Raw genomic sequence first — 72,089 nt, forward strand, 5'->3', positions numbered from 1 at the left:
TAAAAAGACCCTTTTATTTTTCATTTTTAAAGTTATATTCTATCCTTTCATAGTAGTTACCCTTATTTTTGGCAGATATATGTATGAGTTGTTCTCTCTTTAAAATTTTGAGATACAGTTTCTTCAAACATTTCAAAATATACTCTAAATCTCTAGTGTATGGCTTTCTTCTAGTCTCCTGCCTGATCACATTCTCTCCCCCCCGTTTTTTCTTCTTTCTTTCTTTCCTTTTTTTTTAGTCCTCTTCTTTATTTTTCAAACATCTTCTTATCAATTCCTTTTTTAATTTTTTTTATAATTTTCATATTTACAGTCATATCCCATCCATTCATCATATCAACCCTTATTTTGAACATATATGTCTTTCTTTCTTTAAAATTTTAGGAGGCACTTTCTTCTAACAGGCTAAAATAAACCCAAAATCTAGTGTGTGGCACTGATCTATGCACCAGCCTGATCATATTTGATCATATTCTGTTTTTTTTGTTTTGTTCTGTTTTTGTTTGTTTTAATCTTTTTCTTTTTTTTTTTCTTTTTCTCTTTCTTTTTTCTTTCTTATCTTTCTTTTCCCCTGGTTTTGGGTATTTTCTGATTTGATTAGAGTATATTTTCTGGGGACGTTGTTAACCTGTTAGCATTTTGTTCTCTCATTCATCTATTCTCCTCTGGACAAAATGACAAGACGAAAAAAAATCACCTCAACAAAAAGAACAAGAAGTAGTACAGTCTGCTAGGGACCTACTCAATATGGACATTAATGGGATGTCGGGATGACATTAGTCCTAGATTTCAGAATCATGACTTTAAAGATACTAGCTGGGCTTGAAAAAAGCGTGGAAATTATTAGAGAAACCCTTTCTGGAGAAATAAAAGAACTAAAATCAAACCAAGTTGAAATCAAAAAGGCTATTGATGAGGTGCAATCAAAAATGGGGGCACTAACTGCTAGGATAAATGAGGCAGAAGAGAGAATCAACGATATAGCAGACCAAATGATGGAAAATAACGAACATGAGAAAAAGAGAGATAAACAACTACTGGATCACGAGGGCAGAATTTGAGAGACAAGCGATGCGATAAGATGAAACTACATTAAAATAATTGGGATCCCAGAAGAAGAAGAAAGAGAGAGAGGGGCAGAAGGTATAGTGGAGCAAATAATAGTAGAGAAGTTCCCTAATGTGGGGAAGGAAACAGGCATCAAAATCCAGGAGGCACAGAGAACCCCTCTCAAAATCATTAAAAATAGGTCAACACACCGACATCTAATAGTAAAACTTAGAAGTCTCAGAGACAAAGAGAAAATCCTGAAAGCAGCTCGGGAGAAGAGATATCTAACCTATAACGGTAGAAACATTAGACTGGCAACAGAACTATCCACAGAGACCTGGCAGGCCAGAAAGGACTGGCATGAGATCTTCAAAGCATTAACGAGAAAAATATGCAGCCAAGAATACTATATCCAGCTAGGCTGTCATTGAAAATAGAAGGAGAGATAAAAAGCATCCAGGACAAACAAAAACTAAAGGAATTTGCAAACATGAAACCAGCCCTCCAAGAAATATTGAAAGGGGTCCTCAAACAAAGATAGAGCCTAAAAGCAGCATGGACCAGAAAGGAATACAGAAAATATACAGTAACAGTCACTTTACAGGCAATACATTGGCACTAAATTCATATCTTTCAATAGTTACTCTGAATGTAAATGGGCCAAATGCCCCAATTAAAAGACACCGGCTATCAGATTGTTAAAAAACAAGACCCATCGATATGCTGTCTGCAAGAGACTCATTTTAGACCCAAAGACACACCCACATTGAAAGTGAAGGGGTAGAAAACAATTTACCATGCTAATGGACACCAAAAGAAAGCTGGGGTGGCAATCCTTATATCAGACAAATTAGATTTTAAACCAAAGACTGTAATAAGAGATGAAGAAGGACACTATATCCTACTTAAAGGTTCTATCCAACATGAAGATCTAACAATTGTAAATATCTATGCCCCTAACATGGGAGCAGCCAATTTTATAACCCAATTAATAACAAAAGCAAAGAAACACATTGAAAACAATACAATAATAGTAGGGGAATTTAACAACCCCCTGACTGAAATGGACAGATCATCAAAGCAAAAGATCAACAAGGAAATAAAGACTTTAATTGACACACTGGACCAAATGGACTTCACAGATATATTCAGAACATTCCATCCCACAGCAACGGAATACATATTCTTCTCTAGTGCCCATGGAACATTCCCCAGACTAGATCACATCCTAGGTCACAAATCAGGTCTCAACTGGTACCCAAAGTTTGGGATTATTCCCTGCATATTTTCAGACCACAGTGCTTTGAAACTAGAACTCAATCACAAGAGGAAAGTCGGAAAGAACTCAAAAACAAGGAGGCTAAAGAGCATCCTACTAAAGAATGTATGGGTCTACCAGGAAATTAAAGAAGAATTAAAAAAATTCATGGAACCGAATGAAAATGTAAACACAACTATTCAAAATATTTGGGATGCAGCAAAGGCAGTCCTGAGAGGAAAGTAGCAATACAAGCCTTTCTCAAGAAACAAGAAAGGTCTCAAATACACAACCTAACCCTACAACTAAAGAAGCTAGAGAAAAACAGCAAATAAAGCCTATACCCAGCAGGAGAAGAGAAATAATAAAGATCAGACCAGAAACCAATGAAATAGAAACCAAAAGAACAGTAGAATAGATCAACGTAACTAGGAGCTTGTTCTTTGAAAGAATTAACAAGATTGATAAACCCCTGGCCAAACTTACCCAAAAGAAAAGAGAAATGACCCAAATCAACAAAATCATGAATGAAAGAGGAGGGATCACAACCAACACCAAAGAAATATAAACAATTATAAGAACACTCCATGAGCAACTCTGTGCCAGCAAATTAGATGACCTGGAAGAAATGGATGCATTCCTAGAGATGTATCAAACACCAAAATTGAACCAGGAAGAAATAGAAAATCTGAACAGACCTATAACCACTAAGGAAATTGAAGCAGTCATCAAAAATCTCCCAACAAACAAAAGCCCAGGGCCACATGGCTCCCCAGGGGAATTCTACCAAATATTTAAAGAAGAATTAATAAATAATAAGAATAATAAATAATCCAATCAAGAAATGGGCAGAAGACATGAGCAGACATTTTTCCAAAGAAGACATCCAAATGGCCAACAGACACATGAAAAAGTGCTCAACATCGCTCGGCATCAGGGAAATCCAAATCAAAACCTCAATGAGATACCACTTCACACCAGTCAGAATGGCTAACATTAATATGTCAGGAAACGACAGATGTTGGCGGGGATGTGGAGAAAGGGGAACCCTCCTACACTGTTGGTGAGAATGCAAGCTGGTGCAACCACTCTGGAAAACAATATGGAGGTTCCTCAAAAGTTGAAAATAGAGCTACCATATGATCCAGCAATTGGACTATTGGGTATTTACACCAAACATACAAATGTAAGGATCCGAAGGGGTACGTGCACCACAATGTTTATAACAGCAATGTCTACAATAGCCAAACTGTGGAAAGAGCCAAGATGTCCATCGACAGATAAATGGATAAAGAAGATGTGGTATCTATACACAATGGAATATTATGCAGCCATCCAAAAGAATGAGATCTTGCCATTTGCAACGATGTGCATGGAACTGCAGGGTTTTATGCTGAGTGAAATAAGTCAATCAGAGAAAGACATGTATCATATGACCTAACTGTTATGAGGAATTTTTAATATCAGGAAATAAACTGAGGGCTGCTGGAGTGGGTGTGGGGTGGCAGGGATTGTGTGGCTGGGTGATAAGCATTGGGGAGGGTATGTGCTATGGTGAGCACTGTGAATTGTGCAAGTATTTTAAATCACAGATCTGTACCTCTGAAACAAATAATGCAATATATATTAAGAAAAAATAAAAAGAAAATAGCAGGAGGGGAAGAATGAAGGGGGGTAAATCGTAGGCGGAGACGAACCATGAGAGATGATGGACTCTGAATAACAAACTGTGGTTTCTAGAGGGGAGGGGGTGGGGGATATGTTAGCCTTTTGATGGGTATTAAAGAGGGCACGTTCTGCGTGGTCACCGGGTATTTTGCACAAACAATGAATCATGGAACACTACATAAAAACTAATGATGTAATGTATGGTGATTAACATAACAATAAAAATTTTTTAAAAAGTATCCAAAGAAATTGTACCTGACTAAATTGCCTTATAGTAATTAATTAATTAATTAATTAATTAAAGGAGCACCCGGGTAGCTCAGTCAGTTGAGCGACTGACAATTGGTTTTTCAGCCCAGGTCATGATCTCAGCTGTCATGAGATAGAACTCCAGGTCTGGCTTCATATTCAGGGGGTCTCTGCTTAAAGAGTATCTCACTTTGCCCCTCCCCTACTTGTCCCCACGCTCTCTCTCTAAAATAAAAAATATTTATTTATATATAATTTATTATATATATTACATATATATGTGTTATAAGTTTATTTGTAATATATATGACATGTAATATATTATATGCATTATTTAATTATATATAGTTTATTATAAAATAATACATTATTTTTTATTTTAGAGATGGAGCTCATGAACAGAAGTAGTAGGGGAGGGGCAGAGGGAGAAGCAGACTCCCTGCTGAGCAAGGAGCCTGATGCAGGACTTGTTCCCAGGACCCTGGGATCATGACCTGACCTGAAGTCAAATGCTTACCCGACTGAACCACCCAAGTGTCCCCTAAAAATAAATTATTTAAAAAAATAAGAGCATTAAGATAAATAGTCTTCTAACAGTTCTACCTCTGTAAGTGTACACAACGCTCTTGTAGAAATATTTACATATATATGACATTACAGATTGCTCATTGATTTCATGCTGATGAGACTACAAAGCATCTAAACAATACCAATTCAATTTATGTGATAAATTCAACCTTTCAAATATGTTTATGTCATGAAACACAGCTATGCAGGCAATACATACAATATCTGGTTTTAGTGTGTGTTTGCTAAATATGCATGTCATACACATGATCCTCTGCAATAAATATTACATATTTTGTCTATACCAGAAATAGAACATGATATTTGAGATAGAACAACTCTATCCAAAGCTTGATAACTGAAAAGAACACAATTTATTTGGGTCATAAATATAGTTAGAAATTATCATTATTTTCATGGACTCCTTGGGGACTAATTTTACTTAGTATTCTTTGAAGTTTCTATATTTCAGTTTTTTTATCTTTAATATTTGGGAATTTGACTCTATTTTCTTTACTTTTATGATCCATGCAATAATGAGTACTTTGTTTTTCTTCTTTCATTTTTAAAATATTTTATTTATTTATATGATGGATAGAGAGAGAGCACAAGCAGAGGGAGCTGCAGAGGGAGAGAGAGAAGCAGACACCCTGAGGAGCAGTAAGCCCAATGCAGGACTCGATCCCAGTACACTGGGATCATAAACTGAGCCAAAGGTCATCCCTTAACCAACTGAGCTACCCAGGCACCCCATGTTTTTTCCTTCTTTTAGAGGCCATATGTGTTTCAGTAGAACCATACAATTGCCTATATTTGGAAAATCCCTTTGTATCAATAAATATAATAAAATCATTGTAATTTCAAGACAGATTAGCTCTAAGGCTTCCAAAGTCCTCTGAGATATTTTGAAAAATAAATGTATACGACCAGGATGATATGAGAAAAAACTGAGGTTTTGTTTACATTTGTTTATTGTAAGAGGTCTCTTGATAAAATTATGTTACAAAAACCCACACACTTCACTGTTTCTTGGAACTGATATATTAAATATTGCCAACTCAACTTCTATCCACTCCACAAGCATTAATTTGATTCCAAAATAAACCTCTCATTCAAATTTAAGAATATAGTTAAAAACTTCAACCAGGTAGGCATAGGAGACACAGATAACACAAATGACAGGATGTCTGATTTTTTATATTTTATTTATTTATTTAAGAGAGAGATAGTGAGAGAGAGCATGAGCAGGGGGAGAGGGAGAAGCAGGCTCCCCACTGAACAGGGAGCCTAATGCAGGGCTTGATTCCGGGACAGTGAGATCATGACATGAGCTGAAGGCAGATGCTTTAACTGACTGAGCCACCCAGGTGCCCCAGGATGTCTGATCTTAATACTTCCTCTGTGTAATCATTGCCATAATTACCCTATTCTTGGATATAATGTAATCTCTATTTTATTCACTAAATTTTTGTCCTAAAATAGAGAGGTGTGGGCTAGTGTTCTTAAAACACATTAAAACAGTTTTATATTTATTGTATTTTACCAGAATCATTAATTCAAACAGATAAGATGTGTTTATTATTAAAGTAATTGTTTTATTTGATAGTCTATGAATCAGAAAAATGTCAGCGAGAGATTTTATGTCAGAGCTACAGATCTAATCATCTTTGAAGCCTTTTACCTCCTGGTTTTTTTATGTGGAATTATGTAATTTTTTAACTATTTTTAAAATTTTATTGTTATGTTAATTACCATACATTATATCATTAGTTTTTGATGTAGTGTTCCATGACTCATTGTTTGCATATAACACCCAGTGCTCCATGCAGAACGTGCCCTCTTTAATACCCGTCACCAGGCTAACCCATCCTCCCACCCCCTCCCCTCTAGAACCCTCAGTTTGTTCCTCAGAGTCCATAGTCCCTCATGGTTCGTCTCCCCCTCCGACTTCCCCCCCTTCATTTTCCCCTCCTGCTATCTTCTCTCTCTCTCTTTTTTTTTTTTAACATATCTTGCATTATTTGTTTCAGAGGTACAGGTCTGTGATTCAACAGTCTTACACAATTCACAGCGCTCACCATAGCACACACCCTCCCCATGTCTATCACCCAGCCACCCCATCCTTCCCATCCCTTTTTATTAATGTATTTCAAATAATTTGTGTGTTAATTAACAATTCCCTAGTATGGATTTACTCTCAGAAATGGAGACAACCTGCCACAGCTTATTGAGGAGTCACAAAGTGCTGCAATTTTTCCAACTTTCTCCCTCTTCCTGACTTTGCTTCCTGAATCATGCTTCCTCCCCATCCGAACCCTGAGGATCCCCAATCCCCCAACTCAGGGTTCTGAACCTTGCTTCTGCCAAATTCACTGGTTCCAAATGTGTGGATTTTTTCCTGTACTCCTCAGATCCTTTTCCTTGTTGTTCAAAATAGCTGAAGGTTGATCTAGTTGTATTTGAAAGATGAGGCAAGTTCTGGTTCTCCCTACTACTCTGCCATCTTGGAACCTCCTAGGGGAAAAAAAGGAAATAGAGATAACCAAAATTTATGTATTACTGCAATTTATTTTTATAAATAACTTACTCAGGGTTGCCTGTGTGGCTCAATCAGCAAGCATCTGCCTCTTGGTTTCAGTTAAGGTCCTGATCTCCAGGTTGTTGATGGAGCCCAGCCTCAGGCCCCCTGCTCAGTGGGGAATCTGCTTCCCCTCCTCCTCTCACTCTGCCCCTCCACCTGCTTGCTCTCTCTCAAATGAAAAAACAAATCTTTTTAAAAAATGAAAACAGGTAAATAACTTATTCTTTTCTGAAAATGGAAGCACATAGCCTTTATAATATGAAACTAGTTGAGCCATTCCCAATCATCTTGACTATATTAGCCACAGTTTCATGACACAAATTATTCATTTTTGAGAATTGTTCATTCATCTAATTATTCCATTATTTAAATCTAGTTTATTTAGATCTATTTCAAGGCAATATCTTTTTAAAGACTGAGATACAAAAGTAAATACAACATAGACTTTATTATCCGGTGTCTTGAAGGTTAATAATGGGAAAAACATGCATTAATGGATAATTAAATTGCGATGGTTTAATTATTCTGATAAAGACAATGGGCTCTGGGACACAAAATTAAATAATCTAGAATGAGTCTTCTGGATCATGAAATCAAAGGAGAGTTGAATAGAGATCATAACTCTTATTTTTGATATAAATACAAGAGCAAGAAGGTTTAAATATTTTTATATTTGGCATTTTCATAGTGAAATTTAAACCCCTTGTGAATTGAAAAAAGAACATTTAGCCAGGAAACGTGTGTTGAAATACCAGTTCCACTTATTTATAACTTTATGATCATGGGGAAGTCCTAAAATCTTAGGAGTCTCAGTTTCTTCTTTGGTCTCAGTTTCTTCTTTGGAGATAGATAATATTTCCAAGTGACAAATTAAAATGAATTAGATAATGATAATGATAAGATTAAAAAGCTCAGTTTGAATGTGATAAAATGTTTATTAATAGAGAATGGCATTATTTTTTAACAAACTTGAAGATAAGCAAAAATGACCATGGCGTATTCTCAAATAAGTCTTTTTTATTGTATTTTCAGAGTGAACACCTCACCTGGGTTGATGGCCTGATTAATTCTGTCTGATGAACTTCATGCTGCTATATTTATCACAAGAGTTACATGCAGATGATAGAATTCATAAAGAGACTAAACCAAACCACCATATTGGAGTTCATCTTCATGGGGTTTTCTGATGATCCAGCCAAACAACCACTCCTGTTTTCCCTGCTCCTCTGTATTTACTTGACCACCATGGTTGGAAACCTTCTGATCATCCTACCAATTATATCAAATGCTTAGTTTCACTCCCCTATGTATTATTTCCTTAGCAATCTATCCTTGATTGATGTCTGTTTATCTTCCACTACTGTTACCAAAATGCTTGTAGACATACAGACAGGAAATTCTACTATCTCCTTCAATAACTGCATGATGCAAATGTACCTGTTTATCTGCTTTTCAGGGATGGAAACATTACTTCTACCTATTATGTCTTATGACCGTTATGTGGCCATCTGCCTTCCTTTGTCCTACTTATCCATTATGTCTCCCAAATTGTGTGCTTCTCTGGTGGCCAGCTCCCAGATATTTGCAATCTTGAGTGCACAGATACACACCATCTTATTGGTTCAATTATCCTTCTGTAGGATAACCAAATTCTTCAGTTCTTCTGTGATATTGGTCCGCTGCTAAAATTGTCCTGTTCAGATACCCATATCAATGAGTTATTTATTTTTATTGAGGGGGGACTCGTGGTGGTGGTAAGCTTTATCTCTATTTTAGTTTCTTACATACTCACTGGTTATGCTATAGTCAGAATGCCTTCGATCACAGGAAAGTTTAAGGCATTCTCCACGTTGTTCTCATATCTGTGTGGTCCTCTTGCTTTTTGGTACAATAATTGGTGTTTATTTATGTCCTTCCAACTCCCATATAACTGGAAGAGACAAAGCAGTGGCTGTCATGTACACTGTTATTACTCCTTTGTTAAACCCTTTCATCTATAGTTTAAGGAATAGTCAGCTGAAAGTGGTTCTTAGGAAAACCATTCAAAAGAAATTGTTTCTATAACACATTTCAATCATGAGTCAATGATTTTATTAACTTGCTCATTTGCATCTTCCTTTTGTGATTGAAATGCCTACTGATAGTTTCTTCACTAAATTATCATTTGTGTGTAGCAAGAAAATTCCTGAACTCTATCTTAGCACAATTACTACCATATAATTTTAGAGTATATAATTCTGTTTCAGAAATATTGTATGTGCTATACAAGAACTCTATATTGTGGAATTTCTGCAAATCCTACCAATCCTAAAGTGTCAAAACTAAAATATGACTAAAAATTTAACCATTGGACATGACTAAGATATTTTACAAAACATTAATCTAAAAGGAATGGCTCTATTTTTTATATCAGTTTTGATACTGGGTTTTGGTTGATTCTTTTGGAAATCATAAGTGTATACTCATATCAGAGCAAATAAAATACATTTACTAATTTATTTGCCTTGTTTATAATGAACATAAATATTTTCAACATTAACTAGGGTTTAAGGTGCTGGAATTTGGATATATTTTATGTTGCTGTGTGTGTGTGTGTGTGTGTGTGTGTGTGTGTGTGTGTGTAATCCAGCAACACTTAATGAAAATATTATTGTTTCTCCATATTGCAAACATTCTCTTAGAACTTGTATATATATGTGTATGGTCTCTCTGAACAGTCCATTGTACTGCACTTTTCAACAGGTGAATCTTGCACCAGTACCTAACAATTTTAACTATTTTGATCTTATAATAAAACTTATAGGTTTCCAGTTTGAGCTACAATATGTAAAGTGTTTAGAAGTTGTTACCTTACAGTAGGAAAAAGCTGACACAAAAAAGTCAACAATTTCTTTGACCTAACAGAAAACTGAGATTTCAGGACAAGAACAAAAAACAAAAAACAAACAAACAAAAAACCCCACCAAAATCTCAAATTACAGGTGAATCCAGAGCCAAGATCTCATCTGAAGAAGAACACATTAAAACTATAAATGTTAGAAACATTTAAATTGTTATATATAACAAAGATCAATGTGGACTATCACATGAGAGCATCTCCTGAGAACGACAACCTAAGGGAGTGTAACTACATTTTTATGGGCATTATCTCCAATAATCTCATCAAATACTTATAGAGAATATCCAAGAAAAGGTTTTATTTGGCTGCAACAAGGAGAAAGGAAGAGAAATAATTTTGAAACACACCTAGAAACCTCCCCCAAAAGTCTGCTTTCTAGGGTAAAAGTCTGTCAGAGCTTTCCAGCTAAGGAAATGGCATTCTTCCCAATCTACTCCCTCTAGACCTATGGACTCATCAAAGAGAGGGAAAAAAAATAAAGCACAGCAATTCAAGAAATTAGAATGTTGAGACAAGGGAATAGAATAGATGGCAGAGGAGATCAAGCAATAACAATGCTCTAGATAAACACTTGTGATGGTTAAAGCCCAGAAACATGGGTGTCCTATAAATGTAAAGTACTAAAATAATCAAAACAATTTCAAAAAAGGATGAAAGCTGGGGACTTGTCATAACTAACTTTAACACATACTATAATACCAGAGCAATGAAGGAAGTTTAGTATTTATGTGCAGAAAAATATACCAAACAATACAACAAAATAAATGTCCAGGAAGAAGCACACATTTATAAAAAAAAAAAAAAATCATCCAAAAAAAAAAAGAACCAAAACAAACCTGTGGGAAAAGAAGAATATTTTTTTTCTAAATATTTTATTTATTTATTTGACAGAGAGATAGCACAAGCAGGGAGAGAGCAGGGGAAACCTGGAGCCTGATTCAGGGCTCAATTCCATGTTGCCTGCATGTCTTGGTTGGTTAAGAATATATTGTGAGCGCTGTGAATTGTGTAAAACTGTTGAATCACATACCTTTACCTCTGAAACAAATAATACATTATATGTTAAAAAAAAGAAGAAGAAGATAGTAGGAAGGGAAAAATGAAGGGGGGGAATCGGAGGGGGAGATGAACCATGAGAGACTATGGACTCTGAGAAACAAACTAAGGGTTCTAGAGGGGAGTGGGTGGGGGAATGGATTAGCCTGGTGATGGGTATTAAAGAGGGCATGTACTGAATGGAGCACTAGGTGTTATTCCAAACAATGAATCATGGAACACTACATCAAAAACTAAAAATGTAATGTATGGTGATTAACATAACATAATAAAATAAAAATTTTTTAAAAAGAATATATTATTTAATTATTTTTTTTTAGGGGCACCTGGGTGGCTCAGATGGTTAAGTGTTCAACTCTTGATTTTAGCTCAGGTCATGATATCAGTGTCCTGGAATCAAGCCTTGCATTAGGTTCTGCACTTAGTGTGGAGTTTATTGGAGATTCTCTCTTTCTTTCTTTGCCCCTCCCCTCTGCTCCCTCTAAAATAAATACATAAAATACTTTTAAAATGGTTTTGTAATTGGATACTAATACAAAAAAAAAAATTCCAATCCTTACCTCTTATAGTAAACATAAATATTTCAAGATTAACAATAGATATAAATATGAAAGAGAAATTATAAAGATTCTAGAAGAAATCCAGGGAAACATAACCAAACACTGAGGTTAGGCAAAGATTTTGTGGGCAGGAAACCAACAACAATAATTGTTAAACACAAAATGATTGATTACTTTTTCATCAAAAATGAAATTTTATTTTTTAATTTTTTTGTTAAGTTTTTATTGAAACTCCAATTAGTTAACAAATAGGGTAATATTGGTTTCAGAAGTAGAATTTAGTGATTCATTACTTACATATATCACCCATTGCTCATCACAAGAAGTGCCTCCTTAATACCCATCATCCATTTAGCGCATCCTCCCTCCATCAACCCTCAGTTTGTTCTCTAGAGTTAAGAGTCTATTAAGGTTTACTTCCCTCGACTTTTTTCTTTCCTTCCCCTTTGTTCATCTGTTTTGTTTCCTAAATTCCTAATATGAGTGAAATCATATGGTATTTTTCTTTTGTGACTGACTTATTTTGCTCACTATAATACATTCTAGCTCCATCCACATCACGGCAAATGCCCAGATTTCATTCTTTCTGATGACTGAGTAATATTCCATTGCATATATAGACCACCTCTTCTTTATCTATTCATCTGTCGATGGACATCTAAGCTCTTTCCATATTTTGGCTATTGAGGGCATTGCCGCTATAAACATTGGGGTGTAAGTACCCCTTCAGATCACTATTAGTACTTGGATGGGAAACATCAGTTTCAATGTGGAGTCACACACAGAACCATTCCACATTTGTGACCCGGCTAGATGAATCCAAATAATGTATCATCTCTATTTGAAATCTTGCTAAATACCAATAATAAGTATTGTACATAAGACCAGATAAGAGTTACCATATGACAAGGATTTGTCCCAAATTATCTTTCTTGAAACATATTTGATATCTGTACTTTTCAAGCTATAGATCATAGAGTTCAGAGTTGGAGAGGTACAGTGTACAGAAAAGATAACAAAAGATCCAGAGGAGATGGAATGTCTGACTTTGGCCTCAGATAGGATGCACTGGCAGTGGAAAAAATAAGGTTATGATTAAGAGATGAAGTAGACAGGTGGAGAAGTCTTTTGATATACGCTGTGCTGATGGGATTCTCAGAATAGCCAGACACACATAGGGGCAGGACATTATTATGGAAAGAAAATACCAAGACCTAGGAAATACAACAGTTATAAGAATTTTTGCAATATATGTGCCAAAGCATGAGATCTTTGTAGAGGAAGAAACATCACAAAAAATTACTGCAAGAGGAAGCTGAAAAAGGTTAATAAGAAAGTGTACATGCCCCAACTTATGCCCCCATTGAGCCACAAGCTGCTGCTAGGTGCACACAGAACTTCCTGGTTATTATGATCTCATAGTGCAAGCGATGACAAATGGCCACATAATGGTCATAGGCCATCACTGTAAGACCAGCTCTGAAAATGCCATTTAAAGCATCAAGTCTCCTCTGTGACACAGCACAGAAAAGAGCTGGTCCAGGTTTGTGCTGTTAAATTAGTAATAGATTTGGGTATAGTGACAGATTTAAAAATGAATCTAAAAGTGGGAGATGTTTCAGGAAAAAGCACATAAGAGTGAAAATATTCTGATCATGAGAGGTTATGGTGATGTTGAGGGTATTTCCCATTAGAGTAGTAAGTCAATAAGAGTAGAATAGCATGCAAGATTTGAAGATCATGAATCTCTGAGAATCCTATGAGGATGAAGTATGTCATACAAGTGTGGCTAGCCATCTCCAATGTGGAGCTTCCTTCAGCTGAAGAAAGTAAGGATAAATATTAAGAATGATAAATATGGTACTATCAAGATGAATCAACATCTAAGTTATGTTCTCAGTGTAGATAAGTTTTTGTAAAGTATAAATATCCCATTCCCTTGACAGATGTGCATAATTGTTTAACAACTAGAAATATCAAATTTATTTTCAGACATTTTATATTTTCAGATAAGCATACTACCTGTATTGAGAAATTTAAAAAAACCCTTAAGTGAAAACGGTAAGTTATTTATTTGTCCAGATTAAAATGTAAAGTTTTCTTCATTATTCACCATCAAATATTTCAGTTCAATGAACACATAAAGACATGCAGAAAGGAGAAGACAATGCTGTTTTATGTCTAAGCTCAATTAAAGAAGCTAATGTTTGACACAGAATTCCCTTCAAACTCTCATTTGTATGTATTTACCCTTCTACCAACCTGTTCTTTTGAACAACAAATGAGGATATAAAAACTTTGTCTATTATAAAAACAACCAGCTGGGAAATCTCTGCATAATCAGTATTGAATATATATTTTTTACATTCTATTTTGTTGCACTCAATTTTCTTGGCTTCCCTTCCTTATATTGAATTACAATAAATTTGGGATGATTGTGAGTTTATGTATAACCGCAATGAAATATAGTATGAATGATACATAAAACACAGACACTAAGGCACTAAGGTTGTTCACATCTTTTTGTTGTTGTTGTTGTTGTTGTTGTTGTTTGGTTGGTTTTTGCTTTTTTTTTTGATGAGGGAGATAAATCACATTATAACTGAAAGCTATAACACTCCAAATAATACAAGATAACAATACTGTGTTTGAATTTAGGAAATCATGCCTAGAGTTTCAATCTTTTGAATGGTAGTTTTTTTCATGGCATTCAATATACATTGTGCTAAAGTTCAGAGTAATGCATTTGAAATTAAGAATAAGTTTCTATTTGCATAATACTGTATTCCTATACAGACATGTAAATTGATTTGAAGACTGAACTAATATTTGACTTTCAGTTTTATCTGTTAAAAAGTAAACTGTAAAGGGCGCCTGGGTGGCTCAGTTGGTTAAGCGACTGCCTTCGGCTCAGGTCATGATCCTGGAGTCCCAGGATCGAGTCCCACATCAGGGTCCCTGCTCAGCGGGGAGTCTGCTTCTCCCTCTGACCCTCTTCCCTCTCATGCTCTCTGTCTCTCATTCTCTCTCTCTCAAATAAATAAATAAAATCTTTAAAAAAAAAGTAAACTGTAAAAATGAAAGCAGGTATATTTTTTGAGGTAAGGAGACTGGGAGTATTAAGAGATTTAAGAGAATATAATATATGCTTGGAAATGAACAAAAAGCTGTGAATTAACAATGTCATATCTCAACTATCGAGCCACATTATAAAAGCAATCTTGTGCCACAATAAGATAATAATCCAGAGGACTCTTTCTGAACTCTACTTAGAGATGAACCATGAGAGACTACGAACTCTGAGAAACAAACTGAGGGTTCTAGAGGTGAGGGGGCTGGGGAGATGGGTTAGCCTGGTGATGGGTATTAAAGAGGGCACATATTGAATGGAGCACTGTGTGTTATATGCAAACAATGAATCATGGAACACTACATCAAAAACTAATGATGTAATGTATGGTGATTAGCATAACATTATAAAATAAAATTTAAAGAAAAGAAATTAAGTCTATATAAAGAATATGAAAAAGAGAGAGAAACAGAATAATGCAAAAATAAATACCACTAACTTAAAGATGGCCAGGTGAATTCTACCAAATATTTAAAGAAGAATTAAGACATATTTCCTCAAACTATTCCAATAAATAGAAAAGGAAGGAAAACCTCCAAATTCAGTCCATGAGACCAGCATTACCTTGATGCCAAAACCAGAGAGAGACTCCACTAAGAAAGAAAACTACAGGACAATAACCCAAATAAATATGGATGCAAAAATTCTCAATAAAATACTAGCAAATCGAATCCAACAGTGCAATAAAAGAATCATTCACCACGATCAAGTGGACTTTATTCCTGGGTTGCAAGGATGGTTCAGTATTTGCAAATGAAGCAATATGATACACCACCTTATAAAAGAAAGGATTGGAATCATATGATCCTGTTAATATATGCAGAAAAAGCATTTGACAAAGTAACACATGCTTTAATGATAAAAACCCCCAACAACGTAGGTTCAGAGGGGACAAACCTCAATGTAACTTAAGAAAAAAATCATCTTTGAAAACCCACAGCTAATATCATCCTCCATGGGGAACAACTTAGAGCTTTTCTTCTATAGTCAGGTACAAGACAGGGTGTCCACTCTCACCACTTCTATTTAACATAGTACTAGAAATCCTAGCCACAGAAATCAGACAACAAAAAGAAATAAAAGACAGGGGTGCCTGGGTGGCTCAGTTAGCTAAACATCTGTTTCAACTCAGGTCATGATCTCAGGGTCCTGGGATCCAGCCCAGCATTGGGCTCCCTGCTCAGTGGGGAATCTGCTTCTCCTTCTCCCTCTGCCTCTCCCCCCACTCATGCTCCGTGTCTCTCAAATAAATAAATAAAATCTTATAAAAAGAAATAAAAGAAGTCAAACATTCACTATTTGCAGATGACATGATACTATATATAGAAACTCTACCAAAACAGAAGTGACACATGAATTCAGTAAATTCACAGAATACAAAATCAATGTACAGAAATCTATTCCATTTCTATACACCAATAATGAAGCAGCAGAAATAGAAGTTAAGGAATTAATCCCATTCACAATTTCACCAAAAACCATAAGATACCTAGGAATAAACCTAACCAAAGATGTGAAAGACCCATACTCTGAAAACTGCAAAACACCGATGAAACAAATTGAAAATGATACAAAGAAATGGAAAAATATTTCATTCCAGTGAAGTGGAAGAACAATTATTGTTAAAATATCTATACTACCCAAAGCAATGTACACATTTAATGCAATCATAAGTGCACTCCTTAATTCTCATCACCTATTAAACCCATCTACCCACCAACCTTCCTTCTGGTAACCATCAGGTTTTTCTCTATACTTTAAGAATCTGCTTTTTGGTTTACCTCTTTTTTTTTTTTATCTCTTTACTCTTTGTTTTATTTCTTAAATTCCACATATGAGTGAAATCATGCATTATCTTTGACTGCCACATTTGGCGTAGCATAATACTCTTTATCTCCATCAATGTCAATATTTTTGTATCTCTTGAGGCCTGTTTTGTGACCTAATATGCAATCTATTCTGGAGAATGTTCCATGTACACTTCAAAAGAATGTGCATTCTCCTGATCTAGGATGGAATGTTCTGAATGTATCTTTTAAGTCCATCTGGTCCAGAGTGTCGTTCAAAGCCAATGGTTTCCTGTTGATTTTCTGTTTAGATGATCTTTCCATTGATGTCAATGGGGTTTTAAAGTCCCCTCCCATTATTGTATTATTATCAATGAGTCCCTTTATGTTTGTTATTAATTGTTTTGTATATCTGGGTGCTCCCATATTGATGCATAAATATTTACAATTATTAGATTTTCTTGTTGGATTGCCCCTTTATTATGACATAGTCCCCTCCTTTGTGTCTTGTTATAGTCTTTTGTTTAAAGTCCAGTTTTTCCGATATAAGTATTGCTACTTTGTGTTTTTTTTACATCCATTTGCATTATAAATATTTTTCCATCCTCTCACTTTCTATCTGTAAGTGTTTTTGGGTCTAAAATGAGCCTTTTGTAGGCAGCATATAGATGAGTCTTTTTTTTTTTAATCCATGCTGACACACTCTGTCTTTTGAGTGGGGCATTTAGTCCATTTACATTCAAAGTAATTATTGATAGGTATGTAGTTATCGTCCTTTTATTTCTTGTTTTTTTTTTTATTGTTTCTGGAGATTTTCTCTGATCTTTTCTTGTCTTTGTCACTTTTGGTCTCTCCTTTGCACTCAAAGAGTCCTGTTTAATATTTCTTGCAGGGCGGTTTAGTGGTTATGAGCTCCTTTATTTATGTTTGCCTGGGAAACTATTTCTCCTTCTATTCTGAATGATGGCTTTTCTGGATAGAGTATTCTTTGCTGAAAAATTTTTCCCATTTAGCACTTTTAATATATCATGCCAGTCTATGATGTCTTGCCAAGTTTCTGTTGAGGAATCTATAGGTGGCCTTATCAGTGTTCTCTTGTAAGTTAAGGTCTCCTTTTGCCTTGCTAATTTTAAGATTTTTTTTCTTCATAACTATGTTTTCCAAATTTAATTACAATATATCTTGGTATTTACCTGCTTTTGTTGATTTTGATGGGAGTTCTCTGTGCATTCTGCATCTGGATGTCTGTTTCCTTCCTTGGATTAAGAATTTTTCAGCTATTGTTTCTTGAAATAAATTTTCTGCTCCTTTTCTTCTTTCTCCTTCTGGAATTCCTATAATATGAATGTTATTACCTTTGACGGAGTCACTGAATTCCCTAAGTCTATTCTCCTGTCCCATAATTCTTTTTACTCTTTTGAGCTTTATTCTTTTCCATTGTTTTGTCTTCTGTATCACTAATTTGTTATCTGCTTCTTCCAGCTAACTTTTCATTGCATCAACCTTGTTTCCTATGTCATTGACTGCCTTTTTCATCTCTGATAGAGTCTTTTTAATTATTTTATCTCTGTGGTAAAGGTTCCACTGATATCTTCTATTATTTTCTCAAGCTCAGAGAGTGTGCTTATGATTGTTGCTTTAAATTTTCCATCAGCCATGTTATTTACATCTGTTTTGTTTAGATCTCTGTTGCCTTATCTTGTTATTTCATTTGAGATAAATTCCTCTGGCATTGTGTTTAGTTCTCTGCCTTCTGTGTTTACAAAAGCCATTTATGCCCCCTGGTCCTGAAAGTAATGGTTTTATAAGGAAGTCATATAGTGTTCAGGTCCTGATGCTTCAGGGAGTGTCTCTGTGTGTGCTGTGATCAGTCACCTGCATAGGCTATCCTTGTTTGCTGTGGGGATTTGCTGTGGTCCCTGGCCTGAACGTGGCAGATTTTAACTATGTGTTCTCTGTGTGGCTTCTGAAATGAGATCTGATACCATCTCCCCAGGACTGAGGCCCTGCAGAACTCTCTGGTTCATAGTTGTGGTGTGGGCAGGGGTTTCTGTTGGTCTTCTAGGAGAGGGGCCTGCCATGCTGGGACTGAGGCAAACTTGACCAAGAAGGGCAGTCCTGCCAGAGACTAGATGGTGGAGCTTGGTGTAAGCAAGTTAGGCATCCAGTGTTTGTGATATGCTGCTTCCTGCAGGTGACTCTGTTTAAGCTAAGTGCTGGGAAGGGAAATGGTGCCAGGCAGCTCCTTTGTTCACAGAGGGGCATCTCCATGAAAGCTGCCTCTCTTAGAGACAAGCTCTGAGAAGAATGAATAATCTCCCCTGGTGTGCCCCATGCATTCTTCAAATCATTGTTTCCAAGCCATCTGCCCTCAGGTTGTTTGTGTGCCTTCTCTCCAGGAGCAGGGCAGTGCCCTCCAGGAACTATCCTACCCAAGTCCACTGACATTTAGAATTCCAGGCCCTAAGCCCTGCTTGTTGCAAGAAGTCATGAAATTCAGCCCCTCTCATTTTCAAAGGCAATCAACTCTGGGGAAACTTTCTCCTTGTGCATCCCCATGTGTTTCTCTATTTCTCACCCTTCTCCCTGCCCAGCAAAACCTGCAACCTGTTTCTTTCCTAAACCATATCTCTGCACTTCATACCTTCTTTGATATAGTCTCTTCTCTGCCTTTAGTTGTGGAATGCATTCTGTCAGTGTTCAGGTAGAATTCTGAGGTATTTGGAATCATTTGATAGATATCTAGTTTTGTTCCTGAGATGAGACATACCTAGGGTCCTCCTGATCCACTGCCAATTTCTTTCCCACCCAGCGTTTATTTAAGAACTTTAAAAATGTCATCCCACTGCTTTCTAGCCTCCACATTGTATGATGAGAAATCAGCTGATATTTTATTTTATTGATTTTTGTGTCTATTTTTGTGCCATTACAATTCTATTTTGATTACTATAGCTTTGTAGTATATCTTGAAATCTGGGATAGAAATACATCCAGATTTATTCTTTTTTTTTTTTCCAATTGCTTTGGCTATTTAGGATCTTTTGTGCTTTCATACAAATTTTAGGGTTATTTGTTCTGGGTCTATGAAAAATGTTGTTGGTATTTTATTTTATTTATTTTATTTTTTAAATATTTTATTTATTTATTTGACAGAGAGAGAGAGTGAGAGAGAGAACACAAACAGGGGAGAGCTGGAGAGGGAGAAGCAGGCTTCCTGCTGAGCAGGAAGCCCAATGTGGGGCTCTATCCCAGGATGCCAGGATCATGACCTGAGTCGAAGGCAGACACCTAACGACTGAGCCACATAGGCACCCCTGTTGTTGGTATTTTAATAGGAAATACATTAAATCTGTAGTTTGTATTAGGTAGTATAGCCATTTAACAATATGTGTTCTTCCAATCCATGAGCATGGAACATCTTTCCATTGGTCTCTGTCATCTTCTATTTTTTCATCAATGTTTTAGAGTTGTCAGAATACAACTCTTTAAATGCCTTGGATATGTTTAATTCCTAGGTATTATATAGAGTTTTTGTGCTATTATAAATGGGATTTTATCTTAATTTATCTTTCTACTACTGCAATATTAGTGTATAGAAATGCAACATATTTCTGTATATTGATTTTTATATTCAGTGATCTTACTAAATTCATGTATCGATTCTAGTAGTCTTTTGGTGGAGTCTTTTATCATCATATCATTTAGTATGATCCTACCTGTGGGTTTTTCACATATGGTCTTTATTATGGTGAGGTATGTTCCCTCTAAACGTACTTTGTTGAGTTTTCATCATAAATAATTGTTGTACTTTGTCAAATAACTTTTCTGCATCTGTTGAAATGATCATATGGTTTCTATCCTTTCATTTTAGCATAATACTCTCTAGCTTCATCCACATTGTTGCAAAAGACAGGATTCCATTCTTTCTTAATGGCTGAATAATAGTCCATTGTATATATACCACACATCTTTATCATTCGTTAGTTGATGGACAGTTGGGCTGATCCCATGATTTGGCTATTGCTGATAATCTTCCTATAAACATCGGGGTGCATGTGTCCTTTCAAATTAATGTTTTTGTATCATTTGTATAACACCTAGGAGTGCAATTACTGGATCATAGGATAGTTCTAGTCCTAACCTTTTGAGGAAACTCCATACTGTTTTCCAGAGGAGCTGTACCAGTTTGCATTCCCACCAACAGTGTAGGAGGGCTCCCCTTTCTCCCCATCCTTGCCAACAACCATTGCTCCTGTGTTAATTTTAGCCATTCTGAGAGGTGTGAGGTAATATGTAATTGAAGTTTTGATTTCCATTTTACTGATGATGACTGATGAACATCTTTTCATTTCTCTGTTGGCCATCTATAACTCTTCTTTGGAAAAAAATGTCTATTCAAGTTTTCTGCCCATTTCTTGATTGGATTATTTGTGTTTTGGGTGTTCAGTTGAATAAGTTCTTTATATATATTGAATACTAACCCTTTGAGAGATATATCATTTGCAAATATCTCCTCCCATTCCATACATTGTCTTTTAGGATTGCTGATTGTTTGCAGAAGTTTTTATCTTGATGAAGTCCTAGTAGTTTATTTTTGTTTTGTTTCCCTTACCTCAGTGGACATACCTAGTAAGAAGTTGCTATGGGCAAAGTCAAAGAAGTTACTTCCTCTATGATTTTAATGGTTTCCTGTCTCACATTTAGGTCTTTCATCCATTTTGAAATTATTTTTTTTGTGTGTGTATGTATGGTTTCATTCTTTTGCAGGTGGTTGTCCAGTTTTCCCATCACTATGTGTTGAAAAGACTGTCTTTTTTCCATTGGATATTCTTTCCTGCTTTGTCAAAGATTAATTGGCCATATGGTTGTGGGTTCATTTCTGGGTTTTCTATTGTGTACCAATGATCTGTATGTTTATTTGTGTGTGTGTGTGTGTGTGTGTGCCAGTGCCATACTCTCTTTTTTTTTAATTTTTTTATTGTTATGTTAATCACCATATATTACATCATTAGTTTTTGTTGCAGTGTTCCATGATTCATTGTTTGTTCATAACACCCAGTGCTCCATGCAGAACGTGCCTTCCTCAATACCCATCACCAGGCTAACCCATCCCCCTACCCCCCTCCCCTCTAGAACCCTCAGTTTGTTTTTCAGAGTCCATCATCTCTCATGGTTCGTCTCCCACTCTGACATACTCCCCTTTTCTTCCTCTCCTGTTATCGTCTTCTTTTTCTTTTTTCTTAAAATATGTTGCGTTATTTGTTTCAGAAGTACAGATTTGTGATTCAACAGTCTTGCACAATTCACAGCGCTCACTGTAGCTCCCCAATGTCTATCACCCAGCCACCCCATCCCTCCCAACCCCAACCACTCCAGTAACACTCAGTTTGTTTCCTGAGATTAAGAATTCCTCATATCAGTGAGGTCATGTGATACATGTCTTTCTCTGATTGACTTATTTCACTCAGCATAACACCCTCCAGTTCCATCCACGTCGTTGCAAATGGCAAGATCTCATTCTTTTTGATGGCTGCATAATATTCCATTGTGTATATATACCACTTCTTCTTTATCCATTCATCTGTCGATGGGCATCTTGGCTCTTTCCACAGTTTGGTTATGGTGGACATTGCTGCTATAAACATTGGGGTACACGTACCCCTTCGGGTCCCTACATTTGTATCTTTCTGGTAAATACCCAGTAGTGCAATTGCTGGATCAAACGGTAGCTCTAATTTCAACTGTTTGAGGAACCTCCATACTGTTTTCCAGAGTGGTTGCACCAGCTTGCATTCCCACCAACAGTGTAGGAGGGTTCCCCTTTCTCCACATCCCCGCCAACATCTGTCGTTCCCGGACTTGTTAATTTTAGCCATTCTGACGGGTGTGAAGTGGTATCTCATTGAGGTTTTGATTTGGATTTCCCTGATGCCGAGCGATGTTGAGCACTTTTTCATGTGCCTGTTGGCCATTTGGATGTCTTCTTTGGAGAAATGTCTGTTCATGTCTTCTGCCCATTTCTTGATTGGATTATTTGTTCTTTGGGTGTTGAGTTTGATAAGTTCTTTATAGATTTTGGATACTAGCCCTTTATCTGATATGTCATTTGCAAATATTTTCTCCCATTCTGTCGGCTGTCATTTGGTTTTGTGGACTGTTTCTTTTGCTGTGCAAAAGCTTTTTATCTTGATGAAATCCCAATAGTTCATTTTTGTCCTGGCTTCCCGTGCCTTTGGCGATGTTTCTAGGAAGAAGTTGCTGCAGCTAAGGTCGAAAAGGTTGCTACCTGTGTTCTCCTTTAGGATTTGGATGGACTCCTGTCTCACGTTTAGGTCTTTCAACCATTTGGAGTCTATTTTTGTGTGTGGTGTAAGGAAATGGTCCAGTTTCATTCTTCTGCATGTGGCTGTCCAATTTTCCCAACACCATTTGTTGAAGAGACTGTCTTTTTGCCATTGGACATTCTTTCCTGCTTTGTCAAAAATAAGTTGACCATAGAGTTGAGGATCCATTTCTGGGCTCTCGATTCTGTTCCATTGATCTATGTGTCTGTTTTTGTGCCAGTACCATACTGTCTTGATGATGACAGCTTTGTAATAGAGCTGGAAGACTGGAATTGTGATGCCGCCAGCTTTGCTTTTCTTTTTCAGTATTCCTCTGGCTATTCGGGGTCTCTTCTGGTTTCATACAAATTTTAGGATTATTTGTTCCATTTCTTTGAAAAAAGTGGATGGTATTTTGATGGGGATTGCATTGAATGTGTAGATTGCTCTAGGTAGCATTGACATCTTCACAATGTTGATTCTCCCAATCCATGAGCATGGAACGTTTTTCCATTTGTTTGTGTCTTCTTCAATTTCTTTCATGAGTATTTTATAGTTTTCTGAGTACAGATCCTTTGCCTCTTTGGTTAGATTTATTCCTAGGTATCTAATGGTTTTGGGTGCAATTGTAAATGGGATCGACTCCTTGATTTGTCTCTCTTCTGTCTTGTTGTTGGTGTATAGGAATGCCACTGATTTCTGTGCATTGATTTTATACCCTGCTACTTTACTGAATTCCTGTATGAGTTCTAGCAGTTTTGGGGTGGAGTCTTTTGGGTTTTCCACATAGAGTATCATATCATCTGCAAAGAGTGAGAGTTTGACTTCCTCTTTGCCGATTTGGATGCCTTTGATTGCTTTTTGTTGTCTGATTGCTGTGGCTAGGACTTCTAATAATATGTTGAATAGCAGTGGTGAGAGTGGACATCCCTGCCGCGTTCCTGACCTTAGGGGAAAAGCTCTCAGCTTTTCCCCATTGAGAATGATATTCGCTGTAGGTTTTTCATAGATGGCTTTTATGATATTGAGGTATGTACCCTCTATCCCTATACTCTGAAGAGTTTTGATCAAGAAAGGATGTTGTACTTTGTCAAATGCTTTTTCTGCATCTATTGAGAGAATCATATGATTTTTGTTCTTTCTTTTGTTAATGTATTGTATCACGTTGATTGATTTGTGGATGTTGAACCAGGCTTGCAGCCCAGGAATAAATCCCACTTGGTCATGGTGAATAATCCTTTTAATGTACTGTTGGATCCTATTGGCTAGTATTTTGGTGAGAATTTTTGCATCCATGTTCATCAAGGATATTGGTCTGTAATTCTCTTTTTTGATGGGGTCTTTCTCTGGTTTTGGGATCAAGGTAATGCTGGCCTCATAAAATGAGTTTGGAAGTTTCCCTTCCATTTCTATTTTTTGGAACAGTTTCAGGAGAATAGGTACTAATTCTTCTTGAAATGTCTGATAGAATTCCCCTGGGAAGCCATGTGGCCCTGGGTTTTTGTTTCTTGGGAGATTTTTGATGACTGCTTCAATTTCCTTAGTGGTTGTAGGTCTGTTCAGGTTTTCTATTTCTTCCTGGTTCAATTTCGGTAGTTGATACATCTCTAGGAATGCACCCCTTTCTTCCAGGTTATCTAATTTGCTGGCATAGAGTTGCTCATAATATGTTCTTATAATTGTTTGTATTTCTTTGGTGTTGGTTGTGATCTCTCCTCTTTCATTCATGATTTTGTTGATTTGGGTCATTTCTCTTTTCTTTTAGATCAGTCTGGCCAGGGGTTTATCAATCTTGTTAATTCTTTCAAAGAACCAACTCCTAGTTTCATTGATCTGTTCTACTGTTCTTTTGGTTTCTATTTCATTGATTTCTGCTCTGATCTTTATGATTTCTCTTCTCCTGCTGGGTTTAGGCTTTATTTGCTGTTCTTTCTCCAGCTCCTTTAGGTGTAGGGTTAGGTTGTGTATTTGAGACCTTTCTTGTTTCTTGAGAAAGGCTTGTATTGCTATATACTTTCCTCTCAGGACTGCCTTTGCTGTATCCCAAAGATTTTGAACAGTTGTGTTTTCATTTTCATTGGTTTCCATGAATTTTTTTAATTCTTCTTTAATTTCTTGGTTGACCCATTCATTCTTTAGTAGGATGCTCTTTAGCCTCCATGTATTTGAGTTCTTTCTGACTTTCCTCTTGTGGTTGAGTTCTAGTTTCAAAGCATTGTGTTCTGAAAATATGCAGGGAATGATTTCAATCTTTTGGTACCGATTGAGACCTGATTTGTGACCTAGGATGTGATCAATTCTGGAGAATGTTCCATGGGCACTAGAGAAGAATGTGTATTCCGTTGCTTTGGGATGGAATGTTCTGAAGATGTCTGTGAAGTCCATTTGTTCCAGTGTGTCATTTAAAGTCTTTATTTCCTTGTTGATCTTTTGCTTAGATGATCTGTCCATTTCAGTCAGGGGGTGTTAAAGTCCCCCACTATTATTGTATTGTTGTCATGTGTTTCTTTGCTTTTGTTATTAATTGCCTTATATAATTGACTGCTCCCATGTTCGGGGCATAGATATTTACAATTGTTAGATCTTCTTGTTGGGTAGACCCTTTAAGTAGGATATAGTGTCCTTCCTCAACTCTTATTACAGTCTTTGTTTTAAAATCTAGTTTGTCTGATATAAGGATTGCCACCCCAGCTTTCTTTTGGTGTCCATTAGCATGGTAAATGGTTTTCCACCCCCTCACTTTCAATGTGGGGGTGTCTTTGGGTCTAAAATGAGTCTCTTGCAGACAGCATATTGATGGGTCTTGTTTTTTAATCCAATCTGATAGTCTGTGTCTTTTGATTGGGGCATTCAGCCCATTTACATTCAGGGTAACTATTAAAAGGTATGAATTTAGTGCCATTGTATTACCTGTAAGGTGACTGTTAACCATCTGTTGTCTGTGTTCGTTTCTGCTCTTTGCTGCTTTTAGGTTCTCTCTTTGCTTAGAGGACCCCTCTCAATATTTCTTGGAGGGCTGGTTTCGTGTTTGCAAATTCCTTTAGTTTTTGTTTGTTCTGGAAGCTTTTTATCTCTCCTTCTATTTTCAATGACAGCCTAGCTGGATATAGTATTCTTGGCTGCATATTTTTCTCGTTTAGTGCTCTGAAGATATCTTGCCAGTCCTTTCTGGCCTGCCAAGTCTCTGTGGATATGTCTGTTGCCAATCTAATGTTTCTACCATTGTAGGTTACATAGCTCTTCTCCCAAGCTGCTTTCAGGATTTTCTCTTTGTCTCTGAGACTCGTAAGTTTTACTATTAGATGTCGGGGTGTTGACCTATTATTATTGATTTTGAGAGGGGTTCTCTGTGCCTCCTGGATTTTAATGCCTGTTTCCTTCCTCACATTAGGGAAGTTCTCTGCTATAATTTGCTCCAATATACCTTCTGCCCCTCTCTCTCTCTCTCTTCTTCTTCTGGGATCCCAATTATTCTAATGTTGTTTCATCTTATCTTATCACTTATCTCTCGAATTTTGCCCTCGTGATCCTGTAGTTGTTTCTCTCTCTTTTTCTCAGCCTCTTTATTTTCCATCATTTGGTCTTCTATATCGCTGATTCTCTCTTCTGCCTCATTTATCCTAGCATTTAGTGCCCCCATTTTTGATTGCACCTCATCAATAGCCTTTTTGATTTCGATTTGGTTAGATTTTAGTTCTTTTATTTCTCCAGAAAGGGTTTCTCTAATAACTTCCACGCTTTTTTCAAGCCCAGCTAGTATCTTTAAAGTCATGATTCTGAACTCTAGGTCCGACATCGTACTAATGTCCGTATTGAGTAGGTCCCTGGCTGACGGTACTACCTCTTGTTCTTTTTGCTGAGGTGATTTCTTTCGTCTTGTCATTTTGTCCAGAGGAGACTAGATGAATGAGAGAACAAAATGCTAACAGGTTTACAACGTCCCCAGCAAATATACTGTATACAAATCAGAAAAGACCTGAAACCAGGGGAAAAGAAAGGGAAAGAAAGAAAAAAGAAAGAGAAAAAAAAAGAAAAAAAAGATAAAAACAAAAACAAAACAATACAAAAAAAGCAGAATATGATCAAATATGATCAGGCTAGTGCATAGATCAGTGCCACACACTAGATTTTGGGCGTATTTTGGTCTGTTAGAAAAAAGTGCCTCCTAAAATTTTAAAGGAAGAAAGACATATATGTACAAAATAAGGGTTGATACAATGAAGGGATGGAAGATGACTGTAAAGATGAAAATTATAAAAGATTTTATAAAAGGACTTGGTAAGATAAGTTGTTTGAAAAAGGAAAGAAGATTTAAGAAAAAAAAAAAGGAAAAAGGGAGAGAATGTGATCAGGCAGGAGACTAGAACAAAGCCATACACTAGTTATTTAGGGTATATTTTGATCTGTTAGAAGAAACTGTACCTCAAAATTTTAAAGAGAGAATAACTTATATATATATATATGCCAAAAATAAGGGTAACCACTATGAAGGGATAAAATATGACTCTAAAAATGAATAATAAAGTTTTTTTTTTAAAAAGGGATTGATAAGATGTTGTTTGAAAAAGGGAAAAAGAAAAATAAAAAAAAAACAGTCAACAAAAATTAACTTTGATGAAATAATGAATCATGGTAAAAAAAAAAAAAAGCCATGAATCTATGTGCAGTATTCCCCTAGCGCTGGAGTTCTCCCATTCTCCTTGATCGATCAACTTGGTCTTGGCTTGCTGGCTGTTTGTGCTGATCTTCTGGGGGAGGGGCCTGTTGCTGTGGTTTCCAAATGTCTTTGCCGGAGGCAGAATTGCCCCTCCCTTGTCGGTCCGGGCTAAGGAAGCTGCTCCGGTTTGCTCTCAGGAGCTTTTGTTCCCTGCAAGCTCTCGGTACAGCTTTGGAGGACCAGGGCAAAAATGGTGGCCTCCCAATCTCCACCCGGAGGAGCTGAGAACTCGGGGCCCCGCTCCTCAGTGTGCCCCCAGAGAAAAGCAGTCACTTCCGTGTCCCCGGTCTCCGGCCTCACCCCATGCTCACCCGGGCTGAGATCGAGCGTTGCTATCTCTGGCACCCGACCCCACGCGGAGTCTCCAAACCCAGCAGATCCCTGCAGTGCGTTCCCGCACCGCTCCTCCCCAGGAAGGAAGGGGAATCTCCCCGGATCTGCTGCTTGTTGGGTCCCTGCTGGAGGAGCCGTGCCCCGACTGGGCCGCGGATCACAGTTTATGGCAAACCCGAGCTGAGAGCCCGTGACTCTGCTCCGTCTCTGCAGCCGGCTTCCCCGCTCTGATACCTGGGAGCTCTGGCGCACTCAGGCACCCCCGGTCTCTCTGTGACCCCAAGGGTCCTGAGACCACACTGTCCCAGGAGAATTCCACCCCCCCACTTAGCCACTGCAGCGACGTCCCTCCACCGAGACAACTTCTAAAAGGTCCGATTTTGTGCTCCACGGCTCTAGCACTTGCCAGAAGCGGCCGGCGGAGGCCCCTCCCCCGCCGTCTATCCTCCCGAATATCGCCTCGGATTCACTTCTCCGCACGCCCTACCTTCCAGTAAGTGGTCGCTTCTCTGTTCAGAGAGTTGTTGCTACTCTCCTGTTCGATCTCCTGTTGAGCTCCTAGGTGTTCAGAATGGTTTGATCCCTATTCAGCTGAATTCCTGAGACCAGACGAAATCTAGGTCTCCTACTCCTCCGCCATCTTGCTCCGCCCCCCCCCAGTGCCATACTCTCTTGATCGTCACAGCTTCGTACTATAAATTGAAGTCGAGAATTGTGATGCCTCCAGCTTTGTTTTTCTTTTTCAAGATTTTTTGGCTATTCAACTTTTGTGGTTCCATACAGGTTTTAGGATTATTTGTTCTAGCTGTGTGAAAAAATATGGGTGGTATTTTGAAAGGATTTGCATTAAATTCATAGATTTCTTTGGGCAATATTGTCATTTTATTTATTTTTTTAAAATGTTATGTTAATCACCATACAATACATCATTAGTTTTTGATGTGGTGATCCACGCTTCATTGTTTTTGTATAACACCCAGTGCTCCATGCAATATGTGCCCCCCTTTATACCCATCACCAGGCTAACCCATTTCCCAACCTCCCACCCCTCTAAAACCCTCTGTTTGTTTCTCAGAGTCCATAGTCTCTCATGGTTCATGTCCTCTCCAATCTGCCCCTCATTTTTCCCTTCCTTCTCCTAATGTCCTCCATGCTATTCCTTATGTTCACAAATAAGTGAAACCATATGATAACTGACTTTCTCTGCTTGACTTATTTCACTTAGCATGATCTCCTCCAGTCCCATCCATGTGGATGTAAAAGTTGGGTATTCATCCTTTCTGAGTAATATTCCATTGCATATTTGAACCACATCTTCTTTATCTATTCATCTGTTGAAGGGCATCTCGGCTCTTTCCAGTTTGGCTATTGCGGATATTGCTTCTATGAACATTGGGGTGCATATGGTCCTTCTTTTCCCTACATCTGTGTCTTTGGAGTAAATACCCAGGAGTGCAATTGCTGGGTCACAGGGTAGCTCTATATTTAATTTTTTGAGGCATCTCCACATTGTTTTCCAAAGTGGCTGTACCAACTTGCATTCCCACCAACAGTGTAAAAGTGTTCTCCTTTCTCCAACATTGGTTCTTCCAATCCAAGAGCATGCAATGTTTTTCCATTTATTTATGAAATTGTCAATTTCTTTCATCAGTGTTTCATAGTTTTCAGAGTACAGATCTTTTATCTCTTTGGTGAGATTTATTTTAGGTATCTTATGGGTTTGGGTACAATAGTAAATGGATTGGTTCCTTGAATTCTCTTTTTGCTGCTTCACTATTGGTGTATAGAAATGCAACAGATTTTTGTACATTGATTTTTTTTTATCCTTTGATGTTACTGAATTTATGTATCAATTCTAGCAGTATTTTTGGTAGAGCCTTTTGTGTTATCTATATATAATATCATGTCATCTGCAAATAGTGAACGTTGTACTCCTTCCTTGCTGATTTAGATGCCTTGTATTTTTAAATTTAATTTAGTCTTAATTAATTAATTAATTTATTTATTTATTTATGTTTTCGAGGCACCTGGTGTTTCAATCAGTTGAGCATCTAGCTCTTGGTTTTGGCTCAGTTCATGCTCTCATGGGTCATGGGATCCAATCCCTCATTGGACTCTGCACTCAGCAGGGAGCTCATTTGAAGACTCTCTCCCTCCACCCCTCCCCACACTTGTGTGCACTCTCTCTCATGTACATACTCTCTAAAATAAATAAATAAAATCTTAAATATCAAAACAAGATTTGTTTATTTATTTTTGATTGTCTCATTCCTATAGTTCTTACTTCTGGTACTATGCTGAATAAAAGTAGTGAGAGTGAACATCCCTATCTTATTTCTAACTGTAGTGGGAAAGGTCTCACTTTTCCTCCATTTAGGATAATATTAGCTGTGGGTTTTTCATATAGGGTTTTTATTATGTTGAGATATGTTCCCTCTAAACTTTGAAGGATTTTATTATGATTGCGTGTTCTACTTTGTCAAATGCTTTTTTCTGCATCTATTGAAAGGATAATTTTTCTTACTTTTATTAATGTGATGTATTACTTTGATTGAACCACACTTGCATCCTGAGAATAAATTGCACTTGATCATGGTGAATGAATTTTGCATTTTGGGATCAGGTGCGCTAGTATTTTGTGGAGAATTTTTGGATCTATGTTCCTCAGAGGCAATGGCTTGTAGTACATTTATATTTGTAGTGTCTTTTTTCTGGTTTTAGTATCAGCATAATGCTAGCATCATAGAATGAATTTGGAGGTTTTCCTTCCTTTTCAAATTTTTGGAATAGTTTATGAAGAATAGTATTAACTCTTCTATAAATGTTTGGTAGAATATGCCTGCGAAGCTGTCTGATCCTGCACTTTAGTTTTTTGGGAGTTTTTTCGTTACTGATTCAATTTCTTTGCTGGATATTAGTCTGTTTAAGTTTTCTATTTCTTCCTGTTTCAATTTTGGTAGTTTATATGTTCATGGGAATTTATCCATTTCTTCCAGGTTCTCAAATTTGTTGGCATATAGTTTTTCATCATATTATCTTATAAGTTTTATTTCTGTGGCATTGATTGTTATTTCTCCTCTCTCATTTGTGATTTTATTTGGGTCCATTCTCTATTTTTTTTTAAATAAAGATGGCTAAGGATTGACAATTGTATTTTTTTTCTCAAAGAACCAGCTCCTGGTTTCATTTATCTATTCTATTGTTTTTTGTTTGTTTGTATATCATTTATTTCTGCTTTAATCTTTATTATATTCCTTCTTCTGCTAGACTTGGGTTTTGTGTGTTGTTTTTCTAGCTCCTTTGGGTGTAAAGTAAGGTTGTTTATATATGATTCTTCTTGCTTCTTGAGTTAGTCCTCTATTCCTATATACTTTCATCTTAGGACTGCTTTTGCTGCATACCTAATATTTTAATCATTGTGTTTTCATTTTCATTTGTTTTCATGTACTTTTTTATTTTGATTTCCTGGTTGACCCATTTATTATATATATTTTAAAGATTTTATTTATTTATTTAAGAGAAAGAGATCATAAGTGGGGGAAGGGGTAGAGGGAGAGGGACAAGCAGACTCCCCAATGAACAGGGTAGCGGGATGTGGGTCTTGATCCCAGGACCCTAAAATAATGACCTGAGCTGAAGTCAGACCCTTAACTGACTGAGCCACCCAGGATCCCCAATCCATTTATTATTTAGTAGCGTGTTAACCTCCATATATTTGTTATCTTTCCAACAATTTTCTTGTGGTTTACTTCAAGTTTCATAGTGTTGTGGTTGGGAAATACGCGTGGTATGATTTGAGTATTTTTATGCTTGTTGAGGCTTGATAATGTGACCTAGTATGTGATCTTTTCTGGAGAATGTCCTATGTGCACTCAAAAAGAATGTGTATTGTGTTCCTTTGGGATGAAATGTACTGTATATCTGTTAAGTCCATCTGGTCCAGTGTGTCATTCAAAGACATTGTTTCTTTGTTGATTTTCTGCTTAGATGATCTGTTCATTGATGTAGTGGGGAATTAAAGTCCTCTGCTATTATCATATTAATATCAATGACTTCCTTTATGTTTATTATTAATTGACATATATTTGGGTGTGTCCATGTTGGGGGCATGAATATTTACAATTGTTAGATTTTCTTGTTGAATTAGACCCCTCTATTATGACACAGTTCCCATCTTCACCTTTTGTTATAGTTTTTTTGTTGTTGTTTCTGTTGTTTAAATCTATTTTTTCTGGTATAAATATCTTTACTCCAGCTTTGTTTTGACATCCATTGGTAAGATAAATGTTTATCCACCCCCTAACTTTCAATCGGTAGTATCTTTAGGTATAAAAATGAGTCTTTTGTGGGCAGCATATAGATAGGTCTTTTTTTTTTTAATCCATTGGACATCCTATGTCTTTTGATTGGAGTGTTCAGTCTACTCGTAGTCAGAATAATTATTGATAGATAAGTATTTAGCACCATTTTATTACTTTTCTTATTGTTTTGGGAGATTTTTTTCTATTCCTTTCTTATCTTTGTCACTTTGGATCTTTTCCAATCAAAAGTACCTTTTAATATTTCTTGCAGGGCTTAGTTAGTGGTCAAAACTCCTTTAGTTATTGGTTTCCTATGAAAGTCTTTACTTCTCCTTCTATTCTCAATGAAAGCCTTGCTGATTAAAGTATTTTTGGCTGCATATTTTTCCCATTCAGCATGTTGAATATATCATGCCACTGCCTTCAGCTTGCTTTTCTGTTGAGAGATCTTCAGCTAGCATGATAGGTCTTCCCTTAAAAGTTAGGTACTTCTTTTGTCTTGCTGCTTTAATTTTTGCTGTTATACTATATATTGCAAAATTAATTATGCTGTTATTATTATTACTATTATTATTGTTGTTATGTTAATCCCCATACATTACATCATTAGTTTTTGATGTAGTGATCCATGATTCATTATTTCGTATTACACCCAGTGCTCCATGCAGACGTGCCCTGTGTAATACCCATCACCAGGCTAACATATCCCCTCACCCTCCTCCTTTCTAGAACCTTCAGTTTGTTTTTCAGAGTCCATTGTCTCTCACGGTTCATTTCCCCATCAGATTTCCCCCCCTTCATTCTTCCCCTCCTGCTATCTTCCTCTTCTACTTTTTTTTAACATATAATGTATTATTTGTTTCAGAGGTACAGATCTGTGATTCAACAGTCTTGCACAATTCACAGCGCTCACCAGAGCACATACCCTCCCCAGTGTCTATCACCCAGCTGCCCCATCCCTCCCATGCCCCACCACTCCAGCAACCCTCAGTTTGTTTCCTGAGATTAAGAATTCCTCATATTAGTGAAGTCATGTGATAAATGTCTTCCTCTGATTGACTTATTCCGCTCAGCATAACACACTCCAGTTCCATCCATTCTGTTGCAAATGGCAAGATTTCATTCCTTTTGATGGCTTCATAATATTCCATTGTGTGTGTGTGTGTGTGTGTGTGTGTGTGTGTGTGTGTGTGTGTGTGTATCACATCTTCTTTATCCATTCATAGTCAATGGACATCTTGGGTCTTTCCACAGTTTGGCTATTGTGGACATTGCTGCTATAAACATCGGGGTGCATGTACCCCTTCAGATCCCTACTTTTGTATCTTTGGGGTAAATACCCAGTAATACAATTGCTGGGTCGTGTGGTAGCTCTATTTTCAACTTTTTGAGGAACCTCCATATTGTTTTCCAGAGAGGATGCACTAGCTTGCATTCCCACCAACAGTGTAGGACGGTTCCCTTTTCTCCACATTCCCGCCAACATCTGTCATTTCCAGACCTTAATTTTAGCTATTCTGAATGGTGTGAGGTGATATCGCATTGAGATTTTGATTTGGATTTCCCTGATGCTGAGCAATGTTGAGCACTTTTTCATGTGCCTGTTGGCCATTTGGATGTCTTCTTTGGAAAATTGTTCATGTCTTCTGCCCATTTCTTGATTGGATCATTTGTTCCTTGGGTGTTGATTTTAATAAGTTCCTTATACATTTTGGATATTAGCCCTTTATCTGATAAGTCATATGCAAATATCTTCTCCCATTCTGTCGGTTGGCTTTTGGCTTAGTTGACTGTTTCTTTTGCTGTGCAAAAGCATTTTATCTTGATGAAGTCCCAAGAATTCATTTTTACCCTTGATTCCCCTGCATTTGCCTTTGTTTCTAGGAAGAAGTTGCTGTGGCTGAGGTCGAAGAGGTTGCTGCCTGTGTTCTCCTTTAGGATTTTGATGGACTCCTGTCTCACGTTTAGGTCTTTCAACCATTTGGAGTCTATTTTTGTGTGTTGTGTTAGGAAATGGTCCAGATTCATTCTTCTGCATGTGGCTGTCCAATTTTCCCAACACCATTTTTTGAAGAGACTGTCTTTTTTCCATTGGACATTCTTTCCTGCTTTGTCAAAGATTAGTTGACCATAGAGTTGAAGGTCTATTTCTGGACTCTATTCTGTTCCATTGATCGATGTGTCTATTTTTGTGCCGATGTCATACTGTCGTGATGATGACAGCTTTGTAATAGAGCTGGAAGTCCGGAATTGTGATGCCGTCAGCTTTGCTTTTCTTTTTCAACATTCCTCTGGCTATTCGGGGTCTCTTCTGGTTTCATACAAATTTTAGGATTATTTGTTCCACTTCTTTGAAGAAAGTGGATGGTATTTTGAGGGGGATTGCATTGAATGTGTAGATTGCTCTAGGCAGCATTGACATCTTCACAATATTTGTTCTTCGAATCTATGAGCATGGAACGTTTTTCCATTTCTTTGTGTCTTCCTCAATTACTTCATGAGTATTTTATAGTTTTCTGAGTGCAAATCCTTTGCCTCTTTGGTTACATTTATTCCTAGGTATATCATCGTTTTGGGTGCAATTGTAAATGGGATCAACTCCTTAAATCCTCTTTCTTCTGCCTTGTTGTTGGTGTATAGGAATGTCACTGATTTCTGTGCATTGATTTTATATCCTGCTACCTTACTGAATTCCTGTGGAGTTCTAGCATTTTTGGGGTGCAGGCTTTTGGGTTTTCCACATAAAGTATCATATCATCTGCAAAGAGTGAGAGTTTGACTTCTTGTTTTCTGATTTGGATACCTTTGATTTTTTTGTTTTGTTTTGTTTTTGTTGTCTGATTGCTGTGGCTAGGTCTTCTAATAGTATGTTGAATAGCAGTGGTGAGAGTGGACATCCCTGCCATGTTCCTAACCTTAGCAGGGAAAGTCTCAGTTTTTCCCCATTGAGAATGATCTTCGCTGTGGGTTTTTCATAGATGGATTTTATGATATTGAGGTATGTACCCTCTATCCCTATACTCTGAATAGTTTTGATCGAGAAAGGATGTTGTACTTTGTCAAATGCTTTTTCTGCATCTATTGAGAGAATCCTATGGTTCTTGTTTTTTCTTTTATTAATGTATTGTATCACGTTGATGGATTCGCAGATGTTGAACCAACCTTGCAGCCCAGGATAAATCCCAATTGGTTGTGGTCAATAATCTTTTTAATATACTGTTGGATCCTATTGGCTAGTATTTTGGTGAGAATTTTTGCATCCATGTTCATCAAGGATATTGGTCTGTAATTCTCCGTTTTGATGGAGTCTGTCTGGTTTGGGGATCAAGGTAATGGTTACCTCATAAAACGAGTTTGGAAATTTTCTTTCCATTTCTTTCTTTCTTTCTTTCTTTTTTTTGGAACAGTTCAGAAGGATAGGTATTAATTCTTCATTAAATGTTTGGTAGAATTGCCTTGGGAAGCCACCTGGCCCTGAGTTTTGTTTTTTGGGAAATTTTTGATGACTTCTTCAATTTTCTTAGTGGTTATAGGTCTGTTCAGGTTTTCTATTTCTTCCTGGTTCAGTTTTGGTAGTTGATAAATCTCTAGGAATTCATCCATTTCTTCCAGGTTATCTAATTTGCTGGCATGTAGTTGCTCATAATATGTTCTTAGACTTGTTTGTATTTCTTTGGTGTTGGTTGTAATCTCTCCTCTTTCATTCATGATTTTGTTGATTTGGGTCATTTCTCTTTTCTTTTTGATAAGTCTGGCAAGGGGTTTATCAATCTTGTTAATTCTTTCAAAGATTTTTTATTTATTTTTTAACAGAGAGAGAGACAGAGAGAGTGGGAATACAAGCAGGGAGCGTGGGAGAGGGAGAAGCAGGATTCCCGCTGAGCGGGGGGCCCGACGTGGGACTCGATCCCAGGACCCTGGGATCATGACCTGAGCCGAAGGCAGACGCTTAACGACTGAGCCACCCAGGCGCCCTTGTTAATTCTTTCAAATAACCAGCTCCTCGTTTCATTAATCTGTTCTACTGTTCTTTTGGTTTCTATTTCATTGATTTATGCTCTGATCTTTTTTATTCATTTTCTTCTGCTGGGTTTAAGTTTTATTTGCTGTTCTCTCTCCAGCTCCTTTAGGTGTAGGGTTACATTGTGTATTTGAGATCTTTATTGCTTCTTGAGAAAGGCTTGTATTGCTATATACTTTCCTCTTAGGACTGCCTTTGCTGTATCCCAAAGATCTTGAACAGTTGTGTTTTCATTTTTATTTGTTTCCGTTAATTTTTTAAATTCTTCTTTAAGTTCCTGGTTGGCCCATCATTCTTTAGTAGGATGCTCTTTAGCCTCCACGTATTTGAGTTTGTTACAACTTTCCTCTTGTGATTGAATTCTAGTTTCAAAGCATTGTGGTCTGAAAATATGCAGGAAATGATCCCAATCTTTTGGGACAAGTTGAGACCTGATTTGTGGCTTAGGATATGATCTATTCTGGAGAATGTTCCATGGACCCTAGAGAAGAATGTGTATTCTGTTGCTTCAGGATGGAATGTTTTGAATATATCTGTGAAGTCCATTTGGTCCAGTGTGTCATTTAAGGTCTTTATTTCCTTCTTGATCTTTTGCTTAGATGATCTGTCCATTTCAGTGAAGGGGTGTTAAAGTCCCTCACTATTATTTTATTGTTGTCTATGTGTTTCTTTGCTTTTGTTATTAATTGGCTTATATAATAGGCTTTTCCCATGTTGGCATAGAAATTTAAAATTGTTAGATCTTCTAGTTGGATAGACTCTTAGAGTATGATATAGTGCCCTTCCTCATCTCTTATTAGTCTTTGGTTTAAAATCTAATTTGTCTTATATAAGGATTGCCACCCCAGCATTATTTTGTTGTCCATTTGCATAGTAAATGGTTTTCTACCCCTTCATTTTCAATCTGGGGGTGTCTTTGGATCTAAAATGAGTCTCTTGCAGACAGCATATCGATGGGTTTTATTTTTTTTAACCAATCTGATAACCTGTGTCTTTTGATTGGGGCATTTAGCCCATTTACATTCAGGGTAACTATTGAAAGGTATGAATTTAGTGCCATTATATTGCCTGTAAGGTGACTGTTACTGTATATTGTCTGTGTTCCTTTCTGATCTATGCTGCTTTTAGGCTCTCTCTTTGCTTAGAGGACCCCTTTCAATATTTCTTGGAGGGCTGGTTTCTTGTTTGCAAATTCCTTTAGTTTTTGTTTGTCCTGGAAGCTTTATCTCTCCTATTTTCAATGGCAGCCTAGCTGGATATAGTATTCTTGGCTGCATATTTTTCTCATTTAGTCCTCTGAAGATATCATGCCAGTCCTTTCTGGCCTGCCAGGTCTCTGTGGATATGTCTGTTGCCAATCTAATGTTTCTACCATTGTAGGTTACATATCTCTTCTCCCGAGCTGCTTTCAAGATTTTCTCTTTGTCTCTGAGGCTCGTAAGTTTTACTATTAGATGTCGGGGTGTTGACCTATGTATATTGATTTTGAGAGGGGTTCTCTGTGCCACATGGATTTTGATACCTGTTTCCTTCCCCAATTAGGGGGAGTTCTCTGCTATAGGGAATTAGGGAAGTTCTCTGCTATAATTTGCTCCAATATACCTTCTGCCCTCCCCTTCTTCTTCTTCTGGGTTCTCAATTATTCTAATGTTGTTTCGTCTTATCATATCTCTTATCTCTCGAATTCTGCCCTCGTGATCCAGTAGTTGCTTATTTCTCTTTTTCTCAGCTTCTTTATTTTCCATCATTCAGTGGTCTGTATCACTAATTCTTTCTTCTGCCTCATTTATCCTAGCAGTTAGAGCCTCCATTTTTATTTCACCTCATTAATAGCCTTTTTGATTTCGACTTGGTTTGATTTTAGTTCTTTTATTTCTCCAGAAAGGGATTTTCTAATAACTTACATGCTTTTTTCAAGCCCAGCTAATATCTTTAAAATCATTATTCTGAACTCTAGTTCCGACATCTTACTAATGTCCATATTGATTAGGTCCCTGGCAGTCCGTACTGCTTTTTGTTCTTTTTTTTGAGGTGATTTTTTCCATCTTGTCATTTTGTCCCAAGGAGTATAGATGAATGAGAGAACCAAATGCTAACAGGATAACAATGACCCCAGAAAAATATACATAAAACAATTCAGAAAAGAGCTGAAATCGGGGGAAAAGAAAGGGAAAGAAAGAAAAAAGAAAAAGAATAAAAGAAAAAAAACATAATATGATCAAATATGATCAGGCTGATGCATAGATTAGTGCCACACACTAGATTTTCGGCATATTTTGGTCTGTTAGAAGAAAATGTCTCCCAAATTTTAAAGATAGAAAAACTTATATATGTACAAAAATAAGGGTAAATATGATGAAGGGATGGAATATGAATATAAAGATCAAAATTATAAAAGGTTTTATAAAAGAAATTGATAAGAAGTTGGATGAAAAAAGAAAGAAGAGGATTAAAAAAAGGCGGGGTAGAGAATGTGATCAGGCAGAAGTGTAGAACAAAGCCATACACCAGAGATTTAGGGTATATTTTGATCTGTTAGTAGAAACTGTATTCCAAAATTTTAATGTGAGAACAACTTATGTATGTGTGTATATATATATATATAAAATAAGGCTAACTTCTGTGATGGGATTGAATATAACTCTAAAAATGAAAAAAAAAGATTAAAAAAATTTTTTTAAAAAGGGGATTGATAAAATGTTTTTTGAAAATGGAAAAGGAAAAATTCAAAAAAAAGAAAAAAAGAAAATTTAAAAAATGAACTTTGAAAGACTAAAGAATCATGGGAAAAAAGCCATTAATTGTATGTGCTGTATTCCCCTTGTGCTAGCATTCTGTCATTCTTATTGATGGGTAAAGTTGGTCTTGGCTGGCTGTTTTTGCTGATCTTCTTGGGGAGGAGACTGTCGCAGTGGTTCTCAAATGTCTTTGCCAGAAGCGGAGTTATCCCGCCCTTGCCAGGGCTGGGCTAAGTAATCTGCTCAGGTGTGCTCTTGGGAGTTTTTGTTCCCTGCAAGCTTTCTGTACTGCTTTGAAGGACGAGATCAAAAATGGTGGTCTCCCAATATCACCCTGGAGCAGCCAAGAACTCAGGGCCCCAGTCCTCAGTGAGCACCCAGAGAAAAACAGTCTATCACTCCTGTCTCCCTGGTCTCCATTCACATTCCATGTAAACCCCACCTGTGACTGAGATTTTCTATCTCTGGCACAGAACCCTGTGTGGAGTCTCCAAACACAGCAGATCCCTGTGGTGAGCTCCTGCACTGCTCCTCCCAGGGGAGGAAGGGGAGTCTCCCCATATCTGCCACTTGTTGGGTCTCTGCTGGAGGAGCTGTGTTTCAACTGTGCTGCGGATCATGGTTTATGGCAACCCCCAGCTGAAAGCCCACTTCTCAGCTCAGTCTCTGCAACCAGCTTCCTTACTCTGATACCTGGGAGCTCTGCTGCACTCAGGCACCTCCAGTCTTTCTGTGACCCTGAGGTTCCTGAGACCACACTGTCCCAGAGAGCATTCCACCCCCCGCTTGGCCACTGGAGTAACGTCCCTCAGCGGAGCGACTTCTGAAAGTTCCAAATTTGTGCTCTGCTGCTGCGTCACTTGCGCATAGGGCAGACGGAAGCCACTTCCCCCGCCATCTATCCTCCCAAGTATCACCTCGGATTCACTACTCCGCACGTTCTACTTTCCAGAAAGTGGTCGCTTTTCTGTTCAGAGGGTTGCTGCTATTTTTTTCTTCAATCTCCTGTTGAGTTCGCAGGTGTTCAGAATGGTTTAATCCCTATCTAGCTGAATTTCTGGAACCAGAGGTAATTTAGGTCTCCTACTCTTCCACCATCTTGCTCCTCCACCCCTCATCTAGATTTCTTTTATTTGGTTATATAGATTGTCATTTTTTTCCTCTTCTGTTCCCATGGTTTCTTACCTTTTATATTCTCTAAACATATTTACTATGCTCTTATAACATTGTATTCCTGTGAAATGACTTAACCTTGGTTTCTACTACATTGGGGAGCATTCTTTTACACACTGGTAAATGCTTTTCTGCTGAGGTGGTTTGTTTTTTTTTTTTTTTCTATAAATAGAGTGTTAGGCAAATTTCTCTTTGTTCCATTTTGTAGCTATATTATTGGAATCGAAGACTCTAAATGTTAGTCTAATGTGTACTTTTAATGTTCAAGAATATGATCTTCTGCTTATGGTTGCAGTGCCTAAAACATCGAGGGACTGCAATTGTAAATGAAAGGTGAATACCATGGTCAGTGGCAGTTAAAGAAGACAATTAGAAAGATATGACGTCAGTTAATGAGGAGAAATATAGGCTGTTTCCCACTTTTTTTTCTTCTTCCTTTAGTCCCAAAGGAAGCATGAATCTCATGAAAAGAAAGTTCTCAGGGAATCTTTGTGAATGCCCAAACTTGGAGGGCAGATCTCCAAGGACCCAGGCTGGTGAAATCAGAATAATTCTCACAAGGGGATATCAGAGTATACATTTTAGCACCCTGCTTACAGGAAAAACAAAAACTTGAAGATAAAATGCTCAAGGGAATTTAGGGTTCATCTACATCATAGATGATATGGGACAACCAATATCATAGAAGTAAATATCATTTTTAGCTTTATTCATTTATGATCCAGTTGAATGGTCTAATGCATAGCATTGCTGAGACAGAAACTTTAAATAAAATCTAAATTTAAAACATTGCAATGCTGGAACATAATCAAACAGTGAGTATCTTTCAGGGGATACAGTGCATCTTATTTCTTATTTGTCTAGAGAGTGATGGAGTTACATAACAATACTTTTATAATTTTGGATATTTCTGTATTTAAAGGTGATATACTTTGGCATTTATTTTGCATGTAGGATGAGGAGAGAACTTGTAAATTAAAAGTGATAAATAATTTAAAAGTATATGGAAGTTATTTTTCATATTTAAATATCATTTTAATTGGATAAAATATTAGTTTAAAAATGAATCACATAATAAAATAAAAAAAGAAAAGAACCCCTGAAGTAAGATCAATAAAAATATAAAAATTGGAAAAAAATAAATAAAATAAAATGAATTTTTATTAACTTCCTGTTCTTAGATTTGCATACCTTTAAAAATGTATATTCTTATTTTTATTAACAGTAAAATTAGACAGTTATGACATAGTTAGAAAAATAAATGCTGAAATGCTGTTTCTAATTCATTGATCTCTGCTCTAATTGTAACAATTTCTCTTCTAATGCATGGCTTAGGCATCGTTTGTTGCTTTTTCTCTAATTCTTTCAGGTGTAGAGTTAGTTGGTGAATTTGGGATTTTTCTACTTTTTAGAGTGAGGCTTGGATGGCTATGTATTTCCACCTTAGTACTACCTTTGCAGTATCCCATAGGTTTTGGACTGATGTGCTTTCATTCTCATCGGTTTCCATGAATTGTTTAAGTTCTTCTTTGATTTCCTGGTTGACCCAAACATTCTTGAGCAGAGTGGTCTTTAGCTTCCAAGAGTTTGAATTTCTTCCAAATTTTTTCTTGTGATCGAGTTCAAGTTTTAAAACATTATGGTCTGAGAATATGCAGGGGATAATGTTTTAGATAATCAATCTAAGGTAATCAATCTTTTGGTATCAGTTGAGGCCCTGATTTGTGACCCAGTATGTTGTCTATTCTGGAGAAAGTTCCGTGTGTGCTCGAGAAGAATGAGTATTTTGTTGTTTAAGGGTGGAATGTATTGCATATATCTATGAAGTCCATCTGGTCCAGTGTATACTTCAAAGCTCTTCTTTCTTTGCTGATTTTCTGCTTAGATGATCTGTCTATTGCTGAGAGTGTAGTATTGAAGTCTCCTACAATTAACATATTGTTCTCAATATGAGTCTTTATTTTGGTTAACAGTTGGCTTATGTAGATGGCTGCACCCATGTTAGCGGCATAGATATTTAAAATTGTTAGATCTTGTTGGATCGAACCTTTATGAATTATATTGTGTCCTTGTGTGTCTCTAACTACCGTCTTTAGTTTAAAATCTAATTTGTCTGTTATAAGAATTGCTACCCCGGGGCACCTGGGTGGCTCAGTTGGTTAAGCGACTGCCTTTGGCTCAGGTCATGATCCTGGAGTCCCGGGATCGAGTCCCACATCGGGCTCCCTGCTCAGCGGGGAGTCTGCTTCTCCCTTTGACACTCTTCCCTCTCGTGCTCTCTATCTCTCATCCTCTCTCTCTCAAATAAATAAATAAACTCTTAAAAAAAATAAAGAATTGCTACCCCAGCTTTCTTTTGAGGTCTGCTGGCATGGAAGATAGATCTCCACCCCTTCACTTTCAGTCTGGATGTATCTTTAGGTTCAAAATGAGTCTCTTGTAGACAGCATATGGATGGGTCCTGTCTTTTTATCCAATCCGCAATCCTGTACCATTTTATGGGAACATTTAGGCTGTTCATGTTGAGAGTGATCATTGAAAGATATGAATTAACATTCATCATGTTGCTTGTGAAGACCTTGTTTTTAGAGGTTGTTCCTGTAAATTTCTTTTCTATATCACTCTTGAGGTCTTTCTCCTTTTATAGAACACCCCTTAATATTTCTTGCAGGGCCAGCTTAGTGGTCACATATTCTTTCAGTTTCTGCCAGTCTTGCAAGCTCTGCATCTCCCCATCCATTCTAAATGACAGCCTTGCCAGATAAAGTATTCTTGCCTGCATGTTCTTCTCGTTTAGTACCCTGAATATGTCTTGCCAGGCCTTTCTGGCTTTCCAGGTCTCTGTGGATAGGTGTGACGTTATTCTGATGGTCCTCCCTCTGTACGTAAGTAATCTCTTCCCCCTAACTGCCCTTAATATGGTTTCCTTGGTTCTATGATTTGCGAGTTTTACTATTACATGCCAGGGTGTTGGCCTGTTTTTCTTGATCTTGGGAGGGGTCCTCTCTGCCTCTAGGACACAAATGTTTGTTTCATTCCCCAGATTAAAGAAGTTCTCCACTATGATTTGCTCATATATATTTTCTAGTCCTCTCTCTGTCTCCAACCCCTCAGGGATTCCAATAATTCTGACATTGAAACTTTTCATGGTGTACCTTATTTCTCTGATTCTATTTTCATGGATTCTGAGTTGTTTTTTCCTGGCCTCCTCTTTTTCTATTAATTGGTCTTCTAGGTCACTAATTCGTTCTTCTGCCTCACTTACTCTAGCTGTTAGATTATCTAGATTAGATTGGATCTTACTGATAGCATTTTTAAATTCTGCCAATTCAACTTTCATTTCTGCCCTTAGAGACTCTTTGTTGTCATTAATTGATTTCTCCATTCTGGTTATTGTCTTCACAATTGCTACCTGCATTCCATCTCTGACATCTTGGTTATATCTGCATCCATTTGTAAATCTGTGGCAAAAGTCATAGCCTCTGAGTCTTTCCTATTTGGGGGGTTCCTCCTCCTAGTCATTCTGTTGAGGGGTGGTTGAAGGAATGTACAGGGTCCAAATTACTGACCACAACCCCAGCAAGATGCACCTGTTGCCTAGGGACCTTAGGGTTGCTGGCCTCTTGTTCTCCCAGCCTTTCTTCTGGGGGATGGGTCTGCTGTGCTGTTACTCAGGCAACCCTGTTTGGGCAGACTTGCCCTGCTCCTTGTGGAGGGGGATGGCCTCAGTGAAAACCGGTTTTGGGGGTTTTTGTTTTCTGGTGGCTTTCCCTGGTGGCCTTCCACATCTCTTCTGAGAGAGAGCAGAAGAGACAATTTCCAACCCTCTCCCTCAGAGCAGAGAGATTGAAGTCTGTTCTTTAGTAAGCTCTCCAGGCCACACTATCTCTATTTCTGTCTGTGCAGCTATAAACTGCAGTCCTGTGTTGTGTACCCCTCAGCAGCTCTCCCAGTTCTCACTTCCATGTCAGGGCACTTCTCTGCCCTTTGTGCTTCTAAAACCACCAGCTGTCCCCAGTTTGCACTTGCGACCCTGCTCTGGGTTTCTGTCAGGGGGGCTGCCCTAAAGTCCTTTCCCCGTCAGTACCGGTCTGCGAGTCTGTGCCCAGTCCCCAGCACGGGAAGTTATCGTTCACCAGGGATGTAGTATCCTGATATCTGCCCACAGAATCATGGCTCCCCACTTTGTACCTCGAAACCAACTGCCTATGATATTATGTTTGTAGAGATCCAGATCTATCTTCTTACAACTCAGGCTTATTTTGTGGGTGTTCAGAGTTTTGAACATCCACCATCTTTTCCCCCTCAAGACACAATTGCCTTCATGTTGAGTTCAACTTCTTTCATTGTTATGTAGGGAATACCAAGTCTGTAACTTTGTATCAGGTAATTTTTTAAATAGTAAAAAAATATATATATATAATTTACATTTATAAGGATGTTTTCATTATGTTAGTAAGATTTTATTTTTATCTGCTATATTTTACTTATCATCTTGATGTTTTGGCATGAAAACAGATGTATACATAAATACATCCATTAGAAATCTTTTTTTAAGATTTTATTTATTTATTTGAGAGAGAGAGAATGAGAGACAGAGAGCATGAGAGGGAAGAGGGTCAGAGGGAGAAGCAGACCCCCCCGCTGAGCAGGGAGCCTGATGTGGGACTTGACCCCAGGACTCCAGGATCATGGCCTGAGCTGCAGGCAGTTGCTTAACCAACTGAGCCACCCAGGCACCTAGAAATCTTTTTTTTTAATACAAAACTTCTGATTCTTTTTTACTTTTCATAAGAACACAACATAACTATAGTTATCAATACTCTATTGCATACTTAAATATTTGGAAAGTGAGTAGATCTCATGTCGTGTTCCTCTCAGTAACCAAAATACCTCAATAACCTCATTGTCTATTGGTGGTTGGATATTTAAAAATGTATTTGTTTGATTTTTTTTCTAACAAATATAGGAAAATATATGGATATGTCTATCCTAAAAACAAACAAGCAAATATTATGAATGTTTAAAATATTTATAAACAAAATATCTTCTTTATAACTTTTGAATTTGACCCCTAGTTTTGTTTTCTGGAGATAAAGTTTATTCACATACCAATCCCCTACCAAACCCTGAGTGATGGAATAAATCAGGAATTTTTAAGATAGAATCATAGGGGACATTTGTCTTGATATGGTAAGTAATTATGGCCTAGATTTCCATTCACAGAGACATTTCACCTTCCCCAAGGGTCTAATGGTAGCTGATCTGTACTGTCTTAAGATTTCTTCACCATCTTCCAATGTCTATTTGTAAATTCGTCAGTAATAAAACAATTACATGACCACATTTTATCTATTACTTGGACTTTGTCTTTTGAATCAACATGGCTGAGTTTAAAACCTGCCCCAGCAGTTAAAGTGATGTAACTGTGGGGAAACTATTTGCCCCCTTAGTTTCTTTATTTATAAAATGTAAATTAATACCATATTTAGGGGTACCTGGGTTGCTCTGTTGTTAAGCATCTGACTCTTGGTCTTAGCTAAGGTCTTGATCTCAGAGTCCTGAGTTTGAGCCCTGCATTTGGGCTTAAAAAAATAAAAATAGAATACTGCAGAGACTTAGCAGAGTGAACTAACCCATGGGAATTTTTTTAATAAAGATGCCAACTATGCTTTAGCCATTAATTTTTATTGTTACTATGGTTCATTATCATCATAAAATAAATGACTACAAAAATGTTCTAATTTTGCTTCTTGCTCATATATTATCTTCTGGGCTTTGTTGGTTTATTCCAGAGAAGAGATATGGATGTAACAAACCAAACAACAGTGACAGAGTTCATTTTTCTTGGGTTTTCTGGTGTTCTCTATCTGCGGCTCACCTTGTTTGTGATATTTCTCACTGTGTATCTGCTCTCCCTCATGGGAAATACCCTCATCATCTTCATTGTTCTCATGGATATCACACTCCAAACACCCATGTACATTTTCTTAGGAAATTTGTCATTCCTGGAGATCTGGTACACCACAGCCACGGTGCCTAAATTGCTGGCCACCTGCCTCTCACAGGTTGTTACCATCTCTGTTTCTGGGTGTATAACCCAGTACTACTTCTTTTTCTCCATGGGAGCTACAGAGTGCATCCTGCTGGCAGTGATGGCCTATGACCGGTACCTGGCCATCTGCAGCCCTTTAAGGTATTCACTTCTCATGAGTCTTCAGGTGTGCCTGTGGTTTTCAGCTGGATCTTGGATTGGGGGCTTCATTGCTCCTCTCCTACTGACCATACTCATCTCCCATCTAAACTTTTTTTTTAAAGGTTTTAGTGGGTTTTTTTAAAGATTTTATTTATTTATTTATTTATTTATTTATTTATTTATTTATTTGAGAGACAGAATGAGAGAGCATGGGGGGGGAGGGTCAGAGGGAGAAGCAGACTCCCCGCTGAGCAGGGACCCTGATGTGGGACTCAATCCCGGGACTCCAGGATCATGACCTGAGCCGAAGGCAGTCGCTTAACCAACTGAGCCACCCAGGCGCCCTCCCATCTAAACTTTTGTGATCCCCAGAAGATCAACCATTTCTTTTGTGACTCAGACCCCATTTTTAAACTCTCTTGCTCAGATACATTTTTGGTGGAGACTTTGGGCTATACATGTAGCTCTGTCGTGATTCTAAGTTCTTTCCTTCTCACTATGTCTTCCTATGGATACATTGTGGTCACGATAATCAAGCTGTCTTCCCAAAAGACTCAGAAGAAAACTTTCTCTACCTGTGCCTCCCACCTCACTGTGGTCTCTATCTATTATGGCACCATTATCTTTGCCTATGTTCACCCTCCAGCCAAGCGCAAACTCACTGTTAGTAAAGTGATCTCAGTGTTCTTCTGTGTGGTCGCTCCATTGGTAAATCCTCTCATATACACTCTGAGAAACAAAGATGTGAAGAAAGCTTTCAGAAAAGTTCTAGGAAGAAAGAGATTGCTTTTGACCAAAGTCCTGCAAAGGATTTGAGAGATACTCTAAAATGATCAATTTAGAGTGGATTCCTAAAACACATTTGCAAATGGTAAATATTGAAAATTACATTATAAAATTGATATTACTTAGTATGGGCATTTTGTGTTGATTTCTACCAAAATAGATGCTGTGTAATTGCTACATTTAAGAATGTCTTAGTGCAATGCCACGGTGATAGACATAACTCAAACTTTCTGTTCACAAGACATTCATGATTAGCAACTAGCCTGGTTTACTTCCATATAATATTTCAATCTAATATTTTCATAATTTACACCTTAATAGTAACCACAAGCCGAAAGTTGTTTTTTTTAAATGGAGCAGTGTTATACCATCTTGTAGATGGACTATTATAAATGTGCCTCTTTGCACCTCAAAATAATTAAATCAATAAACATTATTAAAAACATATGACAAGCCAAATAACTATTCTTAATTATGGATGTTGATTTAATTGTGAATATAACCTTAACTAGAGGCTTTATTTATAAAATATTAGGTAATTAGTTTTTCTGGATAATAGAAATAATAGAAAAGTACTAGAATATTAGATTATTTGTAGATAACAACTGGATTTTAAAATATTCACAGTGGTAAAAAGATTAATAACTGGAGGGGACAGAGGGAAATCTTAGAAATGGGCAGTCTAATATTGAGATATCTAACATAGTCAAATGAGTATCAACTGTCTTAGATTCTTGTAAAATACCCAAGCAATTATTTCTGCATAAATTAATTCAATTCTGAGACAGAAAAAAAGGGACAGACAACTGGTCTTTCATGATTAAGTTCACTTTTCTATGTAAATTTTGAAATTTTACACTTTTCAGTTATTCCAGTCCAGCACAGTAACTAAAGGAATGACAGGAATACTGAGGAAGTAAATCACAACAAAGTTTAGGGTGAGTGTTCTCCATTTGATCACCTCCTAAAGTTTCTCTATTCAGTGTGGGGTCAGGGGACTCACAGCATCAGAGCAATCTGGAAATTTTTTTTAAATTGCAGAATTTCACCCTTGGCCTCTTAAATGAGACTATGAACAGTTAAAGGTTCCCAGTTGATAGGTATGCAGATTAAATCAGAAGAATCACTATTTTAGGCAACCTCAGTTTTAAACAATCTTTATTTTATTTTTACTTTTTTATTTAGACTCAATTAGCCAACATATAATCTTTTTAATGGCAAGATTAGATAATGAAATCAATACTTTGTTTCATATGCCAATATTTTTTCTTTGTTTAAATATTGATATGTCATTTTCTGGAATATATATTAAAACTATTTTTTAATTAAATTCCTAATTTAGTTTCATTTTTAAAGTAGTACACAATTTTGGTTATTTTCAAAATTAGCATATGTGTAAATGTGAAACTTAGGCCATGCATCATTTCTTCTAACCCTTAATTTTCTAATAGAATATCAAAAGCGTAATTAAACTCTCCTAGTAATAGTGAAATATACTGTTTTTGCACACAGCTATATCTGCATGCCATCTGAAAGTACTTGGGAAAACAAAAAAAGAAATCTGTCTACTCTGTTAGGATTTATGGATTTAACCTAAATATTAAAATGTTATAAGACAAATTAAAAGGAGAAAAACATACGGACTTTATTAAATATTTTTATGTGCCTATATAGGTGTCTTTAAAAGGAAAATGAAGATCCAAAGAAGATTTTAGGCCCAAAAGCTTATATACCATTTTAAACATAGAACAATAAATTGTGGGGTTGTGCCAAGAACCAGAAGCTCGAGCTAGGATTAATACATTGTGGATGAGTGCCCACTCAATCTATGGGATACCAAAGAAAAAAAAATAGTGTTATATTAGTAGTTTTGCTGTACACATCTATTTTGACTTCAACACCTAATTTGCAATAATAATTGTGCACTGGGTGTTATGCCAAAACAATGGATCATGGATCACTACATCAAAAACTAATGATGTATTTTATGGTGACTAACATAACGTAATCAAATAAAAAAAATTGTGCCTGGAACAGGGAGGGCACTGTTCTCATTGGAAATATTACAATCTGCTTTTAGATAGAAATGCAAAGTCAAGGATCCCTTCCAGCATCTGCTGTTTTTCAAAATAATCAAAATGCCAAAATGACATTTTTGGGTTAACATATTCTGAACCCCTTACAACCGAAGAGATATTTCCTTATCCCATTAATGGTAGTAATCATCCAAAAATCAAATTCCATGGAATAATGCATATCTAAGTACTCCTCCATTTATCACTTTATTGATCCTAAAACTATAACTGGGTTTCTTTCTTTTCTTCATTATTTTTTATTTATTTTATTTATTACTTTATTATTTTTGTATTTATTGCTAAGGCAACCAGAAGCTGGGGTGGTTTTGTGTATTTCATAAAGGAAAGAGAGTGTAACTTAATCCAACTACAATTTAAAGACATAAAAAAAGCTTGTCTGTTCCACTCATTTATTTTTATCACAATGCATTGTTTTTATAAACTCTTAGAACTTATTTTAAAAAACTGCAATAAGTGTGATTTCACTGGAAAAGGGAAAATTTGGTTATAATAATAAATGAACCATGAGAGACTATGGACTCTGAGAAACAAACTGAGGGTTCTAATGCCTTATACAGGAATTGATCTCAGGACCCAGAGATCATGACCTGAGCCAAAGTTAGAGGCTTAACTGACTGAGCCGCCGAGGTGCCCAAGCATGGAGTTTTAAAGGTCAGTGGGCTTAGCTTGGATAGAGCCTCAAATCAAAACCCTGCTCCTGGAGAGAAGGCAGGCAAACAACCCAGGGCAGACAGCCTGGAAGCAGCAAACTGAAGAAATCCAGGGACATTGGGGGTGGGGGAGCATTAGCTCTTTTCAGAGTGTGTCCCTGAGAGGCAGCAATCACAGAGATACCTCTCCATGAACATAGGAGCTGATTGGTGCCATTACCCTCCCCCTGCACTCAGATGAACAGAGAGCCAATGGTGGGAGGCAGCACAACACCAACACTGGCTGCCTAACTTGCTTATACCAAGCACCAAAACCTTACACTCTGGCAGAACTGCTCTTCTCAGTCAAGATTGCCACAGTTCCAATATCATGGGCCCCTACCCCAGAAGGCCAGCATAAAATCCTCCTCATAACACATCTCCAGATCAGAGAGTTCTGCAGGACCTCATTTCTGATGGAGTCTGTGTTGGGTCTCATTTTATAGACAGAACAGAGTACACTTAGTTAAACCTCATCACATTCAGGCCAGGGACAAATCAATGTCAAAGCAGGCAAGAAGAGCCTCTGCAGACTACTGCACTGAAAAATAGAGCAGCCAAAACACAGAAGCAGAGCACACACAGCACACACTGGAAACACTCATTGAAGCACCAGGCTCTGGGCATTACATGACATCTTTCTCATGAGGTCATTACATTTATGAGCAGGAGACATAACTGGCTTTTTAACACAGAAGAAGGCAGAGATATACACAAATGCTACAATGTAGAAATTTATCCCAAATTATAGAACAAGGTAAAGCTAGAGCCAGAGATCTAAACAACATAGATGTAAGTAACATGTCTGAGAATTTATTTATTTTTTTAATTTAATTTAATTTTATTATGTTATGTTAGTCACCAATACAATACATCATTAGTTTTTGATGCAGTGATCCATGATTCATTGTTTTCGTATAACACCCAGTTCTCCATGCAGTATGTGCCCTCCTTAATACCCATCACCGGGATAACCCATCCCCCCTCTAAAACCCTCAGTTTATTTCTCGGAGTCCATAGGCTCTCATGATTCATCTCCCCCTCTGATTTCCCACCTTCATTTTTCCCTTCCTTCTCCTAATGTCCTCCATGCTATTCCTTATGTTCCACAAATAAGTGAAACCATATGATAATTGACTTTCCCTGCTTGACTTATTTCACTTAACATAATCTCCTCCAGTCCCATCCATGTTGATGTAAAAGTTGGGTATTCATCCTTTCTGATGGCTGAGTAATATTTCACTGTATATATGGACCACATCTTCTTTATCCATTCATCTGTTGAAGGACATCTCAGCTCTTTCCACAGTTCAGCTATTGCGAATATTGCTGCTGTAAACATTGGAGTGCATATGGCCCTTCTTCTCACTAAATCTGTGTCTTTGGGATAAATACCCAGGGAGGGCAATTGCTGGGTCATAGGGTAGCTCTATTTTTAATTTTTGAGGCACCTCCCCACTGTTTTCCAAAGTGGCTGTACCAACTTGCATTTCCACCAACAATGTAAGAGGGTTCCACTTTCTCCACAAACTCTCCAACATTTGTTGTTTTTTGCCTTGTCAATTTTTGCCATTCTAAATGCTGTAAGTTTGTATCTCAATGTGGTTTTGAGAGAGAGTTTAAAGCAACACTCATAAGGATATTCGTTGGACTTGAGAAAATAATAGAAGACATCAATGGACCCTTAACACTGAGACAATAATTTTTAAAGAAGAATCAATCAGAAATGAAGAATGCAATAAACAACATTTGAAACAAACTTGACACAATGAAGAGCAGGCTGCAAGAAGCAGAGAAACAAATTAGAGAACTAAAAGACAGAATAATGGAAAACAGTGAAGCCGCACAAAGGAGAGAAAGAAGAATTATACAAAATGAGAATAGACTAAGGGAATTCACTGACTTCATCAAATGTAATAACAATATTATCAAAGTCCCAGAAGAAGAGAGAGAAAAGAGGATAGAAAATATACTTCAAGGAGCGCCTGGGTGGCTCAGTTGGTTAAGCAGCTGCCTTCAGCTCAGGTCATGATCCCAGGGTCCTGGGATCCAACCCACATCAGGCTCAGCGGGGAGTCTGCTTCTCCCTCTCCCTCTGCCTGCTGCTCTGCCTACTTGTGCTCTCTATCTCTCTGTCAAATAAATAAATAAATAAAATCTTAAAAAAAAAGAAACAAAATATATTTCAAGAAATAAGAACAGAAATCTTCCCTAATCTGAGGGAGGAAACAGACATCAAGATGCAAGAGGCACAGAAAACTTCCATCAAAACCAACAAAAGAGGCCAAAATAGAGACATATTATAATTATATTTGCAAAATATAATGTTAAAGGGAAAAGCTTGAAAGCAGAAAGGCAAAAGTCCTTAACTTGCAAGGGAAGACCCATAAGGCTGGCTGGATATTTCTCAACCAAAACTTGGGAAGCCAGATTTATATCATGTTTTATACAAGGTGCTTATTGCAAAAAATCTGCAACCATGAATACTCTATCCAGCAAGGCTACCATTCAGAGCAGAAGGAGAAATAAAGGGTTTATCAGACAAACTAAAATTTAACTTTATTACAAAGCTGTGGTCATCAAAACAATATGGTACTGCCACAAAGGCAGACACATAGATCATTGGAATAGAACAGAAAACCCAAAAGCAAAACCATAACTATATGGTCAACTAGTCTTAGGCAAAGCTGGAAAGAATATCCAGAGGATAAAAGGCAGTCTCTTCAAAAGAAAAAATGCTGTTTTTGAAAACTGGACAGCAACACGCAAAAGAATAAAACTAGATGACTTTCTTACACTGTACACAAAAGTAAATTCAAAATGGGTTCAAGTCCTTAATGTGAGAATTGAAACCATAAAAATCCTGGAGGATAAGATAGACAGTAACTTCTTTGACATCTGACATAGCAACTTCTTTTTAGATATGTATCCTGAGGCAATGGAAATAAAAGCAAAAATGAACTATTAGGACTTCATCAAGATAAAAAGCTTCTGCACAGTGAAGGAAACAATCAACAAAACTAAAAGGAAAACTATTGAGTGGGATAAATTTTTTGCAGTTGACATATCTGAAAGGGTTAGTATCCAACATATATAAAGAACTTATAAAACTCGATACCCCAAAAATGAACAATCAAATTTTAAAATGGGAAGAAGACATGAACAGATATTTTCCCAAAGAAAGCATACAAATGGCTAACAGATACATGAAAAGATGTTCAACATCACTCATCATCAGAGAAATGCAAATCAAAACTATGGTGAGCTATCACCTCACACCTGTCAGAATAGCTAAAATCAACAACACAAGAAACAACATATGTTGGCAAGGATGTGAAAAAAGGGGAACGTACTTGTACTGTTGGTGGGAATGCACACTGATGCAGCCACTCTGGAAAACGGTATGTGGATTTCTCAGTAACTTAAAAATAGAACTACCCTAGGATCCAGAAATTGCACTACTAGGTATTTACCCAAAGAATACAACAATAATACTTCAAAGGGATACAAATTGATACATGCACCCTGATGTTTATAGCAGCATTATCTACGATAGTCAATTATGAAAAGAGCCCAAATCAACCGATAAATGGTTAAAGAATATATGATACACACACAATGAAATATCACTCAGCCATTAGAAATGAAATCTTGGCATTTACAATGATTGCATTGATCTACAGAATATTCTGTTACATGAAATAAGTCAGAGAAAGACAAATACCATATGAGTTCACTCATATGTGGAATTTAAGGGAAAAAATGAGCAAAGGGGGGGAAATAGAGAGAAGGCAAACCAAGAAACAGACAATTGACTATAGAGAACAACTGATGGTTACCAGAAGGGGAAGTGGAGAGGTGATGTGTTAAATAGGTGATAGAGATTAAATAGCGCTCTTGTAGTGATGAGAACTGAGTAGTGTATGGAAGTGTTGAATCACGGTATTATACTCCTGAAACTAACATTGTTCTCTATGTTAACTGACTGGAATTTAAATAAAAACTTTAAAAAGCAACAAACAAAAAATTCTAGAGATTGTTCCTATAGAAACATATTTGAGAAAAAAATATTACAAAGAGGATCCTGAGTTCCCTTTGCCCCACAAACATACTGAAATAACAGCTATACATAGGCAACTAATTTTTAAAATGACCTGAAAACTGGCAGAAGAGACCTTTTAAGTCAGTCATAATGTGGAAGCCATAGAAAAGGAAAAAAAAAGAAAGAGAGTGACAGAGATGTGGTTGGGAACTAAACCCCTGATAAGGCTAATGGCAAATGAAAAGAACACCCAGAAACCTGGAGTTGAAAAAGGATCAAACCTATGCCAGCCATCCCAGGCAGTGGGCAGCAAGTTTTGAAAAACAGTGCTGCTTACTTTTGTTAGCTTTTAAAATAAGTGGAGCTTTATTCTAAGTACACTTTTTAATCACAAGTATTTTTAAATTAATTAATTATTTATTTATTTATAGAAAGAGGGAGCAGGGGAGGGGCAGTGGGAGAGGGACAGAGAGAATCTTAAGCAGGTTCCATGCTCAGCACAGATCCCGTGACACAGGGCTTGATCTTACAACACTGAGATTACGACCTGAGCCAAAATTAAGAGTCAGACGCTTACCTGACTACACCACCCAGGGGACTCTCTTCTAGGTACTTTAAAAATCAGTGGGCTTGGGGGGGCGGAGCAAGATGGCAGAGGAGTAGGAGACCTGGATTTCGTCTGGTCTCAGGAATTCAGCTGAATAGGGATCAAACCATTCTGAACATCTACGAATTCAACAGGAGATTGAAGATAAGAATAGTAACAACACTCTGAACAGAAAAGTGACCACTTTCTGGAAGGTAGGACGTGCGGAGAAGTGAATCTGAGGCGATATTCGGGAGGATAGACGGCGGGGGAGGGGGCCTCCATCGGGTGCTACTGGCGAGTGGTGGAGCCGCGGAGCACAAAATCGGAACTTTTAGAAGTTGGCTCCACTGAGGGACATCGTTCCAGTGGCTAAGCGGGGAGTGGAACCCTCATGGGACAGTGTGGTCTCAGGACCCTCGGGGTCACAGAAAGACCAGGGGTGCCTGAGTGCAGCAGAGCTCTCACGTATTGGAGTGGGGAAGCCGGCTGCAGAGACGGAGCCAAGGCGTGGGCTCTCAGCTCGGGGTTGCCATAAACTGTGATCCGCAGCCCACTCGGGCTACTGCTCTTCCAGCAGGGACTCAACAAGCGGCAGAGCCGGGGAGACTCCCCTTCCTCCACTGGGAGGAGCGGCGTGGAAGTGCACCACAGGGATCTGCTGGGATTGGAGACTCCACACGGGGTCGGGTGCCAGACATAGAAACACTCAGTCACAGGCCGGGTGAGCATGGAGTGCGGCCGGAAACCGGGGAGACGGGAGTGACTGCTTTTCTCTGGGGGCACACTGAGGAGTGGGGTCCCAAGTTCTCGGCTCCTCCGGGTGGAGATTGGGAGGCCACCATTTTCACCCTGGTCCTCCAGAACTGTACTGAGAGCTTGCAGGGAACAAAAGCTCCTGAGAGCAAACCGGAGCAGCTTGCTTAGCCCGGACCGACAAGGGCGGGGCAATTCCGCCTCCGGCAAGACATTTGGGAACCACGGCAACAGGCCCCTCCCCCGGAAGATCAGCACGAACAGCCAGCAAGCCAAGACCAAGTTTACCGATCAAGCAGAACGGGAGAACTCCAGCGCTAGGGGAATACTGCACATAGAATTCATGGCTTTTTTTTTTACCATAATTCATTAGTTTTTCAAAGTTAATTTTTTTAACTGTTTTTTTTTTAATTTTTCTTTTTCCCTTTTTCAAACAACATCTTATCAATCCCTTTTTTAAAAAAAACAGTTTTTATTTTTCATTTTTAGAGTCATATTTTATACCTTCATAGTAGTTACCCTTATTTTTGGCATATATATATATACAAGTTGTTCTCTCTTTAAAATTTTGAGATACAATTTATTCTAACAGATCAAAATATACCCTAAATCACTAGTGTATGGCTTTGTTCTATTCTCCTGCTTGATCACATTCTCTCCTTTTTTTTTCTTTTTTCTTTTCTTTTTAAATCTTCTTTCTTTTTAAAAAACAACTTCTTATCTTATCAATTCCTTTTATAAAATCTTTTATAATTTTCATCTTTACAGTCATCTGCCATCCCTTCATTGTATCAACCCTTAATTTGTACATATATAAGTCTTTCTTCCTTTAAAATTTTAGCAGACACTTTCTTCTAACAGACCAAAATATGCCCAAAAGCTAGTGTGTGGCACTAATCTCTACACTAGCTGATCATATTTGATCATATTCTCTTTTGTTTTGTTTTGTTCTATTTTTGTTTGTTTTTATCTTTTTCTTTTTCCTTTTTTTTTTCTCTCTTCTTTCTTTCCCTTTCTTTTCACCTGGTTTCAGGTCTTTTCTGATTCATATACAGTATATTTGCTGGAGACATTGTTAACCTGTTAGCATTCTGTTCTCTCATTCATCTGTTCTCAGAAGAAAAAAATCGCCTCAGCAAAAAGAACAAGAGGTAGTACCGTCTGCCAGGGACATACTCAATACTGACATTAGTACGATGTCGGACCTAGAGTTCAGAATTATGACTTTAAAGATACTAGCTGGGCTTGAAAAAAGTGTGGAAGTTATTAGAGAAACACTTTCTGGAGAAATAAAATCTAACCAAGTTGAAATCAAAAAGGCTATTAATGAGGTGCAATCAAAAATGGGGGTACTAACTGCTAGGATAAATGAGGCAGAAGAAAGAATCAGCGATATAGAAGACCAAATGATGGAAAATAAAGAGGCTGAGAAAAAGAGAGATAAACAACTACAGGATCACGAGGGCAGAATTCGAGAGATAAGCGATACGATAAGACGAAACAACATTAGAATAATTGGGATCGAAGAAGAAGAAGAAAGAGAGAGAGGGGCAGAAGGTATATTGGAGCAAATAATAGCAGAGAACTTCCCTAATGTGGGGAACGAAACAGGCATCAAAATCCAGGAGGCACAGAGAACCCCTCTCAAAATCAATAAAAATACGTCAACACCCCGACATCTAATAGTAAAACTTAGGAGTCTCAGAGACAAAGATAAATTCCTGAAAGCAGCTCGGGAGAAGAGATATGTAACCTACAATGGTAGAAATATTAGATTGGCAACAGAACTATCCACAGAGACCTGGCAGGCCAGAAAGGACTGGCAAGATATCTTCAAAGCACTAAAAGAGAAAAATATGCAGCCAAGAATCCTATATCCAGCTAGGCTGTCATTGAAAATAGAAGGAGAGATAAAAAGCTTCCAGGACAAACAAAAACTAAAGGAATTTGCAAACACGAAACCAGCCCTCCAAGAAATATTGAAAGGGGTCCTCTAAGCAAAGAGAGAGCCTAAAAGCAGCATAGATCAGAAAAGAACACAGACAATATACAGTAACAGTCACCTTACAGGTGATACAACAGCATTAAATTCATACCTTTCAATAGTTACCCTGAATGTAAATGGGCTAAATGCCCCAATCAAAAGACACAGGATATCAGATTGGATTAAAAAACAAGACCCATCAATATGCTGTCTGCAAGAGACTCATTTTAGACCCAAAGACACCCCCAGATTGAAAGTGAGGGGGTGGAAAACAATTTACCACACTAATGGACACCAAAAGAAAGCTGGGGTGGCAATCCTTATATCAGACAAATTAGATTTTAAAAAAGACACTGTAATAAGAGATGAAGAAGGACACTATATCTTATTAAAGTGTCTATCCAACAAGAAGAGCTAACAATTGTAAATATCTATGCCCCTAATGCGGGAGCAGCCAATCATATAAGGCAATTGATAACAAAAGCAAAGAAACACATTGACAACAATACGATAATAGTGGGGGACTTTAACACCCCCCTAACTGAAATGGACAGATAATCTAAGCAAAAGATCAACAAGGAAATAACGACTTTAAATGACACACTGGAACAAATGGACTTCACAGACATATTCAGAACATTCCATCCCAAAGCAGCAGAATACACATTCTTCTTTCGTGGCCATGGAGCATTCTCCAGAATGGATCACATCCTAGGTCACAAATCAGGTCTCAACCGGTACCAAAAGATTGGGATTTTTCCCTGCATATTTTCAGACCACAATGCTTTGAAACTAGAACTCAATCACAAGAGGAAAGTCGGAAAGAACTCAAATACATGGAGGCTAAAGAGCATCCTACTAAAGAATGAATGGGTCAACCAGGAAATTAAAGAAGAATTAAAAAAATTCATGGAAACCAATGAAAATGAAAACACAACTGTTCAAAATCTTTGGGATACAGCAAAGGCAGTCCTGAGAGGAAAGTATATAGCAATACAAGCCTTTCTCAAGAAACAAGAAAGGTCTCAAATAACAACCTAACCCTACACCTAAAGGAGCTGGAGAAAGAACAGCAAATAAAGCCTAAACCCAGCAGGAGAAGAGAAATAATAAAGATCAGAGCAGAAATCAATGAACTAGAAACCAAAAGAACAGTAGAACGGATCAATGAAACTAGGAGCTGGTTCTTTGAAGGAATTAACAAGATTGATAAACCCCTGGCCAGACTGATCAAAAAGAAAAGAGAAATGACCCAAATCAACAAAATCATGAATGAAAAGGAGAGATCACAACCAACACCAAAGAAATACAAACAATTATAAGAACATATTATGAGCAACTCTATGCCAGCAAATTAGATAACCTGGAAGAAATGGGTGCATTCCTAGAGATGTATCAACAACCAAAATTGAACCAGGAAGAAATAGAAAACCTGAACAGACCTATAACCACTAAGCAAATTGAAGCAGTCATCAAAAATCTCCCAAGAAACAAAAGCCCAGGGCCAGATGGCTTCCCAGGGGAATTCTTTCAGACATTTCAAGAAGAATTAACACCTATTCTCCTGAAACTGTTCCAAAAAAAAAGAAATGAAAGGAAAACTTCCAAACTCATTTTATGAGGCCAAAATTACCTTGATCCCCAAACCAGACAAAGACCCCATCAAAAAGGAGAATTACAGACCAATATCCTTGATGAACATGGATGCAAAAATTCTCACCAAAATACTAGCCAATAGGATCCAACAGTATATTAAAAGGATTATTCACCAGGACAAAGTGGGATTTATCCCTGGGCTGCAAGGTTGGTTCAACATCCGCAAATCAATCAACGTGATACAATACATTAAAAAAAGAAAGAACAAGAATCATATGATCCTCTCAATAGATGCAGAAAAAGCATTTGACAAAGTACAACATCATTTCTTGATCAAAACTCTTCAGAGTATAGGGTTAGAGGGTACATACCTCAATATCCTAGAAGCCATCTATGAAAAACTTACAGCGAATATCATTCTCAATGGGGAAAAGCTGAGAGCTTTTCCCCTAAGGTCAGGAACGCGGCAGGGATGTCCACTCTCACCACTGCTATTCAACATAGTATTGAAGTCTTAGCCACAGCAATCAGACAACAAAAAGAAATCAAAGGCATCCAAATCCGCAAAGAGGAAGTCAAACTCTCACTCTTTGCAGATGATATGATACTGTATGTGGAAAACCCAAAAGACTCCACCCCAAAATTGCTAGAACTCATACAGGAATTCAGTCAATTAGCAGGCTATAAAATCAATGCACAGAAATCAGTGGCATTCCTATACACCAACAACAAGACAGAAGAGAGACAAATCAAGGAGTCGATCCCATTTACAATTGCACCCAAAACCATAAGATACCTAGGAATAAATTTAACCAAAGAGGCAAAGGATCTGTACTCAGAAAACTATAAAATACTCATGAAAGAAATTGAAGAAGATACAAAGAAATGGAAAAACGTTCCATGCTCATGGATTGGAAGAACCAACATTTTAAAGATGTCAGTGATACCTAGAGCAATCAACACATTCAATGCAATCCCCATCAAAATACCATGCACTTTTTTCAAAGAAATGAAACAAATAATCCTAAAATTTGTATGGAACCAGAAGAGACCCCGAATAGCCAGAGGAATATTGAAAAAGAAAAGCAAAGCTGGCGGCATCACAATTCCGGACTTCCAGCTCTATTACAAAGCTGTCATCATCAAGACAGTATGGTACTGGCACAAAAACAGACACATAGATCAGTGGAACAGAATAGAGAGCCCAGAAATGGACCCTCAACTCTATGGTCAACTAATCTTTGACAAAGCAGGAAAGAATGTCCAATGGAAAAAAGACAGTCTCTTCAACAAATGGTGTTGGGAAAATTGGACAGCCACATGCAGAAGAATGACCTGGACCATTTCCTTACACCACACACAAAAATAGACTCCAAATGTTTGAAAGACCTAAACGTGAGGCAGGAGTCCATCAAAATCCTGAAGGAGAACACAGGCAGCACCCTCTTCGACCTCAGCCACAGCAACTTCTTCCTAGAAACATTGCCAAAGGCAAGGGAAGCAAGGGCAAAAATGAACTATTGGGATTTCGTCAAGATAAAAAGCTTTTGCACAGCAAAAGAAACAGTCCACAAAACCAAAAGACAACCGACAGAATGGGAGAAAATATTTGCAAATGACATATCAGATAAAGGGCTAGTATCCAAAATCTATAAAGAACTTATCAAACTCAACACCCAAAGAACAAATAATCCAATCAAGAAATGGGCAGAAGACGTGAACAGACATTTCTCCAAAGAAGACATCCAAATGGCCAACAGGCACATGAAAAAGTGCTCAACATCGCTCGGCATCAGGGAAATCCAAATCAAAACCTCAATGAGATACCACCTCACACCCGTCAGAATGGCTAAAATTAACAAGTCAGGGAACGACAGATGTTGGCGGGGATGTGGAGAAAGGGGAACCCTCCTACACTGTTGGTGGGAATGCAAGCTGGTGCAACCCCTCTGGAAAACAGTATGGAGGTTCCTCAAACAGTTGAAATTAGAGCTACCGTTCGATCCAGCAATTGCACTACTGGGTATTTACCCCAAAGATACAAATGTAGGGATCCGAAGGGGTACGTGCACCCCAATGTTTATAGCAGCAATGTCCACCGTAGCCAAACTGTGGAAAGAGCGAAGATGCCCATCGACAGATGAATGGATAAAGAAGAGGTGGTATATATACACAATGGAATATTATGCAGCCATCAAAAGGAATGAGATCTTGCCATTTGCAACGACGTGGATGGAACTGGAGGGTGTTATGCTGAGTGAAATAAGTCAATCAGAGAAAGACATGTATCACATGACCTCACTGATATGAGGAATTCTTAATCTCAGGAAAGAAACTGAGTGTTACTGGAGTGGTTGGGGGTGGGAGGGATGGGGTGGCTGGGTGATAGACATTGGGGAGGGTATGTGCTACGGTGAGCGCTGTGAATTGTGCAAGACTGTTGAATCACAGTTCTGTACTTCTGAAACAAATAATGCAACATATTTTAAGAAAAAAGAAAAAGAAGAAGATAACAGGAGAGGAAGAAAAGGGGAGTATGTCAGAGGGGGAGACGAACCATGAGAGATGATGGACTCTGAAAAACAAACTGAGGGTTCTAGAGGGGAGGGGGGTAGGGGGATGGGTTAGCCTGGTGATGGGTATTGAGGAGGGCACGTTCTGCATGGAGCACTGGGTGTTTTGAACAAACAATGAATCATGGAACACTGCACCAAAAACTAATGATGTAATATATGGTGATTAACATAACAATAAAAAATTAAAAAAAAAGAAAATGAAGAACAGAGCTAGAATATTATAATCATAACTTCAAACTATACTGCAAAGCTGTAGGAATCAAAACAATATGGTATGGGCACACCGATAGACATGTGAGTCAATCAAAAGATTAGAAAGTCCTAAAACAAACATATGTTTATATGGTCAATTAAACTGTGATGAAAAAAGGCAAGAATATACAATGGGAACAGCCTTTTCAACAAATGATGCTCAGAAAACTGGACAGCTACATGCAAAAGAATGAAAATGGACCACGTTCTTGCACCACACACAAAAACAAACCCAAAATTTATTAAACACCTAAATCTGAGATCTGAAACCATCAAAATCTCAGAAGAAAATGTAGGCAGTATTTTCATTAGCATCAATTATAGAAATATATATATATATATCTTAAGGAATGGAAATAAAGAAATATTTAATTATCGGGACTACACTAAAATAAGAGTTTTTGCACAGTGAAGGAAAGCATCAATATACAAACAGACAACTTACAGAATGGGAGAAGATATACGCAAATATTATATTAAATAATGGGTTAAGATCCAAAATATACAAACAATTTATATAATGGAATATTACTCAGCCATCAAAAAGAATGAAATCTTTCCATTTGCAATGATGTGGATAGAATTAGAGGGTATTATACTAAGTGAAGCAAGTCAGTCAGAGAAAGACAAATACCATATGATTTCACTCATATGAGGAATTTAAGAAAAAAAAAGATGAACGTAGGGGAAGGGGGTAAAAGAGAGGGAAGCAAACTAGAAGACACACTTAACTACAGAGAACAAACTGAGGGTTGATGGAGGGAATGGAGGAGGGTGGAGGATGGGCTAAATGGGCGATGGTATTAAGGAGAGCACTCCTTATGAAGAGCACTGAATATTATAAGTAAGAGATGAATCACTAAATTATACTCCTGAAACGAACATTAACCTATATGTTAACTAACTAGAATTTAAATAAAAACTTAAAACAAAAAGAATTTATACAATTCAACATAATGAGAAATAAAACAATCAAGTTTAAAAATAGGCAGAGGACTTAGATAGATATTTTTCCAAAGAAAGATACAGATGTCCAACAGACACAGGAAAAGATGCTCAATATCACTAATCATCAGGGAAATGCAAATCAAAACCACAAAGAGATTTTTTCAGTATGACCAGAACACCTGTCAGAATGGCTAGAATCAAAAAAGACAAGAAATAACAAGTATTTGTGAATATGTGGATCAAAAGGAAGCATTATACACTGTTGGTGAACATGCTAATTGGTGCAGCCACTGTAGAAAGCTGTATGGAATTCATCAAGATATTAAAAATAGAGTTACCATACGATCCAGTACCCAATGAAAATAAAATGCTAATTTAAAAATACATACAAAGTCCCGTGTTTATTGCAACATTATTTAAAATAGTCAAGATGTCTGGGGAGCCTGGGTGGTTCAGTCAGTTATCTTTGGACTCTTGGTTTCAGCTCAGGTCGTGATCTTGGGGTCCTGAGATCGAGCCCCATGTCAGGCTCCACATCCAGTGTGGAGTCTGCTTGGGATTCTTTCTTTCCCTCTGTCCCTCCAATTTGTGTGTGCTGCTCTCTCTCTCAATTTCTCTCTAAAATAAATGTTTAAAAAAAATAGTCAAGATGTGGAAGCAACTCAAATGTCCATGAATGAATAAATGCAAAACATATATATATGTGTGTATACACACACACACACACACACACACACACACACATAGAGAGAGAGAGAGAGTGGAATATTACTGAACCATAAAAAATAATAAAATCTTGCCATTTGCAACAACATTGATAGACTTAGGGAGCATAATGCTAAGTGAAATAAATCAGTGAAAGACAAGTACCATATGATTTTACTCACTATGTGTAATGTGAGCAACAAAATAAATAAGAGGGGAAAAAAACAAACAAAAAAACAGGTTTTTAAATACAGAGAATAAATTGGTGGTTGCCAGAGGGTGGGAAGGTGGATTGATGGGTAAAAAAAATAAAGGGAATTAAGGGGAGGGAATGTGCTATGGTGAGCACTGTGAATTGGGTAAGACTGTTGAATCACAGACCTGTACCTCTGAAACAAATAATACATTATATGTTCAAAAAAAAAGAAGAATGCAGTAGGAAGGGTAAAATGAAAGGGGGGAATCGGAGGGGGAGATGAACCACGAGAGACTATGGACTCTGAGAAACAAACTGAGGGTTCTAGAGGAGAGGGGGCTGGGGGGATGGGTAAGCTTGGTGATGGGTATTAAAGAGGGCATGGATTGAATGGAGCACTGGGTGTTATACACAAACAATGAATCATGGAACACTACATCAAAAACTGATGATGTAATGTATGGGATTAACATAACATAATAAAATATAAAAAAAGAGTACTTATCTTGGCAAGCACTGAGAAATATATGTAATTATAGAATCATTACATTGTATACCAGCACCTAATATAATACTGTATGTTAGTTAAATTTGAATAAGGAATAAAAATATAAGTGTGCCTGGGTGGCTCAGTCGTTAGGCGTCTGCCTTCGGCTCAGGTCATGATCTCAGGGTCCTGGGATCGAGCCTCGCATCGATTTTTCCCTGCTTGTGTTCCAGGAAGTCCCTGCTTGTGTTCCCTCTCTCTCTGTCAAATAAATAAATAAAATCTTTTAAAAAATTTTTTAAAAATAAAAATAAAAATGTAACTTCATATATCAAAATTAATTAGGGTGCCTGGGTAGCTCAGATGGTTAAGCATCTGCCTTTGGTTCAGGTCATGATCCTGGGGTCCTGGGATCAAGTCCCGTGTCAGGCTCCCTGCCTGCTTCTGCCTCTGCCTCTCTCTCTTTCTCTCTCTCTGTTTCTCATGGATAAATAAATAAGATCTTAAAAAAAAAACAAAATTAATTAAATATTTACTTATATTACCAATAACCTAGAAATAATCTCTGTTTTGAAAAGTCATCTAAGAGTTAGGGAATTTTCATTTATCATTAGACTGCTGTGTTTTACAGTGAAAATATATTTTTCAAGAAATTGTATTTGACTCATAATGACACTTATAACTGAAAATATTGGTTAAGTTAGTTAAATGATTTTGTTGTATATTGGTATTTGAAATTATTTTTTACATTATAATGAATTAAAACAATAAAAATATATATATAAAGGAAATACACCAGAATTACCATTAGTATTTGGAAGAAGGATCTGAGTTTATGATGTGAAAATGCAGTAATAAATAAAAAACTATGTTTAATAGCCACATGGTGATTCCTAATTTAGTTTTAATGTCACTATATATAGAAGTGCTAAAACATTCCTCTGAAAATGGTAAAAAATATACAAATTGAATTTATTACATAATTTCTTAGTCTAGAGCTGCATGGCCAGGGTGGTTGTTAGTGATATTTTCCTTCAAATCTTGGTTATAAAAACCATTAATGCTGTGTGATCAAAAGTCTAAACTGGCAGAAATCTATCATCTGGAGAAAAAAATGATTATGTTACATATATTAACGTGAAATAGACTAGTTTTGGATTAATCCTCTAGTGTAGTCACTCAACTGTATTCAAGAGATGTGATTCAATTGTTGTTTATAGCAATTAAATCTTCATGTTTGTACTCATTTTAGCTTAGAGCCTCCAAGTCTTACTATGAGTCATACACAAAGATACACAGATTTGTTTCACTCAGATTTTACAAAGCGTATATTCAAAAAAGTGGAAATGCAGCTGAGCTGGTATTAGAAGAGTGCTCCAAGGTGTCTGGGTGACTCAGTAGGTTAAGCATCTGCCTTCAGCTCAGATCATGATCTCCTGGGATCGAATCTTGCATCAGGCTCCCTGTCTGCTTCTCCCTCTGCCTCTGCCTCTCTCTCTCTCTCTCTCATGAATAAAAAAGTAAAATCTTGGGCACCTGGGTGGCTCAGTCGTTAAACATCTGCCTTTGGCTTGGGTCATGATCACAGGGTCCTAGGATCGAGCCCCACATAGGGCTCTCTGCTCTGTAGGAGGCCTGTTTTTCCCTCTCCCCCTCCCCCTGCTTCTGTCCCCTCTCTCACTGTGTCTCTCTCTGTCAAATAAATAAATAAAATCTTAAAAATAATTAATTAATTAATTAATTAATTAAAATCTTAAAAAAAAAAAGAGTTCTCCAGGCAGGGAAGTATGAAGCAACAAATAGTGTATGGACAACTGGATATTCTCATGCAAGAAAATAAATATAAACACAGACATTATACTCTTTAACAACAATTAATTAGGGTGCCTGGGTGACTCAGTCGTTAAGCATCTGCCTTTGGCTCAGGTCATGATTCTAGGGTCCTGGGATCGAGTCCCGCATCAGGCTCCCTGTTCAGCGGGAAGCCTACTTCTCCCTCTCCCACTCCCCCTGCTTGTGTTCCTGCTCTCGCTGTGTCTCTCTCTGTCAAATAAATAAATAAAATCTTTAAAAAAAAACAATTAATTAAAAATGGATCACAGACTTCAACGCAAAATGCAAAACTACAAAACTCCCAGGAGATAACAGCAGAAAATCTGGTGACTTTATTCTGAATACGGTTTATTAGATAAAACACCAAAGGCATGATCATAAAAGAAATGATGGGTGAGATCAATTTCATTATAATTAAAATCTCCTCTGTGAAGGAAAATGACAAGAGAATATGATTATAAGCCACTGCCTCATAGAAAATATTTACAAATGACAGATCTGATAAAGAACTGCTATCAAAAATATATGAAGTTTTTTTTCTTTTCTGTTCTTTGTTTAATTTCTTTTTAATTCCCCTATAATATACAGTGTTACATTGGTTTCAGGTGTACAATATAGTGATTCAACAATTCCATAAATTACTCTGGACTCATCATATTGGGGTTTAATCTTAATCCCCTTCACCTATCCCTCAACACACATACCCCATTGTAACCAAAATGTGTCCTCCATATGTAAAAGGATGGGATTTTTTTGTTGCTGTTGATGTAGGCTGTATTTTTCTTTCTTTGTTTTGTTTTAAATTCCAAATATCAGTTAAATCATACAGTATATGTCTTTTTCTGACTGACTTACTTTGCTTGGCATAATACCCTCTAGTTCCATCTACATCATTGCAAATGGCAAGCTATCATTACTTTTGATGGCTGAGTAATATCCCATTTTATATATATACCACTCTTCATTATCCATTCATCTGTCAATGGACATCTGAGCCCTTTCCATATTTTGCCTTGTGAATATTGCTGCTATAAACATTGGGGTACATGTGCCACTATCAAATCACTATTTTTGAGTCAATGTTTTTGTATCTTTTGATAAATATCTAGTAGCGCAATTGCTCGGCCATAGGGTAGCTCTATTTTTAGATTGTTGAGCAATCTCCACACTGTTTTCCAAAGTGGAGGCACCAGTCTGCATTCCTACCAACAGTGTAGGAGGTTCCCCTTTCTCTGCATCATCACTAGCATCTATTGCTTCCTGAGTTGTTCATTTTAGCCATTCTGACTGGTGTGAGCTGGTATCTTATTGTGGTTTTGATTTTTATTTTCCTGATGCCAAGTGATGAACATTTTTTTCATGTGTCTGTTAGGTATGTGTATGTCTTCTTTACAGAAAAGTATGTTCATGTCTTTTGCCCATTTCTTCACTGGATTATTTGTTATTTGGGCATTGAGTTTGATAAGCTCTTCATAGATTTTGGATACTAGCCCTTTATCTGATATGTCATTTGTGAATATTTTCTCCTGTTCCTCAGGTTACCTTTCATTTTGTTGATTGTTTCCTTTGCTATGCAACATCTTTTTTCTTCTTTTTTAAGATTTTGTATATTTATTCATGAGAGACAGACAGAGGGAGAAACAGGTACCCTGAGGAGCAGGGACCTGGATGAGGGACTCGATCCCAGGACCCTGGGATTACAAACTGAGCCAAAGGCAGACACTTAACCCACTGAGCCACCAAGGTGTCCCTGCAAAAGCTTTTTATCCTGATGAAGTCCTAATCATTCATCTTTGCTTTTATTTCCCTTACCTCTGGAGATGTGCCCAGGAAGAAGTTGTTGTGTCGAAGGTCAAAGAGGTTGCTGCCTATTTTGTTCTCTAAGATTTTGAAGGATTTCTGTCTCACATTTAGGTCTTTAATCCATTTTGAGTTTAATTTTGTGTATGGCATGAGAAAGTGGTCCAGGTTCATCTTTATACATGTGGTTATCCAAATTTCTCTTTCAATTCTAGTTCAGACATCTTACATATACATCTTATATCTGTATTGATTAAATTTCTGGCAGTGAGTGCTATCTCCTGTTCTTTCTTTTGGGTGAATTTCTCCATCTCATCATTTTGTCTAGAAAGGACAAAAAGAAAGAAAAAGAAAACAACAACAAAACAACAATAAACTTCAGGAAGTGTGACTGGTGTGTGCTGTGTACACTCTGTTGTTGCATTTTGACTGCTCTTTCCCACTGACCGACCCTCTACAGAGTTGCTCCTTGCTTGTAGTGGGGAGTATTGGGAGTTTTAACTGGGTGTGCTTTGATTTGTTTGCTAAGATAAGCCTGGAAAGAAAAACAAAACAAAAACAAAAAACCTGATCAAAGTTAAGAGAAAAGGAAAAGGAACAAAAATACAAACAGACAAAAACAAAAACTATAAGCCTAATTCAAAGGAAAAGAGTAAGGAAAGAAGAAAAGAAAAAAATACATATATATGAAGACTGATCTGAGAAATAAGAGAAGGAAACATAAAAACAAATGAACAAATGAGCAACTAATTATAAACCTGATACCAAAAAGATAAGAAAAAATAAAAATAGAAAACTATATATATGTATATAAAAATAAAAGATAAAAAATTAAATACGAAAAAAATAGGGACACCTGGGTGGTTCTGCTTTTGGCTCAGCTCATGGTCCCATGGTCCTGGGATTGAGCTCTGTGTTGGGTTCCCTGCTCAGTGGGGAGTCTGCTTCTCCCCCTCCCTGCCCGCCCCCATTGTGCTCTCTCTGACTACCTCTCCTTTCCTTTCAAATAAATTAATAAAATATTTTAAAAATTTAAAAAATAAATTTAATTTTTTTAATAAATAAATAAATAAATAAATAAATAAATAAATAAATAAATAAGCAAGCCTGGTCCAATTTCTACTAGAAGTTTAGGTTTTGGAGAACTCTTTAATCAGTGGACTTGGTACATAAGGGGAGTCTGTGTTTGTTTTCTGAGGGAGAGGCCTGCTGGGTTGGCTCACAATCTGACTTGCCCTTGTAAAGGTGTCCCTGCCTGGTGCAGGGGGACAGTGTTTAGTGTAAGGGACTCCAGCTTCCAGTGAAGGCACTGTGTTTCTCTCTGAAGTCCTACTCTGCTGGTGGGCTGGGGTGGGGGGTGGGGGGTGTGGAGTGGTGGAGGAGAAATAATATGGGGGAGAGGAAAGATTCTGTGCTACAAATAGGAGAGAACCCTTTTTGCTGAAGAGCGAAGTCAGGGAGAGTGTGAGAGCAGGAGAAAGCACAGTGGGTAGGGATCCCAAAATAAGCCACAATGAGGAGATCCCCTGGGTCTCACTGGGAGAGATTGTGCACGTACCCCTGTAGCCCCTTTTCACTGTGAGCCACAATAGACTTAAACTACTGTGTGCAACACTCTTGTCCCTGGGGAGGGTAACTCTTGGCCACCAATCTTGAGGGGGCCCTCTTAGAAAAGGAAACAATCTCCTGTCTCCCAGGATTTGTCATTTCCCTGCCCTTAACCTCTCTCCAGATCCCTTGGCATGCCCGGAGCCACAGATCTCCTGTATTTTAGGTCTGGCTGGTGGCTGGGATTTGAAACTCCAAGTTGTAATGGGCCTGGCAAAGTGCGGACCCACTCCTTCCCCCCATGAAGAAACTCTCTGTGCCCCAGCACCATCCTGTCTCAGAAAACCACTCACACAGTGGCTTGAGTCTGTTGTGGCAAACAGTGAAAAGCAGCGACCAGGTTATCTGCAGTTGGCCCTTGTCTCTGCTCTCTGCTTAGTTCTGTCCCAGAAAAGCAGCTGCTAGGTGTGCACACAGTGGTTTAAGTCTGTTGTGGCTCACAGTGTAAAGGGGCTGCCCTCTGTGTGCACCTCTGTCCCTGCTTGTTGATTGAGGCCACTCAATGGCTTCTAGCTGGGCTTTTGTCCTTGGAGAGGCAAAATAGGCTCTTCCAAATATTCCCCAAAGGGTAGCAATCTCTCCCAGTGAGACCCAGGGGATCTTCTCATTGTGGCTTATTGTGGGATCCCTACCCACTGTGCTTTCTCCTGCTCTCACCCTCTCCCTGACTTTGCTCTTCAGCAAAAAGTGTTCCCTCCTCTTTGTAGCACAGAGTCTTTCCTCTCCCCCAATTCACTGCTCCAGATCTTGCATCTGCCATGTTCTCTCCCTCAAAATGTGCAAATTGTTTTTTTAATCCTCATATATTATTTTTTTAAATGGAAAAAATATTTAATATACATTTAAAAATGAATTTGTTTTTTGGTTTGTCTCTCTGTCACTCTTTTATCCATTGTTTGTTTTGTTTCTTAAATTCCACATATGAGTGAAATCATATCAGATTATATAAAAATAAAATTTCTTCTTTATCCACTCATCAGTCAGTGGACACTTGGGCTGTTTCCACATTTTGGCTATTGTACATAATGTTGTTATAAACATTAGGTTAATGTATTCCTTTAAATTAGTATTTTTCTATTATTTGGGCAAATACCTAGTAGAACAATTGCTGGACCATAGGGTAGTTCTATTTTTAACTTTATGAGGAACCTTCATATTCTTTCCCAGAGTGGCTGCAACAGTTTGTATTTCCACCAAAAGTATAGAAGGGTTCCCCTTTCCCCACATCCCAACCAATAACTACTGTTTTTTGTGTTGTTGATTTTAACCTTTCTGACATGTGTAAGGTAATATCTCATGGTAATTTTTATTTGTATTTGCCTGCTGATGAGTGATGTGCATCTTTTGATGTATCTGTTGGTCATATGTATGTCTTCTTTGGATAAATATCTATTCACGTCTCCTGTCCATTTTTCATTGAATTATGTTGAGTTTTATAAATTCTTTATATGTTTTGGATACTAATCCTTTTTCAGATATGTCATTTGCAAATGTCTTCTCTTATTCCGCAGATTGGCTTTAACTTTGCTGATTATTTCCTTTTTGTGCAGGAGCTTTTTATTTTGATAAACTTGCAATAGTTTATTTTTGCTTTTGTTTCCCTTTCTTCAAGTGACATATCTAAAGATTTTATTTATTTTTTATTTGAGAAGGAGAGCAAGAGAGGACAAACAGGGGTAGTGGCAAAGGAAGAGGGAGAAGCAGGCTCCCCCTGAGCAGGGAGCCTGATGCAGGGCTTGATCCCAGGACCCTGAGATCATGCCCTGAGTCAAAGGCAGATGCTTAACCAACTGAGCCACCCAGGTGCCACTCAAGTGACATATCTAGAAAGAAGTTGCTACAGCTGATGTCAAAGAAATTACAGCCTGTTTTTCTGCTCTGGGATTTTTATGGTTTCATGTCTTACATTTGGTCTTTAATACATTTTTAATTTATTTTTGTGTATGATGTAAGAAACTTGTCCGATTTCATTCTTTTGTATGTTGCTCTCCGGTTTTCTCAACACCGTTTGTTGAAAAGACTGTCTTTTTCCCATTGGACACTCTTTCCCACCTTGTTAAAGATTAATTGACCATATAATTGTGGGTTCTTTTCAGTGTTTTCTATTCTATTCCATTGATCTATTTATTTTTGTGCCAATACTATAGTGTCTTCATCCTTACAGCTTTGTAATATATCTTGAAGTCCAAAATGTGATGATTCCAACTTTGCTTTTCTTTTTTGAGGTTGCTTTGGACATTCGAAATATTTTATTATTACATACACATTTCAGGGTTGTTGGTTCTAACTTTGTGTAAACTGTTGTTAATATTTTGATAGTAATTGCATGAAATATGTAGATTTCTTTGAGTAGTATAGACATTTTAACAATATTTGTTCTTCTTATCCATGAGCATGGAATGTCTTTTCATTTCTTTGTGTCCTCTTCAATTTATTTTATCAGTGTTATTATTATTATTATTTTCAATTAGCTAACATATAGTACATCATTAGTTTTTGGTGTAGTGTTCAATGATTCATTAGTTGTGACATAATAGTGAAG

General features: G+C 37.4%; 1 protein-coding gene across 1 annotated transcript; it reads left to right on the forward strand.

Annotated features, from left to right (window-relative positions):
* Window positions 1-46,215: 46,215 nt before the first annotated feature.
* On the forward strand, window positions 46,216-47,423 carry LOC114202013 (olfactory receptor 5F1-like). The gene is made up of 2 exons (XM_028094993.1): window positions 46,216-46,703; window positions 46,952-47,423. Exons 1-2 carry the CDS (start codon window positions 46,216-46,218, stop codon window positions 47,421-47,423), a joined length of 960 nt encoding a protein of 319 aa, XP_027950794.1.
* The last annotated feature ends 24,666 nt before the right edge of the window (window positions 47,424-72,089 follow it).

The sequence above is a fragment of the Eumetopias jubatus genome, unplaced genomic scaffold (genome assembly GCF_037043125.1).
Source record: "Eumetopias jubatus isolate StellerSeaLion01/CBP00866 unplaced genomic scaffold, mEumJub1_p1.0 scaffold_5, whole genome shotgun sequence".
NCBI classification, from domain to species: domain Eukaryota; kingdom Metazoa; phylum Chordata; class Mammalia; order Carnivora; family Otariidae; genus Eumetopias; species Eumetopias jubatus.

Bases quoted from the DNA above. Each gene is read 5' to 3' on its own strand.
- LOC114202013 (XM_028094993.1), top strand. From the start codon at position 46,216: ATGGATGTAACAAACCAAACAACAGTGACAGAGTTCATTTTTCTTGGG. The intron at 46,704-46,951 runs CTCCCATCTAAA...CACCCAGGCGCC, and splicing joins CTCCTACTGACCATACTCAT to CTCCCATCTAAACTTTTGTG.